The following is a 72,089-nucleotide window of genomic DNA, read 5'->3' as shown; positions in this document are numbered from 1 at the left end:
AGGATCATTTTTGTATTATTAAACTATTTGTGGGAGCATCTTTTGGATATATGCCCAGGAGTGATATAACTGAGTCTTCAGATAGCATTATGTCCAATTTTCTAAGGAAATTCCAAACTGATTTCCAGAGTGGTTATACCAGCTTGCAATGCAACCAAACAATGGAGGAGTGTTCCTCTTGCTCCACATTCTCACCAGCATCTTCTGTCGCCTGAGTTTTTCATCATAGCCTTTCTGACTGGTATGAGGTGGAATCTCAGAGTTGTTTGGATTTGCATTTTCCTAGTGATTAAGGATGGTGAACATTTCTTTAGGGGCTATTATGCCATTCGATATTCCTCAGTTGAGAACTCTTTGTTTAGCTCTGTACCCAAATTTTAATAGGGTTATTTGATTCTCTGGAGTCTAACTTCTTGAGTTCTTTGCATATATCAGATATTAGCCCTTTATTAGACATAAGATTGGTAAAGATCTTTTCCCAATCTGTTGGTTGCCATTTGTCCTAATAACAGAGTCCTTTGCCTTACAGAAGCTTTGCAAATTTATGAGGTCCCGTTTGTTGATTCTTGATCTTAGAACATAAGCCATTGGTGTTTGTTCAGGAAATTTCCCCATGTGCGCATATGTTCCAAGTTCTTCCCCACTTTTTCTTCTATTAGTTTCAGCGTATCTGGTTTTAAGTGAAGGCCTTTGATCAAATTAGACTTGAGCTTTGTAAAAGGCAATAAGAGTGGATTGATTTACATTCTTCTACATACTAACCACCAGTTGAATCAGAACCATTTGTTGAGAATTCCTGAGTGAGGTAACCCAATCACAAAAGAACACATATGGTAGGCACTCACTGATAAGTGAATGTTAGCCCAAAACTGGGAATAATCAAGATACAATTCACAAACCACATGAAGCTCAAGGAGAAGGAAGACCAAGTGTATATTCTTCAGATATCCTTAGAAGGGGGAACAAAAATAATCAAAGGCTCAACAATAAAAGGACTTCAGGCGGAATCACTATCCCTGAACTCAAGCAGTATTACAGAGCAATAGCGATAAAAACTGCATGGTATTGGTACAGAGACAGACAGATAGACCAATGGAAAAGAATTGAAGACCCAGAAATGAACCCACACACCTATGGTCACTTGATTTTTGACAAAGGAGCCCAAACCATCCAATGGAAAAAAGATAGCATTTTCAGCAAATGGTGCTGGTTCAACTGGAGGGCAACATGTAGAAGAATGCAGATCGATCCATGCTTATCACCCTGTACAAAGCTTAAGTCCAAGTGGATCAAGGACCTCCACATCAAACCAGACACACTCAAACTAATAGAAGAAAAACTAGGGAAGCATCTGGAACACATAGGCACTGAAAAAAATTTCCTGAACAAAACACCAATGGCTTATGCTCTAAGATCAAGAATCGACAAATGGGATCTCATAAAACTGCAAAGCTTCTGTAAGGCAAAGGACACTGTGGTTAGGACAAAACGGCAACCAACAGATTGGGAAAAGATCTTTACCAATCCTACAACAGATAGAGGCCTTATATCCAAAATATACAAAGAACTCAAGAAGTTAGACCGCAGGGAAACAAATAACCCTATTAAAAATGGGGTTCAGAGCTAAACAAAGAATTCACAGCTGAGGAATGCCGAATGGCTGAGAAACACCTAAAGAAATGTTCAACATCTTTAGTCATAAGGGAAATGCAAATCAAAACAACCCTGAGATTTCACCTCACACCAGTGAGAATGGCTAAGATCAAAAACTCAGGTGACAGCAGATGCTGGCGAGGATGTGGAGAAAGAGGAACACTCCTCCATTGTTGGTGGGATTGCAGACTGGTAAAACCATTCTGGAAATCAGTCTGGAGGTTCCTCAGAAAGTTGGACATTGAACTGCCTGAGGATCCAGCTATACCTCTCTTGGGCATATACCCAAAAGATGCCTCAACATATAAAAGAGACACGTGCTCCACTATGTTCATCACAGCCTTATTTATAATAGCCAGAAACTGGAAAGAACCCAGATGCCCTTCAACAGAGGAATGGATACAGAAAATGTGGTACATCTACACAATGGAATATTACTCAGCTATCAAAAACAACGAGTTTATGAAATTCGTAGGAAAATGGTTGGAACTGGAAAATATCATCCTGAGTGAGCTAACCCAATCACAGAAAGACATACATGGTATGCACTCATTGATAAGTGGCTATTAGCCCAAATGCTTGAATTACCCTAGATCCCTAGAACAAACGAAACTCAAGACAGATGATCAAAATGTGAATGCTTCACTCCTTCTTTAAATGAGGAACAAGAATACCCTTGGCAGGGAAGGGAGAGGCAAAGATTAAAACAGAGACTGAAGGAACAAACATTCAGAGCCTGCCCCACATGTGGCCCATACATATACAGCCACCCAATTAGACAAGATGGATGAAGCAAAGAAGTGCAGACCGACAGGAGCCGGATGTAGACCGCTCCTGAGAGACACAGCCAGAATACAGCAAATACAGAGGCGAATGCCAGCAGCAAACCACTGAACTGAGAATAGGTCCCCTGTTGAAGGAATCAGAGAAAGAACTGGAAGAGCTTGAAGGGGCTCGAGACCCCAAAAGTACAATAATGCCAAGCAACCAGAGCTTCCAGGGACTAAGCCACTACCTAAAGACTATACATGGACTGACCCTGGACTCTGACCCCATAGGTAGCAATGAATATCCTAGTAAGAGCACCAGTTGAAGGGGAAGCCCTGGGTCCTGCTAAGACTGAACCCCCAGTGAACTAGTCTATGGGGAGAGGGTGGCAATGGGGGGAGGGTTGGGAGGGGAACACCCATAAGGAAGGGGAGGGGGGAGGGGGATGTTTGCCCGGAAACCGGAAAAGGGAATAACACTCGAAATGTATATAAGAAATACTCAAGTTATTAAAAAATAAAAAAAATAATAATCAAAGGAGGAATTATGGAGATGAAGTATGGAACAGAGACTGAAGAAAAGACCATCCAGAGACTACCCCACTTGGGGGATCCATCCCATATACAGACCCTAAACCCAGACAATAATGTAGATGCCAAGAAGTGCATGCTGACAGGAGCCTGATAAAGCTGTCTCCTGCGAGGCTCTGTCAGAATCTAACAAATACAAACGCAGATGCTCACAGCCAACCATTGAACTGAGAATGATTTCCCCAATGGAAGAGTTATTGAAAGGACTAAAGGAGATGAAGGGGTTTGCGACACTGTAAGAAAAACAACAATATCAATCAGACCCCGCCAAGAGCCACCAGGGACTAAACCACCATCCCAAGAGTACAAAGGGATGGACCTATGGCTCCAGTCACATATGCAGCAGAGAATGGCCTTGTTGGACTTCAATGAGAAGAGAGGCCCTTGGTCTTGTGAAGGTTGGATGCAGTAGTATAGAGTGTAGGGGAATGTCAGGGCAAGAAGGTGGGAGGGAGTGGGAGGGAGTGGGAGGGAGTGGGAGGGTGGGTGGAAGAGCTCCATCACTGAAGCAGAAATAGGGGGAATGGGATAGCGGGTTTCTGAAGGGGAAACTGGGAAACAGAATAACATTAAAAATGTAAATTAAAAAAAAAACCTCCACTAACAAAGCCAAGAAAACTACTTGTGAAATTAACACACACTCATCTTTCAATATGTAATTTAAAATCAATGAAAGTATCTTCTAAAGGTATGATGGTGAAGAACAGTTAAACTTATTGGGGACTTTAGCCTGTTACACCATACTAAATACTTCCACATTGCTCTAAAAAAATTTAAAATGCATGATGAAAGCGACTTAAGGAAGGCTTTATGGAGAGCCACAATTTGAAGCTACAGAACACCATTGTAATGAAGTCATAATGGCAAGAGTGCAGGTCACCTAGTCTTTTTGTCTCTGCTGTCAGAAAGCAGATGAGATTCTGTTCCTCACCTTTCTTTTTTTATTAAGTCTAGACCTGAGCAATGAATTATTGTTGTTTATATATAGGGTAAATCTCCCTATATTGATTAAAATATAGAAACTCTTTCACATAGGCTACCAGAAGTTTGTCTTCTAAGTTAGTCTAGACCCTGTCGTGTTGACAATCAATATTAATCACCACAGCTTCTTCTTTTCATCACTGTGCTATTGTTATAAAGTGACAATATAGCCAAGGGAACTCTTATGAAATAAGGCATGTAGTTGATGACTTAGTTACAGTTTTAAAGGGTTAATCCATTATAATCACAGCACAAAATAGAAGCAGACAGGGAGTATGCAGTAGTAGCAGAGTCTTACATCCTGATCAGCGGGAAGCAGGTTGGCATGAGAGAGAATAGACTTTCAGTAGGCCTTTGAAACTCCAAAGCTCCTTCACAGTGGCACACCTCCTCTAAGGTGGCTACATTCATTCCAACAAGGCCACACCTCCTAATTCTTTTACTCCTTTTCAAACTATTTACCAGTAGAAACTAGACATGAGCTGTTTAAGGCCATTCTCAATAGTAACCATGAAACCATGTGAACAAGCACTTTCTTCATTTGTAAGGATTCCTTTGAAGGTCTTAGAAGAGAAGGTGTCTTTCTAAACAGGATATAATGAGCTGCACTTTGAGTGGGGTCATCAAAGTTATCAAAGAATATGCTGCCCATAGAAAAATGTATCAACGGGCTGGAGAGATGGCTCAGCGGTTAAGAGCACCCGACTGCTCTTCCAGAGGTCATGAGTTCAATTCCCAGCAACCACATGGTGGCTCACAACCATCTGTAAAGAGATCCGATGCCCTCTTCTGGTGTGTCTGAAGACAGCTACAGTGTACTTATATATAATAAATAAATAAATCTTTTAAAAAAAAAAGAAAAAGAAAAATGTATCAAACCAGGACTTCATCTGGAGCAAGTGTGGGTAACTGGACAAGACCTCCAGAAGCAGAAGTTGTGACAATCAGCCAAGACTAAAGTATAGTTTACACCTGAAGTATACTTTTCACAAGGTGCAGTATGGATAGAACCAGCGTGGATAGTCATGAAAATGTCTGGTCTGCTCAACTGACATCTCCCTGCTCACAGCCAGGTGTACGTGATTGAGAGCTGTCAATCAAAGCACCAAACCAGGCCAGCCTCCAACAGCTTAACTGGCATAAAAGTGCTTATAGTATAGACATATAATCAATACTAACACTTTCTCCTCGCTTGGCAATGCTGAACTCTTTTGGAAGGGTAGGACCCTATAATGCTTCCTAGTTTCACTTATATGAAAGACTTTAAATAGTCAAAATCTTAAACCACGTAAAGTAGAATGATAATTTCCAATGTTCTGGGAGAAGAATGGGGCTGATTGTTTAATGATACATGCATTAAACTGTGGTTCCACAAGATAGAAGGTAATATGGAGATAGTTATTGACAGTAGCTTTGCAACAGCATGAGAACTTACAATGGTTAGAATATTAAAATTAATTTGTAAATATTTTACTGTTTTATCACAATAATAAATTTTGAGAACATGGGACGCCCTGATGATTACTTTACATTAATAACTCTAACACCAATGGTTTTCTACATGTGTCTCTTCCTTTTGTGGTATATTACTTGGTAAGTAAATTATAACTGAGCAGTTTGATGGTAAGATAAAAATAACACTCAAGTATGCATACTTTTTTAAAAAATTATATCAAATGGCATGTATTCAATAAAGTAATAATGTCGTTACTTTTGGGAAAATGTGTTATGGACAGCTTTGCACAAGTCTAAATTGTTCAAAAATTTGCATACTTGATCCTATTACACCATACAACAATGTTCTGAGACACCAAACATGCATTTTCATTTAACATATAAGGAAACAAGGGCTGGAAAATAATTCAGTGGTATGGAGATGCGAAGTCAGCTCTTTCCTACAGCAGAGTAAGAACTCTAAATCTTCATGCTCTCTTCAACAAAACAATAGCACTGGTAGGCACCATAGTAAGTGAAAAACTTCAAATATCACAGGTCAGATTCTCTGGGTAGAGCAAGAGAATCTTGGTCGACATATAAGTCATTTAGTAAACATTCCGTAGAAGAAGACCACATTCTGTAATTTCTATGTGTACACTGGGGGCAACCATTCAGGGTCACAAAGAGGAGAGGCAGACATACAAAACATGACAAAAGAAAGTTTCCCCATGTGACTGTTTGGAATTACATGGGAATAAATCCTGAAATCCTGACACCACCATATGTGATAAGGAGCAGAAAAAGGATTTTCCCCTAAAATCTACAGAGATAGCATGACCTTTCTGACATCTTGATTTTATACAAAGGAGTGTTCATTTCAGCATCTGGATCAATGAGCGACTATTTCTGCTATGCGATGGTACCAGATTCACTGTAATTACTGCAGCAGTCATGGTAGTCATGTATGCAGTGTCTGCTATGTTTTATCCAACAAGACCAGAAAAATGCCCAAGGGTTCAATAGAGAGGTCCTGGGAGTTTAGAGTTTTCAGTTTTATCCTATTTAATTTTAGTTTAACCCTGATAAGTGCACATATGTTCTTCTTGTCCTGTATTAACACTGAATTTTTTCCAGTCTATTTACTTACTGCAAAATTGTGAGACTTCTATGAATGGTCAGCATTTTAAGGTGCAATCTAATATATTTTTAATTATATTATTCTAAATATTTTAGTAGTATTGTAAAAATGGTTATATTTTGCTATCATCTAAATGTAGTGGACAAAAGTTACACTTGTAAGCCAACAACTATTAGCCTTATATTATGGTGTTGTAAATGTAGGTAGACATACATCAATGTCTTTTTAGGTGATCTTTGGGAAATTTTGAAGAAAGTTGAGTAGCAAGCACATGCTTTATAAAAAGAGCAACAGGAGTAAGATTTATGGGATGGAAGGCCAGGTGAAGCCTACTGCTTTGGTGGAGCCTTTTCTCAACCAGCATCTGATGTATTTGACTTCCAAAGGCAATAACCAGATGTCTTAATATGTAGGAGACTACTCTCTTGTCTGCCCTGTAAATGTCCACCATTTTCATGAAGGACTTGCTTTCTTTGTATACCTTAATCATTTTTACACATCACAAACTGTCTCTTTTCAAAGCTCCTTGAATAATTACATTGTGAAATCAATCTCAGGAAAGTCTGCAAGTATTGTTTACAATTTTATACCCAGAATGCACTGTCACATACCTTTAAGAACTCTCTCAGAACCTGAAAATTCACACAATTGAATGATAGCAATACATCCTGCCAATGACAACAAGCATAACTTAGTGAACTATTCTAGTTCTACTTTAAAACAAAATTCTCCTCAGGAAAGCTAACTGGTACCAAAGGAAAATCTATTAAGAACATTGTAGCTGCAAAGAAAAGAGGGCAGACAGTGGGGTAACTAAGTAGAAAAAAAAAGGTTTAGCAGGTTAACTAATGCCTTCAGGGGAAATTCTGTGTATATCCAAAATAAGGAGGGGGTAGGAGAAGAAGACAGCATGGTGGGGGGTGGGGAAGGAAAGGCAAGAAGAGAAGAAAGATAAGTATATGGAGAAGGAAGTACAGACAGAGAAGGAAGAACAAGAGGAAGAAGAGTGAGCAGAAGGTAGGAGAGCTGCAGGTAGTGGAACGAGAAGCATGATTAGAAGAGGCAAAGGAAGAAGTGAGAAGGAGGTGAGGAGGAAGAGAGCAAGAAGAAAGTGGGTAAAAGAACGAGAAAGAAAATGGAAATAGGATGAAGAGGAAGAAGAACCAAAATGGTGAAGATGAAGAGGAGGGAGAGTGAGAGAAGGGAGAACAAGAAGGATTAAAATATTTCAGTGGCATCTTCAAGTAATCAGCTAGTGTAGCAGTAGTATGTCCCTGGATAGAATCAGTTCTCTAGCTGACTGCAGCACTCATACATCGTTTAGGTAGGAAAGAAGCCAGCCTTGCAAGGTAGAGATCTGGATGATGGCTGCAGCCAGGCCAAGTACAAGGGAGCAATAGGACATTCTTTCAGTACAAAACAAGATGTTCTGTTTGATCAGAGAAAGATGGGAGTGTCAAATAAAGAGACAGCATTGGGACATGTGGCTAAGTGGTAAAGATCGGTCAGAGGTCACTGTTCGCCTACCCTCATGCCTCCTTACTGTCTCTCCTGGGGATTTTCTCCACAGTAAATTTCACCCATACTGTGTGCCCCATTCTCTGTCCAGGCATTTTTTTCTTTTGCCTGTTGGTAGCTTTATGATTAATGTTTTACAGTTCTACATAATTTCAGACAGATTTATATCTGATCTTCATCATTATATTGCTACATTCTTCTAAGAAGATGTCATTCATTGATTTTTAAATTACACCTTGAACGATGAGTACGTGTTAATTCACACAAGCATTTTAATAAGACAGAGATGATACTACTTCCTGAAGGAGAGGGCTCCTAATTCTCCTGTGATTCCATCAAGCAAGGCCACAGGGACATTTTGCTGTTTGATCTTTTTATCTATGCCTTAGTACATAATTACAAATTTCTTTTCCCCTCTGTCCTCATTTTGAAATGTCCTTTTGAGTTAGGGGAAGGGTTGGAAAATTAGAAAATATAATAGAGTTTTTTGTAAAATGGAAAAGAGGATAAAAGATAAAGATTGGATATGGAAGCTTTCTACATATGAATATAGTTGACAGCATCATACAATGTGGTGCTTAAAGTTCAATTGTGTTTAATTTTGAATCAGGGATATTTCTTTAAACATGTCACTCCAGTCAAAATTATAAATATAATTTTCTCTACCTTTCATAATGGCTCCTTTCTAATCATCTCTGGGAATCCATTGATTTTTTTCATTCTAAATGTGCTAACATTTAAGATACATAGTCAAAATTCCAAAGTATTTTGATCCTTAGTCAGATTGGGTGGAACAACTCCTTGCATTTGATCACTAAGATTTAATGCATATTGAATTCCATCCATATGATTTTATTTGCTATTGATTTATTTGTACTTTATTTCCAGATTTTTTTCAGTTACCAAAAGAGATACTTGACTCTTAATTGCAGTTCTTTATGGAGATTGGTGATTCCATGTTCAAGGTCTGAATAGGTAAATGAACATTTAAGGATTATGGACTCTATTCAAACCTTGTAAGAAAATGATATTAGTATACTTGGCCAGTAGGATTTCTCAAAGATTGAAGCCAATCAGGGATGTATAGCAAGACCCTGTCTCCAGAAACCAACCAAACAAACAAACAAAGAAAGAAACAAACTACTGCAAATTGGAGTAGGAGAGACAGGTCAGCACTTATGAGCATGTGCTGTTCTTACGTGGACCCGATCTGAGTGGGTATCAGCAATAGCAATAACTCCAGTTTAAGGGGAGCCAACAGCTAAGATAACTGGAGTAACATGTTCCTACACAAACACCCACACAGAAATAATTAATAAGAAATATAAAAATTCTTAAAAATCTTCACTAATATCCATATATCACTGTGTGTCTTCACCTTCTTACTCATGATGGGAACTTCTGTATCCCAAGTAATTTCAAGTATGATATATGTTATGTAGAGAATGAGAACATTTGAAAAAATAACCCTATTTTCCTCATCCACTCCCATTTATACGCACCTTCCATCAGTATTTATTTTACACATGTGCTGTTAATTTTCACTGGGTTCATGAAATTTGTTTTGTTTGAACAACAGTCATCCTTTCAAAACACTTGCACTAAATTCACTATGGTTGCTCAGTTCCCCCCCCCTCTCTCTTGTATCTCTCTCTCTCTCTCTCTCTCTCTCTCTCTCTCTCTCTCTCTCTCACTCTTTTTCTCTCCCCTCTCTCATGTCATAGATCTCATCTCATATGTATCTTTATCACTATCACTATCTCATATCTATCTTTAATCTTTAATCTCTACCTTAATCTAATCTCTATCTCTGATGATAATCTCTAATTCTATCTAATCTCTCTGTCTTTATCTCTATATGTACCTTTATATCTGGCTATATTTATACATATAACTATATAGATACCTTTATCTATCTAATCTATGTCTATCTAATCCATTTATATCTATACCCATATCTTTAAACATATATATTCTTATATCCATATCTATCAATATCATCTCTATCTAATCTCTCTATATATATTTCATCATGATTTCTATCTCTATATATTTGTCTATCATCTATCATCTCAACCTCTAATCTATTTCTATCTTTCTATATCTAAATTATCTCTACACATACTTTTTATTTTACTTTACCATATACTACTTTTTATAGATTTGTGTTTCTGACTGTTATTATTTTGGTTTTTGTGTAGAACTTCCTGTAAACTGTTTGGAGGATAGGGCAGGTAAACTGATGATAAATTCCATCAGCTTTTATAATCCTAAAAGTGACCCTATTTCTGAAATATAAATTCTGTTTTCACCCCTTGGCTGCTGTAAATTTTTCAACACTAGTTTTGAGAAATTAGAGTACAAAGTACCTCAGTGGTATTTATCAGGACTTTCTTTTTCTTGAGGCTCACAGAGACTGTGTTTCTCTGGCAATTTGGAATTTATCAAATTTATAACCATGTTAGCAATAATATTTTCTTAATTTACTTTCACCTTTTGTCTTTCTTTGGGAAATCAACTCAAAACCCTGGATCTGGGCCTCAGAGGTACTTGAGCTGCTCCAGTAACTCCACACCCATACCACCAAGGTAAGTTCTTCATCGCTACCAGGGATAGCTCACCTGATACACAGCCAACAAGGGCAAGGCCTGCTCTTCCTCTCTTGCTCCCTTGGGGCTGGTTCACTGATACCTTTGCCATCACAGCCAGGTCTATTGTGTTGCCTAGGTGAAGAGCAAGGCTGGAAGTGCTGAACCAGGCCAGAAGTGGGGCCATTAGACACCAATATAATCTCAGGGAACACCAAACCAAGGGCCATGAATCTACAGTACCTTTGGTGGCAATAGCTCCCCACAGTTGTGGGGTCACAAACACAGACCTGACCCTTGACAGACAGCAGTCTGAGCCAGGACTTCACTACCAAAATATCAGTTTAAGGGGATTGAGCCTTTTGAGAGATATAGGTTAGAATTAATTATCTTAATTGGGATATAAGGCTAGGGCCACATGAATGAGGAATAGTGTCTTAAGAGTAACTTTTCTGTTACTGTGAAAAAAATCACAATGAAAAGCAGCATAAGAAAAAGATTATTTGCTCTATGGTATCAGAGGATAAACAAGTTCATGGGAGAATAAAGGAGTGCTATAGCAGCAGATGGAGAAAGAAGAGGGAACACATTTTAACACAATGGAAAAAGCAGAGAGACAGAGAAAAAATGTAAACTTCCAAACCCACCTACAGTGGGATATTTCCTCCAACAAAGATGCTCCTTCTTAAGGTTCAGGATTCTCTCCAACAACACTCATAGCTAGGGACTAAGTCTTCAAACACATGAGATTGTGGAAGATATGTCTCATTCAAATTATCACAGTGTTTAAACAGTTAAAAACCACCAATCATTTTCTGTCCAGAAATCTAATTTGCTACCACTTTGATCCTTGGTTTACTAGTTTCCAAATCTCAAATTCAGAATTATGTTCATTTATAAGTTGTCAGCATCTCGTGTTTTATCCCAGCAGGCTCTAGTGATAGACATTTGAACATATATTTTTGTTATAAGAGTAGTTTACAAGCCCAAAGAAAATTCTAAAAGTAAGTTCATATCACTGGAGGGGTGTCTTGGTAGGCTTATTAATCATAAAAAATGTCTTAAATTTGGGTCCCAGCACTCACGTCAAGGTGGTTCACAACTTTAAACTTTACCTCCGGGGATTTCATGGCCTCTTCATTTCTCTCTGAGCCCATGTACTCACATACATACTCACACACAGACACAAATATACATACTTAAAAATAAAACTTTTAAAAAATAAAACACAGTTGAGTGAAATCTTTTTTCCTCATACCATGACTATTTTAGCCATATTAATGACAGATTAGGACAATGTATAATTCTGTCAATGTTATGTTCTCATATGGCTTCATTACCATTGTCCACATGCATGGCCATGCATGGTTACATTTTTATCACACAGCATGACATCTGTCCATTCTCATCCTCTGGCTACCATTCAATACTCAACTCTACAACCACCTTCATCAAGTTTTCTATGCTAGACTGGAGCATAGCACATTTTCTATTCTATGGATTCAGTTAAGGTTAGGATCATACGTAGTCAAAAGGAAACATCTCCTTTGGCTGTGTGTTTTGTAGACAGTGTAAAGCTATTGAAAAATATCTTGCTTTTTACTTCTTTTGTAGAATGGCTCTGGGCTTCTGTTGGAGGAAATTCAATTCAGTTTCTGAATGGAGTATATGCCTGTGCAGAGTTATAAAGCCTGATTCTCATTTCAATTCTTCTACTAAATAACTGTGTGATCTTGGGTAACTCCTATTCAGACCTTTCTACAAAATGAGCTCATTAAATCAGATTATCTCCAAGGTCTCTTTTGGCTCTGCAATGGTATACTTTTTACTGTAAATATTAGGCAGTAACAGAAAGCTAGAATAATACAACATCCTCTGTATACCAAACGCCTTTTCCTCTGAAATCCTCAAAGAATATCCATCAATGCACTCAAAGCTGAAAATGCTGGGGGTTTTTTCATGCTGAATATTTAAAAGTTTATTATAGATAAATAGCCCCAAACTTGTAAGCTTATTTGAAGCTCTGAAAAAGACTAGCAGCTAAACCTCATGGGTTAGCAAAATTGGGCAGTAAATTATATGACACAGAGTTATCCCCTGAGATCCACTGTTTACTGCTTGTATAAGGCTGTGTGAGAAAAGCCAGTTTTGCAGTTGCTTTGCTGATGATGATCCCAGGTGGAGTTCAGGAGGGTAGGCACAATGACAAAGATGATGAGCACTGCAAACAAAAGAATACAAAATAAGACAAACAAACAAACAAAAACGAATGTAATCAGATTCTATGGGCTCTCTACGAGCTGGCAGCCTTTGCTTTGTGACGTTCATACTTATTTGAGTATTGTGTGTGTGAAAGCACCTTTTCTCATTGGGAGGAGGGGAGAGTTATACAATTACACATTGAAGTAGCAGCATTTATAGTCAGATGTGAACTTGGGTTTTAAGGTCATGCATAATGTAATATTAAGAGAGGTATATCCTCGATGTCTTTTCAAATTAGAAGGTTGAATAAGCAACATGAAAACTATCTCTAAGCCTTACTTATCATTTAACTATGTTGAATAAACTACATCAAAATTATCTACAATCATTACTGCCACTCAGCCATACTTACTGTCAACTTAACTACCTTCTCCTAGTTTAATATGTTTTAAATACCTTCAACTCTTTCCATAAGGTTTTTTGACCATATAATATATAAATACTTCTCCTATTTAGAAAGGGTTCTTATACACATGTTGTTTTAGATGGTCTTTACAAATACTGACTTTCTAGCTGCTACTAGATCTTAGTCCCAAGAAACTAAGAATGATTATTGTACTGTGACTATCTTTTCATAAAAATATTATTGAAAACTTAAACACAAACCACAGAAAATCCAGTGGTAAGTCTGTTGATCATCAAGCAGGAGGCTCTGGGTCGATCAATGAAATGGGAATAAATACTGTATTCCAGTGAACTGATACCTAGCCATAAATTCTGTGTATATCTGGCCATCGGGTCTTCTTAATAGTGCAACCAACTCACCACCTCAAAGGTCATTGCATAGATGAATCCTTTAATGATGTACTCTGCACTCTGAGATGTATAGTTTTTTTACACATATTCATCTATTTCTAACTGAAAACCAGGGTCCTCTGTCATGTTCCACGCCATGCGTATTCTTACCTGAGTAAAATATAGAGTTCTAAGACTTAACACACACTCTGTCTGCTTTGGACACCCCTGTGTGGGTTCTCATTCCCCATGTGCTTTTGACCCATGAAAATATTGGGATGATTTACACCTCTATCTATACTGCTCATATTATGGTATGTTGCCATAGTGGATAAATTGCCTGCGGTTACAAACATCTCAGTCACTATATTTGTGTTACTCTGGCTCTTGTATAAATATAAATTTTTCCAATCAAAATCATATGATTTTCAGAGTTTGGATTCTGTCTCCACCCTCCCTGTCATCTAACATGTCACTAGAGCTTTGTAAAAAGCCCCAGTGTGACTGTTAGACATGAAACAGGAGAATGATTTAATGTGAGTTATAGATTTTATTTAGAATATATAGTACAATGTATTTATCTTCAGTTCAGTTCAACAAATATTTATAGACCAATAGTGTAGCATCTTATTCAGAGTAAACTTTCAATAAACATTTAGACACAGAATGTTAGCAATTCATCTAAACAGTACATGGAGCCCAGCAAAAAAGGAGGGATAAATAACAGTTTTCTGGTTTATTAACCCTAGTTGTCTGCATTTCACTTTTAAAGAAGATTACATCAGAATAATGCAGACCTCATTTTAGAAGCTGATTCTCAACTCTATTGCCAATGTTGGCACTCCATTGAACTTGAAATCATCAGAGAAATTAGGGAGTAAGGCATATGGGTTTTGAGGCATAGCTCGTTATTGTTTTTTATCTGCTTTACCCCAGGGATGGGACATTTCTTAAGTTCAACTTCATAAAGAACTTTCAATGAATCCAAATTCAGAGGCATGTTTTGCAAACTCATGGTGTTCTGAGTATTCAAAATAAACTGGCTGTTTAATTGTGCAATATCAAAAAATTAATATGAATACTCAAGAGTACTCCTGGAATAGTGCACAGTTAGAAAAAAAATCAATCCTATGAAGATGCACTCAGAGCCAGAGAGTTTGTTTATCGACTATCAAACTTATATCAGGTTAATACAAAAATATATAAAGAATTTAAAAATGCAAACGGTCAGAAAATATTCTATTTTTAAAATTGCCATGGTTAAGAGAGTGCTTACAAAAAAAGCAAATAAAAGTAGATAGCAAAAATCTAAAAATTTTCATTGTCACTGACAATTAGAGGAATGTAAATCAAAAGATCTTTGAATGTTTATTTTACCTCAGTCAGAATGATGAAATTCAAAAACAAAAATTCAACTAACAATAATTGAGTGCCTGGAGCAAGAAAATGGGAAACTGCATTCAGCAATAGCTGAACTGAAAACATTCACCTCGGAATTACTGTAGAAAACATGGAAATTCAACAAAGAAAAACTCAAAAATCTGAAAATAAATCTACCATATATCCCACTACTCTATTTCATGGCATTTGCACAAAGGACTGAATATTCTCTTTCATAGACACTTGTTCAGCCACGAGCACTGCTTATCTATTCTCAGTAGCTAAAGTGTGGGAACATCCTAAATGTTTTTAAACTGACAAGTGGATAATATAAAAATCATAAGTATATACTATGGAATACCATTCATCTATAACGAAAAATGAAATTCTGAACTTTGCACGTAAATGGATAGAACTAATAAAGACCACATCGCATAAGGTAACTCACTCAGAAAGATAAAATGTGTATTTTCTCATCTGTAGATGGTGACAGCAAATCTTCAGATGTTAGTGTACAGCCTAGAATAACCGCAGAAATTAGGAAAGTAAAAATGGCCATGGGCAATGGGAAAGCAACAAAGAGGAGAAGGGTAGGATACAAGTCATTTGAAGATATTGATCTAAAAAGCTTGAGTGAGCCCATTTAGAGAACATGGATGGAGGAAAGAATAAAATAACAGTAATGATATTTTTAAAAAAGCCATAAGGAATCATGGTAGTTATTTACTAGGAATTAGATTATACAAACACATATTAATTGTGAATAATATTTTTGCTACCTGAGCTGAGGGTATCCCCTAAAAATGAGAAAAAAATTAATAGCAAGCATGAAAAAACCCATTTTGAATTGTGGATAGGTGAGTGTTGTGCTTGATCATATTGAAGATGCTGATCGCAAGACTCTACTGCTTGAGAACAATGCACTTTGAGCATAGGAACCAGCATATGGCTCAGATGTATCTGCCATTCAATCCTCCACACTAAGAAACAACTTTTATGATACCAGATCATGGCTTGCTAGCTTCAAGGGAGAGAAGCACCAAATAGTCTTTCAGTTATGTCACTTATGAACTGCAAAAGGACCAGTATAACACGACAATCCTAAAGGTATAATAATCATATTTAAGGCTTGGCAGTCTATTTGAACTTAAGGCCCACTCAGCAAGAGGAAAGTCATGCCCGGTTCTGAAAACATTGCCAGCTATCTTAAGTTAATGAGATCTTAATCTTTGACCACTTTACTAAACCATGAAACTTATAACTGCATTCCAGATGTTTATCTTTATATCTTAAGGTAAGCGGAACTCTCACTCCTCATCAAAAAAACTTCTCTTTGTAACAGATGGAGACTACTATTACAGAAAACCACAATCTATCAAAATGCAGAAAACAAATCCTGCAATACTTGATCCAAGTTTAGACATCTACAAAACAACCTTTACACCTAGGGATCAAGGAACATCATGGAGAGTGAGTAGAAAGATTGCAAACACTGAGGTGATGGAAAGTTTGCTGTGAGAATGTGTCTCCAAGAGATGAAAGGGAAGAAACACCCATTAGTCTTCACAAAATAGACAAGTCCAAACAAGAATAGTACCAAAACACAACCTAATAAGGATGGGCAGAATCTCACACTGCCAAGAACAATACAAGAAACTACAAAAAATTAATGTATGTTAACAATGGCAGATGTAGCCTTCTTAAGAACCTCCTAAGTGGTTATCTAATTCTAAGTCATCAGCTCATCAGCACTGAAATCAATTTCTCTCTCTCTCTCTCTTTCTCTCTCTCTCTCTCTCTCTCTCTCTCTCTCTCACACACACACACACATAAATGTATATACAAATAATTTTATGTGTATGTAATATTATACTGATGATAGAGTTGTCTGTATATATTCTGAATATATATATAATACAATAATTATAGAAATGAATTAGAGAAAAACAATGGGAAACCTTAAAAAGGATTGAAGGCAAGAAAGAGAGAAATGTTATAATTATATTTATTTATAAAATATTATTTTAAAGAATGCATAAGGAAACCAAATAAATGGATGGAAAGATGCTTACTATAACAACTTGGGAAAATCAAGTTAATAGCAAATTGGACATCTACTAAAGACCTATTTTAGTCATAGGAAGACCACCTGGCACTACTTGAACATTCATTACGTGGAGCAATTTGAATTACTGCTAGGAGTAGTGTTGAAATAGGGTACCATCATTTTGGAAGATGATTTGTGAAGAACTCAATAAATTGTGTTTAAATGTTGATCAGATAAATTCATATCGCTGAGTATTTACTCCAGAACAAGACTCGTTATGGCTACTAGAAATGTGTCAATGTGTTTGAAACAGATTCTTCAAAAACAAAAATAAAGATCTTTCAGCTTCTGAGTAAATGTTACCTGTGAAACTCCCTTAAAAGAACACATTATTATTATTATTATTATTATTATTATTATTATTATTATTATTATCATTATTATTATATAACCAGCAAGTTAGTGATAATCCCAGTATTAGGAGTGGTTCTTACTCCTGATTCTAATATCATGAATAAATCTCAAATGTACTGTGTAGAGCACAAGCAGCCAAAAAAGCAACAGCCAACCCTATTTATAAAACAGTTCCCAAAATATGGTTAGAAAGTCAATGTTACAGTCAAGTTGTGGATATTAGATTAAAGAGAGACATTCATTGTAAGAATAAACACAAGCACTGTATTTATGACAATTGAAGTATTCAAGTTCCAAATGTCTTTGACCCTGACTAAAGGCATATGTTGAAACGCAGAAATACAATCTTCAAGGAGCAGTCAGTGGAAGGAACCTGCTGTTTTCTGCCTGCACCCAGAACCGAACTGAACTGGACACACAGCTCCCTACACTTAAATCTCGTGGGGGAGAGAGCTGGACCCTCAGAAGTGCAGATACTCTTGAGAACTCAGAGGAGACAACTATTTTCTGCCCACATTCCTGACCCAAGAGGAAATTGCCTAAGAGCTCTCTGTGCACCCTGGGCACGGATCTAGGAGCATTTAAGGGCAGGACCCTTCAGGTTTCTGTCTGTGCTAAGAGCTGAAAGCCTGTTGCCAGGAGCACCTAAATACCTAAGAGAGAGGGAAAACCAACTTTTCTGTTCCAAGCGACCTGCCTGGTGGCCTCAGGACACACAGAGGCAGAAGTCCTCTGGTCCAGGACACTTCCCATTTCTGGCTGTGCCTGGAAGCGAACTGAAACCATCCCACAGATCCCTGCACACAAATCCCATGAGGGAGGGAGCTGAACTTTCAAAAGTACGGACAATCCTGAGACCTCAGGAAAGACCACCACTTTTGTCCACTTCTGCTCATTCCTGGCCCAAGAGGAAACTACATAGTGCCTCTGGATTCAATTAGTTAGGAGCAGTCAGCTGGAGGAACCAAATGGTTTCTGCCTGCACCCAGAACTGAACTGAACAGGTCCCACAGCTCCATGCACCCAAATTCCATCGGGGAGAGAGCTGGAACCTCAGAAGTGCAGTCCTCAGAACTCAGAGGAGACAACAACTTTCTGCCCACATTCCTCACCCAAGAGGAAATTGCCTAGTGCCATCTGTGCCCCCTGGGCACGGGGACTTAGGAGCAGTCAGAGGCAGGACACTTCCGGTTTCTGCCTGCACCAGTGGTTGAAAGCCAGTCGCCAGGAGTGCCTACACACATGAGAACAGAGATAAGACCAACTCTTCTGTGCCAAGCAACCTGCCTGGAGGCTACAGGTCACACAAACCCAGGAATCTGTTCCCACATCCCGCTGGAAGGAAACAGGTCTACAAGAGTGCTGACACATAGGCCTACAGGAGGGTCAAGCCACTGTCAGAGATAGCAAGACAAGCTAAAACCAGAGACAATCTGATGGCAAGAAACAAGCACAGGAACCTAAGCAACAGAAACCAAGACTACTTGGCATCATCAGAGGCCAGTTCCCCCACCAAAGCAAATACTGGATATTCAAACACACCAGAAAAGCAAGGTTTAGATTGAAAATCACATCTCATGATGATGATGGAGGACATTAAGAAGGACATAAATAACTCCCGTAAAGAAATACAGGACAACACAAGTAAACAAGTAGAAACCCTTAAAGAGGAAACACAAAAATCCCTTAAAGAATTACAGGAAAACACAACCAAACAGGTGAAGGAATTGAACGAAACCATCCAGGATTTAAATATAGAAATAGAAACAATAAAGAAAGCACAAATGGACACAACTCTGGAGATAGAAATCCTAGGGAAGAGATCAGGTGTCATAGATGCAAGCATCACCAACAGAATACAGGAGGTAGAAGAGAGAATCTCAGGGGCAGAAGATACCATCATCATTTGATACAACCATCAAAGAAAATGTATAACATAAAAAGCTCCTAGCCCAAAACATCCAGGAAATTCAGGACACGGTGAGAAGATCAAACCTAAGGATAATAGGTAGATAAGAAACTGAAGACTCCCAACTTAAAGAGTCAGTAAATATCTTCAACGAAATTATAGAAGAAAACTTCTCTAACCTAAAGAAAGAGATGCCCATAAACATACAAGAAGCCTACAGAACTCCAAATAGACTAGACCAGAAAAGAAATTCCTTCTATCACATAATAGTCAAAATATCTGATAGAGGGCTAGTATCCAATATATACAAAGAACTTCAAGAAGTTAGACTCCAGAGAGCCAAATAACCCTATTAAAAAGCAGGGTACAAGCAAATACATAGGTGAATGCCAGCAGGAAACCACTGAACTGAGAACGGGACCCCCGTTGAAGGAATCAGAGAAAGGACTGGAAGAGCTTGAAGGGGCTCGAGACACCATATGAACAACAATGCCAACCAGAGCTTCCAGGGACTAAGCCACTACCCAAAGACTATACATGGACTGACCCTGGACTCTAATCTCATAGGTAGCAGTGAATATCCTAGTAAGAGCACCAGTGGAAGGGAAAGCCCTTGGTCCTGCTAAGACTGAACCCCAGGGAATGTGATTGTTGGGGGGAGGGTGGTAATGGGGGGAGGATGGGGAGGGAAACACCCATATAGAAGGGGAGGGGAAGGGGTTGGGGGATGTTGGTCCAGAAACCGGGAAAGGGAATAACATTCGAAATGTAAATAAGAAATACTCAAGTTAATAAAAAAAAAGCAGGGTACAGAGCTAAATGATGAATTCTTAGCTGAGGAATATGGAATGTCTGAAAAGTACCTAAAGAAATGCTCAACATCCTTAGTCATCAGGGAAATACAACAAAACAAAACAACTTGGTGATTCTACCTCACACCAGTCAAAATGGCTAAGATAAAAAACTCAGGTGAAAACAGATGCTGATGAGGATGTGGAGAAAGAGGAACACTCTTCCATTGTTGGTACAACCATACTGGAAATTGCACTACCTAAGGACCCAGCTTCTGGGCATATACCCAAAAGATGCTCCAACATCCAACAAAGACACCTGCTCTACTATGTTCATAGCAGCCTTATTTATAATAGCCAGAAGCTGGAAGAACCCAGATGCCCTTCAACAACAGTGGAATGGGTACAGAAAATATGGAACGTCTACACAATGGACTACTCAGCTATCAAAAACAATGACTTCATGAAATTCATAGGCAAATGAATTGAACTAGAAAATACCATCCTGAGTGAGTTAGCTTAATCACAGAAAGAAACACATGGTATGCACTCACTGATAAGTGGATATTAGCCCAAAAGCTTGAATTTCCCAAGATAAAATCCACAAACAACATGAAGCTGAAAAAGAAGGATGACCCAAGTTTGGATGTTTCATTCTTTCTTAAAAGGGGAACAAAAATACTCATAGGAGGGGAATATGGAGGCAAAGTTCAGAGCAGAGAGTGAAGGAACAGTTGTTCAGAGCCTGCCCCACATGGGAATACAGTCTACACACACACACACACACACACACACACACACACACACACACAGCCACCAAAACTAGATAAGGTTGATGAAGCTAAGAAGTGCATATTGATAGGAGCCAGATATAGATGTCTCCTGAGAGGCACAGCCAGAGCATGTCAAATTCAGAGATGAATGCTAGGAGCAAACCATTGAATAGACAACAGGATCCCCGTTGGAGGAATGAGAAAAAGCATTGAAGGAGCTGAAGGGGTTTGCAACTGCATTAGAACAACAATGCCAACCAACCAGAGCTCCCAGGGACCACTACCCAAAGACTATACATGGTCTGACCCTGGGCTCCAGCTGCATATGTAGCAGAGGATGGCCTTTGTTGGGCACCAATGGAAGGAGAAGCCCTTCGTCCTGCCAAGGTTTAAACCCCCTCCCCAGTGTAGAGGAATATCCGGAACTCGGGAATGGGGTGAACTGGGAGGGGAACACCCTCATATAAGAAGGGGAGGGGGTGAGATAGGAGGCTTATGTCTGGGAAACCGGGAAAGGGAATAACATTTGAAATGTAAATAATAAAATATCCAAAAAAGAAAAAAAAAGGAAATGCCATCCTCATTATCCACAGTCGGTGCACTTTCTACTTTGCACCACGTGAATATATTCATCTCAGGCGGGAAATTGCTAAAATGACTCAAGCAACTTTTACACTAGAGGTTGGGTGTGTGGCTTGGAGGTTAAGATCACTTACTTATCTCGTGTGGTTCCAAGAACCCGCATGAACACTAACAAGCATTTGTAAGTTCTGTTCCAGAGGGTTTTATGCAGTCTTCATATATTCATAGCCACCGCATTCATGTATTTGATGGACAGACATAAGCGCAAGTCAAAGACTCAAATTTATAAAATAAAAAAACATAAAAATATACCAATAACTTTCAATATGGCTGTTCTATATTTTGTGTTATATTTTATTACAGATTTCTTCTTGCCTCTAATTCAGATCATCTATAAGCTAAATCTAAGAAAATATATATTTCTAGGAAAGCATGGTACGACAGAGAAAGTTACTACCCAGGGAAGTATATACTCAACAGATAATGTGGGACTGATACTTAATGAAAGGTGGATTTTTTTCTCACATATATGAGATATAAGGCAGCTACTTTAGGTTTTTTGCTATTTTAGAAATGCAAAAATGGAAATTAATTGACTTGACTTTGGCATTTATAACTAAGGGCAGGACATCAGAAACAGTTGTCTTTGGAGAAGACATGTATGCCTGCTGTCATGTATATGTATTATATGGGTACAGTGTTATAAGTAGATATAGAGATGAAAATAGAGATTATATATTAAAGGTAGATAAATATAGATAAAAGTATACATGGGTATAGATATTGATATAGATGGTACAGATATAGATGAGCTAATATACTTCTGGAAAGTGATTACTTCCCTTATAAAACAAACCTAAATAAAAATAATTGTTGACAATTTGAAAAATATTTTAATTGGTTCACTGTAAGAATAGCAATCAAGTCATGCGAAGAAGGAAGAAAATTCTATGCTTGTTATATACTTATACTATCTCGATTTATTATTAGAAGTGATGTGATAATTCTATGTAACACTTTGGATTCACTCGTAAATGATAGATACATTCTGTACCTCTTGAAGGAGGAAGTGTTTGGGGCAGTATAGATCTAGTTTGTCAGGCTTTTAGCTGGATATTACAGTGTAGGTTGTACAGCAGGGTTCACATCTCTGGGAAAAAATGTATTGAACTTCAACCCCATCCTCTTAACCCCAACAGCTATCAATTGTAAATAGCTTCTGAGTGATGGTCAGAAGTTCATTAACTCCTCCCATCTAGGTTTGGATCATGTCTAGCTTGATGTTGTGAAGGTCTTATGCATGCAGTAAAATCCTTTTTGGGTTCATGTGCGCTTAGACCTGTCACATATGGTTCACATTACTCCTCCATAGCTTCTGTTTCCTACAATGTTTCTGCCTTATATCCTGCTTTGACCCTTGAGACTTGAATATCGGGGAGGTGATACACATGCCCAACTTAGAGGTATACACGTAACATTTTTTTTATTCTTTGAATAGTAACCAGTTATGGGTTTCATTTATTGCCACACACTGCCAGAAGATGCTTCTCTATTGTGCTTTCCTTCCAAAACATTTATGAGCCTGAGAACCTAGAAGATAAATATCCTGTCAGATCATAATTTCTAGATGGATGATTTTGGAGCAGTAAAAATATTTTAGGGCAAGTAATTTTACCCTGTGTTTTGAAGAGATCAATTTGATTATTCAATAAGTTTGACTTCCCTAACATATTTTATTATGTATTTATGAAAATGGAAAAATTTAAACAAATTAAGCAATAATTTTCTCAGTTAAGGACCCTTGAATCAGAAGTGTTACATAGAATATTTGATATTATGACTTCTAATATATAATCATTAAACTAATATAGGTATATAATTATATACATATATTTAATATTATAGGTATATAATATATATAATAGAATAGGTATATAAGAGTATATTACATAATTTTCCTCCTTCTTTTGATGACTTAATTTGTCTTCTCACAGTGAACATATTAAAATATTTTCTGCATTGTACAAATTACTTTTATTTTTGTTCTATTGTATATAAAGAAGGTAAACTAATTTTAGTATCCAACACTTTATTTAGAAATTATTAATAGCCTACAATTATTTACACTCTATCAGTACAGTAGTAAAAGGTACAGTTCTTATACATACAGGGTGGGTGAAAATGTGAATTCGCTTACATAATGTAATTGGAAGTTTATCATGAGGCATGAATTATTGGGGTGCTGTGTTATATTTTTTGACACTGCATAAATACATCCAAAAATGTTTATACTTGGGCTTCAAGAATAAGCACTTCTAAAAGGAGACTAAAAAAATGATTGTGGAGGTAGCATAATAGAAATCTAGTCTTTAATATTTCATACAATTTAATCCATCTGATAAAATATACTGTGTTTAGTCCTTTTTATTGGATGTAACTTATAACCAATTTAATTGCTATAAATAATTTTGCAATAAGTGTTTCTGTCTATATAGCTTTTATTTTACTGTGAATTATCTCCTTAGAATATATTCCCAAGAGTAGCATTACTGGCAACATTATGTATATATATTTTTCCTGCCTTTTTTTATATAATCCCAAATTGCTTTTTAAAATGCTTATACCTATTTACAGTGACATCAGCAATATATGAGTGCACTGGTTTTGCCAATATTCTCTAGTTTTATATAATATTTAACTACTTTAATATTTGCTAATCTAATCATTCTAAAGGAATACAGGCAGTTTCTTAGAAGATGAAATATTTGGCCAAAACTGGTGAGGGAAGAACATAGCACAACTAGGCCAGTCTGATGGGGCCTGAAAGGCAAAATTGGTAAAAATGAAGCTCTTTAATCATACGGATCATAAAATTGTCGAGCATCATTTTGTGATTTGAAACAAGTAAGCAAGGACAGACTAATGTTCTCTAATGGTGTTTCTGAGAGATGCTTTGGTTTGTGACAAGGTCCAGACTTCAGCAGAAATTCACCCCTGCTGTGTTTTATTTCCTTGGATATTTATAAAATTATATGGCAACCTAAGGCAGACCCAAGTCCCTGGTCTTCTGCACTCATTTATCTCTTGGAAACATAGGCAGCTCTTTTAGATGAGCCATGGACTTAATGGGAGAACTTGGAATGAGATTTTTTTCCTAAAGTGAGTCCCACCAAGTCCTCAGTCACTTAAAAGTGTCAGAGAGAAGGGACGCTGACAGCCAGCTCTGTCAGTGTGAGCAGAGAGTTTTAGATCAAGCCCAGGAACATTACTGTCAAAAATTACAACCTCGGCGTTGACATAAATGTTGACAGCACCATTTTGGCTGATAGCCGCATCAGAGAGGATTATGATCCACAAAGGACTGTCCAACAGGCGATGATTCAGATGAAACACTCCTAAATAAGTAAAGGAGAATAGAAATGTGAACACTGCAGGCTGCAGAATTCTATCAAGATGATGTCATACACATTTCTTCCTTCTGATAATGAGAGCTTATCTGTAAGCTCCTATAAAGGGGAACGTGAAGGCAGAGAGCCATGCCCTCCTTTGAGCCTGGTATACTTTCTGTTCAACTCTGTAACTCTCAAAATTTTATAATAATCTTCACGAGGGAAGGATGCATAATGGTTATCCAGTACCAAATGGTAAGCTTTGAAAACATTCATACAAGTGACGTTGTACAGAGTGAGCAGCTTTTGTTTGTGTTTTTAAGAATATTTATTTGTCAATGTAATAACAAAGTAGTAAAGAAAGAGGCCATGACTTTGGAAGAGAAGGAGATTGAATTTATGGGATGTTTGGATTAAGGAATGGAAATGAGGAAATGGATTAACTATACTTAATATCAAAAATAAGAAAATAAATATTTTGTAAAATATTTTGAATAATTGATGGTAGGACACAGTTATGAAGTCAATAATGAATACATTTTGGTTATTAGCAAAAGCTTTTACTTTTACAATATAGTAAAAAAAAAAAAAAGCCTAGCAATTGTTAAAGGAAAATATTAGAGTTGGAATCCTGACGCTTCCCAGAAGTGCTAATTTACAAATGTTCCTTTTCTATTACCCTAGTTAGTATTACTAATTCCTCTATCCAAGATTGCTATTTTCATATTCAAAAGATATTCTCTTAAACAGAATTTTTGTTTTCAGAATTGAATCTAGGAAATACTAGGAACCCATCTTAAAGTACTTTTGCATGTGAATATGTTTGCATCAGCGGGTGTGTGGGTGGGTGTGTGGGTGGGTGTGTGGGTGGGTGTGTGGGTGTGTGGGTGGGTGGGTGGGTGTGTGGGTGGGTGTGTGGGTGGGTGTGGTTAGGCAGGTATGTGGATGGGACTTATGGCATAGGGGAAGAACCAATCAGATTCAAATTACCTTATAGAAACAAGTAATACTTATAAACCATGTAATTGTCTTCTGCAAATTTTTTCTCATTTCTATTCCTTTCAGAAAAAGCCATTTATTTTAAATATTTCATATAAAATTTTGTTTGAATAATTTTTGAATCACTCATACATTATGTTCCTTTGAGTAAATTGTCTAAAATAAAAGCAAAGCAAAATTAAATGATCCTAAGTGAAAATAATTGTTTAGAATGCTTAAATTACAACTGCTGTAATATTTACTGTTCATTTAATTTCGATTCTGTGTGTCATGGACAATATTGTATATGATGCGTGTTTTCTTTTCTACCATGAAGTTAAAAGTTTGAATGAACAGAGTGCTCTTGTCTAACCTGTGTTCCAATTTCTGAGTGTGATCACATGACTCTCTGAAGTTCACATACGTATTTTGATAATTTCTCACTTAGGAAAGTCTCTCTTGTAAAGGGTAAATATTGCTACTGCAACTTAAAATAAATATAATAAATAATAAAGGTGAAAGTGAGGCTATCTGGAAAGTTCAGATCAGATAGAAAAGTTTTATCTAAGAGAGGAAGATGTTCTGACCTCTAAGTTGCATAGAACTGAGTATCCACTGTTTGCAAGATGTTTGGAGCACTTCTCAGGAAGCGCTTACTTCATGGTTACTTCTCATTCTGTGACCAAATGTGGCCAATCTTATTAGAACTCTCAAATTTTGACTTAAAAACTATTTACTCAGTAAATAAAATGAGCAGTTTAATTAACATCGTTGGACAAATGGAAGTTAATTATTCCCAGCAGAGTGTTTTAGCGATCAAATTCCAATTTACAAAAAGAAAAAAAAAATCTAAACTTCTTCTTGGAATTTATTTCCAAGGAACATGAATTAATCTTTCCAAAAACAGAAATTAGTTCAATTGTGCTACAAGCAAGCAGTGTGCCATGCATCCTGTCTCTTCTCCTTAATAAGACTGTGTCTTTTATAAACAAATAAAAACTTTTTGAAATATTTAATGGGAAATACAATACAATAAATTAAGTGATATTCAAATCATCCTCAAAAATGTAAGCATCACCAGCATATTGCCATAGGTACAGTCATTTCACCATTTGTGAATCAAAGCTATAGAAGAAATTGCTTCAGTAGTTTCTACTGAGAGAAGAGATACCGATGACTACTAGCTATTTTAAATTGAAATTATTTTACCAATTAAATTTATTTTTCTTATTTTTCTCTATTGAGAATATTCTAGACATTGATGCATCAATAGTCAAATTGTGTGTATTCACTTGGAAACAATCACAGGAGGACAGATGTGTATAAAAATGCGTATACAGAAGAAGTTGGGGTAAGAAAGAACCAGTATAGAATTACAAATATGCAATGATAACACTGACAGCTTTTACTATTCAAATGTGGGGTGTGTGTATATGAGCACGTGATTGCATGTGGATACATGTGTACACTCACTTGTGTGCATGTGCATACACTTGTGCTATTTGTATACATTTCATATAATATACACTGATCCTCACAAGTTCTTTCTGCTAAATAAAATATTCAATATTGCAGATGGAAATGTCCAGTAGAAATTTTCAGGAATTTTGTCCAAAAAGACTTTGTTTAGAAATTTAAGAAGTCACCTTAGATGCATGAGGGTTTTCTTACATAACTGAATCCCACATTATAGCAATGAGATTCAAAGATTTTTGAGTATTAGTATACATCAGGTCAAATTCAGCATCACAGATTAAATTTTGGAAATTCAAATGATCTAAAAATAATATCTGAAGTTATGGTCCTGAAATAGCTAAGGAGACCAGAGTAGACTCACACCAGTATTATCAATTCACGTTATAGAGTTTTAAATCAGTGCTATTTTTTGAGGTGTCTTCATCTATGCTAATGGATAGTTTTACTAGGCACACTGTTGTTTTCTTGATAAAGGAGATATGTGAACTTCCAGAGGGTGCAGACAGACTTAGAAGGGCTGAGTTCTTGAAGTCCATAGGATAATGTTGTTGTAATGACCTTCCACCCCAGGCTTTAGAAAAAACACCGTTGGACTTACAGCCTTCTTCAAACAGCATCTCTCTCACAATCGTCTTGTCCTGTAGTGCACAGGGGAGAATGAGTCTTCCTTCCTTTAGCCCACCCTACATGACTCACATTATTCACACAGAATTCCCAGTCTGAGATTTGTATTCTGCCCCTGAACCCAATAAAAGTCTTTTACCTGGTGACACATTGCTAACACCTTCATCCAAGCCTCAGAGGTTGCCCTGGTAACCTCAAGAATACTGGGCTTCTCACAAAATTCAGATTCTTGATGGAATCTGCTGTGTTCATTCTCTGGTCACAGAATACACTGTCAGCTGTGGAGAGGGTTGGGGAGAGAAATTGAGCGGGATGGAAGCTTGGCCTCTGCAGGTGGAAAGCTTAATTGGGGGATCAGGTGCTCATGAAGAATGTTCGCAGAGGGCGAACAAGTCAACTGGCTTCAAGAATAGAGCCACAGGGAGACCATACTCGGGAACCTATATAAAGACCCTTTAAACTAGCTTCTGTAGCTATGTTCTGCCCCAGGTGTACCTAATGAGGTGTTGAACAATTCTGTTAGGTTCATTCCGAAATGTCCAGGCAATTTCAATCATCTGAAAATTATTTGCTTTGACATATATTGCTGTTAACACTGTAGAATTATCACCCTTTACATGGAATAATTGTTGCCATTAGGGTTTTGGAAGTTCAGTGGATTACACTATGGTGACGTGTAAGCAGATATAGAAATATTTTAGATTTTCTTGTAGAATTCAATAATATTTTTGTCTTTGAACATTTTTATGAGGAGAAGATTTGATGACAGAGAACAAGGAAAGGAGAGAAAAGTGAGAACAAGTTAAAAGATCTTGCTCCTGTGACAATTCTCCACTTGCAAAAATAGATTTGTGTCCGGATCTCTTAAAATAGCATTGTCAACTGGGAAAAAGAAGGTTTTATGATTTAAAAGGTAAAAAGGAAGGTTGGAAATACAGATATCAGTGAAATAATTTGTAAATTCTTCTACCCTGGGTGAAGGAATTTATGCTTCTTTCTTCATATGCTATATTTCCCCTTTCCCTTTCTCAATCATTATAAAATAAAATAAATAAAAATTAATAAAAGGATAAAACTGAAGTGAGGAAGAATGATGAAATATTTGAAGCAACCTCATTTTTCTGTAAGTTACATCTATGCATTTCTCTGATATTTGTTGCTCATCAGTTTAAATTTTAACGTGACAACAAAGAAAACTTCAGTTGGCATATAATGTTTGCATCACTTAAGGGACAGGAGTATTTCATGCTACTGACACTCTTTGGTTAGGAATACAGAATGACATTTCTCAAACTACTTCTTTCTTCGTGTCCATGTATTTCTCCCTGTTTTCCTTTTGTTTTGTTTTGTTCATCACTTGCAGCCTCATATTGAAAGAAACCTAGCTGTGAGTAATTGCATGCAATTCTTTGTTATCTTTTTCACAGTTCTGAATGATAAGTATTTTTCATATTCAGGAATAAACAAGTACTCTAATGAAACACTGTTATTGGGTTTCCTCATTGTGGCTGCCATTTGAATAATTTTTAATACTACTTTAATTGGGGATCTTTTGCTGGTTTGCTATAACTTTATGAAGGGGAGGATTAATCGTCTTGCCTATTTTTTGTTTGGTTGGTTTTTCTGTGTTATTTTGTAGGTGACCATTGTATTTTCACATAGAAGCCTTTGCATTTAGTACAGATAATACTTTGAGTCAGCCATGCCCATTTTGCTATTCCCTTCTGGGTCTCTTAATTGTATTTTTTTGACCAAAAACATTTTTGGTGTGAGTTTATTGTATCAATATGACTGTATGAGGGTTTTTTGCAGTAATCTAGCCCATATTGCTTCTATTCATGAAGAATTTCCTCCCTGTGTAGGGCCTTCCCTTTATATCTGTGTACGACTGTTTAAAACAATATTTGTTATCCTTCAAAATAATGGGTTACAATATGGAATTTTTATACAAGTAAATTATTGTGCTTTACTTACTTTTATTTTCATTAGCCATTTTTACCCCATTTTCCTCTTCTTCATTTTCTTCTTCTTTTTTTAAATTCATTCACTTTATATCCCTATCACTGTCCCTGCCTCTAGATTCCTCCTTCCCACAGTCCTTTTCTCTAGTCCCCTCCCCTTCTTCTCTGAGACAGTGGAGAGTCCTCTGGGTATTCCCCAACCATAGCACATCAAGTCACTTTTGGGCTGGGCTCTTCTCCCACTGAGGCCAGAGAACAGAGCCGAGGTAGGGGAATGAATTCCACAGACATGCAACAGCTTGAAACTTTCTTCTTTTCTTCTTCTTCTTCTTCTTCTTCTTCTTCTTCTTCTTCTTCTTCTTCTTCTTCTTCTTCTTCTTCTTCTTCTTCCTCCTCCTCCTCCTCCTCCTCCTCCTCCTCCTCCTCCTCCTCCTCCTCCTCCTCCTCCTCCTCCTCCTCCTCCTCCTCCTCCTTCTTCTTCTTCTTCTTCTTCCTTCTTCTGAAAAAAAAACAGGGGAGAGCGCGAACGCAATCCCCCACTACCACAAATTATGCAGTCGAGTTTCCCGCATTTGGGGAAATCGCAGGGGTCAGCACATCCGGAGTGCAATGGATAAGCCTCGCCCTGGGAAAACCACCTTCGTGATCATGGTATCTCCCCTGCCAGGTAAGTTTCTTCTTCTTCTTCTTCTCTTCTTCTTCTTCTTCTTCTTCTTCTTCTTCTTCTTCTTCTTCTTCTTCTTCTTCTTCTTCTTCTTCTTCTTCTCCTTCTCCTTCTCCTTCTCCTTCTCCTTCTCCTTCTCCTTCTCCTTCTCCTTCTCCTTCTCCTTCTCCTTCTCCTTCTCCTTCTCCTTCTCCTTCTCCTTCTCCTTCTCCTTCTCCTTCTCCTTCTCCTTCTCCTTCTCCTTCTCCTTCTCCTTCTCCTTCTCCTTATCCCCCTACATCTCCTGCTCCTCTTCCTCCTCCTCCTCTTCATTCTGCTTCTTCCTGTTTATAATTTCCTCATATATTACACCTCTACCACTTTCCCCACCCTCAGTCTTTCCCTTTCCATATCACCTCTTCCACAGATCCAACCACCCACCATGCCTCCCCTTAAAATAGAGCAGGCCTCCATGGATATCAGTCAATCAAAAATGGCCTAAAGAGCTACAATAAAACCGGACACAAGAACATCATATCAACCCTGGACAAGGCAGCCCAGTAAGAGGAAAGGAGTTCCACAAGGAGGCAAAGGCTCCCAATATAATGATTCACATAAGAACAACAAGCTACTTTGCCATATATATTTGGAGATCCTATGTCAAACCCCAGCAAGCTCCCTGATCTTTGTTAGTCCCCATCAATTTAGCTCAGTTAATTCTGTGGGCCTTGTACTCATGGCATATCCCTCACCCCTCTGATTCCTTTGATTCTTCCCTAAGCTCTGCCTAATGTTTGGCTGCGATACTCTTCATCTGTTCCCATCAGTTTCAGGATAAAGTGTTCTCTGGACACTTTGATGATAATTCTGCTAGGCTTTTGGTCTCAGAACATTGTGTGGGCAAGACAAAGTGCAAGTGAAAGATTTTGTGGGTGGACTGCTGTCCCAATCCCTCCTGCAGGCCATGCCTGCTTAGAAGAGATGGTCAGCTCATAGTCCATGTCAAGCATTGCTAGGAATCGTTGCTAGGCTTACCCTCCTGGATTCAATGGAATTTTCCTTGCATTAGGTTTCAACTTTGTCTCCAAATTGCCCCCACTTCCAATATTTTCTTCCCCTCCCCCAAACCCTGATCCATCCTGTTCACAGCCCCACTGACCTCCCAGTCTACCTGTGAATCTTTCCAGGGAAATCCTTGGATCCTCCTTTAAGCAGTCCTGTTACTTAGACTCCCTGGGTCTGTAGATTTTAGCATGATTATCTTTTACTTTACATCTATTATCTAATTATAAATGAGTACAAACGTGTTTCCCTTTGTGGCTCTGGGTTCTCTCTCTAGGAATGATTTTTTTCTACTTCTACACATTTGCCTTCAAATTTCATGGTGTCATTTTTAACAGCTGTGAAATACTTCACAATTTAAATGTGCATTTTCTTTATCCATTCTTCAGTTGAGAGGCATCGAGGTTGTTTCCAGTTTCTGGCTCTTCTCAATAAAGCTTGCATAAATAGAGTTGAGCTAGTGCCCTTGCAATAGGAAAGAGCATTCACTGAATTGGACATATGTCCAAGGATGGTATAGCTGGGGCTAGGGGTAGACTGATGTTCAGTTTTCTAAGAAACTATAATATTGTCAGTGTCTGCCAGAATTAGAGGCAGGGACCCAGTCATGGAGTGGGCAGTGAGGTGCAAGCTGATTGGGGGCTGTACTGTAAAGACATGCTTTGGAACACAAGTCTAAGGAGTGAGACAGTTCAACAATCAGGGAATTCACCTGCTCCTACTAGTGTGGCCTGCACCTGAGCAGTGGGAGTCTGCAGGAATTAAGGGCAGTGGCAGCTGGTGGGGTGGGAGGATGGGTAGAATTTTTCTTTGGGAACTGAGGCTAGGGAGTGGAGCTCCTCTTCTTCTTCCAACCCTGCTTTTGCCACAAAAGAGTCATTCTAAAACTTTAATGTCAACATAGATATGTATATGTTGTGCATACATACATATATATATTTGTATTAAAAATATGTGAGCAGGGACTGAGTGATGGCTCAGCAGTTAAGATTCTAAAGTTTCCTTTTTGCGTAACCCATCTGTTTTTCCTCGCAGCATGAGTAAATAAGCAATTGATTTGTCTTGAATCCTTGCCAGCATTTGCTGTCATGTTCTTTTTCTTGGTGATTGATCATCTGGTAGTCTGATAGTTACAGGTGTTGAATACTTTTCCATGTATTTGTTTGTCATGTGTACTTCTGAGTACCAGCTTATAGTGTTTCCACACTTATTAATTAGATGATTTATAAGGTGTAAATATTCTTCACTGAATCCTGATTCTGGCCAACCCACTCAGCACTGATACTTGGACAACAGTGGCACTGAAAATGAACTTGAGTCGTTGAGAGAGAGACGAAAGGTCTTCATTGCATTGCATGAGATGGGGAACTGCACTAATCCTATCTACAAATGAGAAGGATGGTGTCTTTAATACCTAAAGAGAATTGGATTTATGTGTGTGTTATAGTTTGACTAGAAATTATCATGGCTTTGGAAAAACAGCAGCTGCAGTTTAAAAGTACTTTGCACAGTTCGTATAACCTTTTTAGATTTTTTTTCTACCTTGTCATGGTAGCAGTCTCTGCTTTCAAAAATGGTAAATTTCAGCCATGGTTGTTAGAGAGAATTCCAGAGTTTTCATAACTTCACTGAATCCTTCAGAGAAGCTTTTCAGATCTGACTCAAACTGAACACTGTCCTTCATGAACTGATGGTTCTTAGCAGTGGATATTTCTATGCTTTCTTTCTGAAGCCATATTTGTATTAGAGATCTGCTCTTTCTCAGCTTTTACCTTGTTTTCTATTGGTCATATTATTTTTTATTATTTTAAGGCTTTCTATGTGCAAATTGTTTTAAACATTATTTTTGATCTAGGATTATACTGTATTTCATCCAGACAAAAATCTTTTATTCTGGTATTTGTCTATTAGCATGAGCCCCTAGGAAAAACTAATATAATTTCACAAATTGAAAGGAAATAGCAATGCTAGTGATAAGTTACAATTCTGGGGGATTTTTATTTTTATGAAGTATTTCCCTTTTTCTTCCTAATTTTGACATTTAATTCATGTATTAATATTTATTTTCATATATTCCCCTACTAGATCATTTTATCTTTCTCAGAAGTCATAATGAAGCCTAGACAGTCAGGTAGATGGTTAAGATCACTTTCTGTGGTTAGCCGGAACTAGCCTTCCTAAGCTTTCTGCAAGCTGGTATCCTGTTATCATCCTCTATTACTGAACAAATCCCATATCATGTTAGCAAGAACATTCAAAGAATTATTTATTTTTTTTAAGAATTATTTATTTTATATATGTGACTACACTGTCACTATCTTCAGACACACCAGAAAAGGGCATCAGATCCTATTGCAGATGGCTGTGAGCCACTTTGTGTCACTGGGAATTGAAGTCAGTACCTCTGGAAGAGCAATCAGTGCTCTTAACCGCTGAGCCATCTCTCCAGCCCCACATTCAAGATAGTCTTCTCATCAACCTTCTAGAAAAGAAATTTATCAAAATAAGGTAGGGGAGAAAAAGGTGCCAGAAAAAGACTGATCTGTGACCATGACACATAGCTGTTCAGTTAGATTTCTACTTCCACAAATATTACTATGATGATATCCTCATTTCCTCCCTTTAAACAAGAAACAATACTTTGAGCTTGACTGTCTAGAAAAAGGAACTCTGGTTCATGGACGTTGTAATAATTTCACCTGAATATATTTTTTAATCCATTTAGAATGTAATGAAGATCACTTTCCCCTTGGTTCCCAATTCCCCCTTCTCTTTAACCTCACATTCTCACCTCTTGATGACTCATTTAAATATCTTATAAGACACCTCTGTCTGCTTCAAAACACATTTCTATAATTAAATATCGGGTGAACATCTACCCCAATATCCCTTCCTTTCAACAATGGACAAAAAGGTCTTTTTTATATATGTAAAGAATTACAGCACTTCAACAAAGGTGGCTTTCTGAGTTCTATCTAATCAAAGCATCTACAAGAAATGAAAATGATGCTAGGCCTCATTCTCTCCCACTGTGGTTTTTATTCTGGGTCACCATATTTCTCTTACATAGTATTTCATACTTTAAAAGTTTCTATCAAATTGGCTACCAAAATTAGAACAGACATTGTCCTAGAACTACCTCAAGAGGCACAATTTTTCACAAGTTGCTGTTTTTAATTTCAATTTCTAATTAATGAAATCCATCATGTTGGTTCATGCTCCATTCTGCTTGGGCCTATCATAGCCTCTGCCCTTGTTTCCCGTGGTCTCTGACATTCATTATGGGAAACAAAACCAAAGTAGTCCACGGGGTAGTGGGGCAGTGAATGGGATAAAATCACATCTCCACATAGAAGCTTCAAACGAATCAGTCAACTTCTGAAGAATATGGCTACATGATTGACAGACACAATAGGGTCAATATTCCCCATAATTTTATTGAAGTAGAACAGATGTGCTCTCTGCTTGTATTATATGTTTACTAATAGGTCTCCAAACACATAGTTCATCTCACAATTCCAGGGCTGCTTCAGACTATGTTCTCTCGTCATCCACCTAGATTTAATTTTGTAAAATTATATAAACAGTACATGTCTCTAACAGCAGATAATGCTCCAAAGATGCAGGCTACAAGTTTAGACAGGTCTTTTCACAGGTAGAGGATGTTCCTGCATAATTCAGCTGTAGTCATTCATGATATTCTATGTAGAAGTAGTTCAAACAAACATGTTCATTTTTCACGGCTTCGGTCTTCCTATTTCCTTTAAGACTACACATCAAAATTTTCCGACACTCATAATCAGAGAAATCAAAGTAGGCTTTCAATAAGTGAGATGTCAGAAGTCAGTGATGACTCCACTAGGAACAAAAGAAACCTTGACCTACTCAGCTGGACAATATATTCTCTTGCTTTCCCTGTCTAGGTCTGGAATCGGAAATAAGGTACTGATCTCAAAAATTTCTGTACAGTTCTATCTTGTTTGCCATAACCCCAGCATGATCTGTGATCTAGGGGAAAAGTAAGATTTGGATTTTGTCAAAGCCCTTCTCCAGGACATCAAGTGCATCTATATGTGATATGAAAAGATGAGATGCTTTTGAAAGAGAGAGCTTCATTTGAAAACATTCACACTTCTCGTTCACATAAAGGACAATGAGTTTCATCACTACGTAATACACAAATTAATATGCGATATTATCAGCATTTGTCTTCTCCTTGCCTTTCTATACTTCCGTACTGTGAGATATATATATATATATATATATATATATATATATATATATATATATATATTCTGCTTTTACTACTATACACATAGCTCTATCTATTTCCTAGTTTTAAGTGACAGTAAGCACCCACTAAACACAAGTATTAACCAATACCAATGTTATAATGGATAAGATTAAGAGCTTGAGAGCACATTGAAATCATAGCAGCTAGATGTTGCCTGGGGTCCTATTTTCCATCCTGGAACAGAAGGGAAACAATAGCAGGACTATAGAAATACAAATAAAGGCTATGTTTGTGAATAATAATATGTGTTTGCTCAGGTTCATATTTTTACTATGCTATGGACTGTGCCCATGGTACTTGAGGCTGACTTGTACATTTTTGCAAATCTGTCAGGCTGAAACTTCTAAGTGAAAAGTAAAACTGGAGAAAAGAGGTGGTTTGTCACTGACTGACATTCAGTATGAATGAACTCAAATCCCAGAGCTATCTCTGATTATTCAGTCTCAGGAACTTAGACCAACTTAGACCAATGTCCATTGATCCTGTTTTTTTTCTTTCTTTCTTTTCTTTTCTTTTTTTCGGGGCTGGGGACCGAACCCAGGGCCTTGCGCTTGCTAGGCAAGCGCTCTACCACTGACCTAAATCCCCAACAACCAATCCTGGTTTTATCTTCAGAGAAAGTTACTGGTCCATTGAAAAGGTGGAAGATTGAAGAATATTATTAGCTAGATAAATGAGAGTTTTAATTCCTCACAGATCAGCTGACATATTAAACGGGCATTGGGAAACGATGTAAAACTGACAAAGGAAAGAAGAAAATTTTGGCTATATTCTGATTGGGCAAGATACAACCAAACTGGCATGACACAAAAGTTCATACTACAGATAATGCCAGACTGGCTCAGGAGGCTCTGAGAAAGGAGAACCATATCTTGTGTGTTCTCATCTCATTTTAGATGATTGTGTTTTACACTACTCTCTTTGGCTCTGGAAAGCTCCATTCTTTGTAGATAACGAAGAGTAAAATTTCTCCATTTGAAATCTATCACAGAGAGAGTAAGTCTCACACAGGTATGCATGTAAGGTATGTCAGTGCTGATATGCTTGGCTTTGATTGATCAGAATTTTAATTGATCAAGATTTGGACTGAACCTTGATGAGATTAGAGGTGTGTCAGTGCACAGTTTCTGGGGTATTAGAGATCCAACATAGGCCTTGATTCATGCTAGGCAGGCAACCTATCAAAGGAGCTACAACCTGTGATTTTGGTTAACTCAACTTAGCACAATGTTCAATCACCTGTGAAGAAAGTCCAGTGAAGGATTGTCTAGACACGCAGGCCCCTCTGCATATCTATGCGAGATGGTCTCGTTTGCCTTGATGTAGGTATGAAAACCCATTATATCATTTTCTTCTTTTCCTTCCTTTTCTTCAAAATGCTTTCATATAACCCATTCTCTCTTTCTCATAGTCATAGTCTCTCAAAAGCTGCTCTCCTGAGAACAGGAGAAATAATCTTTTCCAGGGAGGAGACATATTAACCAGTTATCCAATACCAAGCTTTCGGCCCTAAAATAATATGCATACAAGTAATACTACAGGGACTGAGCAGGTTGTATTTGTGTGTGTGTGTGTGTGTGTGTGTGTGTGTGTGTCTTTCATCACACTAAGAACTGATAAAACTTTCTTTTTAGTTGCAAAATATTTTCAAAATGAAGTTAAATTATTTTGAAATTTTTATACCAAAACACTAATAATTAGATGTTTACCAACTATAATTAACAATGATTTATTGTTCAAATAACTGTAGAAACAGTTCCAAAATAAATATTTTACATGTTTTTTTTTCTAATTCTAATGTCATTTGACTGTTGTTTTGTAAATTGAAGCCTGTGCCTCTTGGGTTTTAAACATGTGCTTTATTACTGTACTTTATTTAATACTTTATTTAATACTGAGATTATTATCTCAGCTTATAACTGCACTTCAAAGAACTCTGAGTCTCTGCAGTCTTGGGAAGAGAAATCAGCAACAGTCATTAGAGTGTCATTGCTATAGTGGCTTTAAACCATTTATACACATTATGGTCTAATATCTCAGAACAATTCCATCAGCATTCAAATAGTATGGCCTTTATAGGGACAAGCTTCTAACCCCTTAAGTTCAAGTGTGAGGTCTGTGTATCAGTGTAGAGAATGATGAACAATAAGCAGTACCATATACCATTGTTATGTTTAAGTTTTATGATGCATATTCATCTTAATCAAGCCCAGAAATGGTCTCATCTATTTTAAACTGGAGAAATAATTTGCACAGAGTCCTGCAAAAACAAAATTTTAAAATAGTTATGACTATGAATGTAGGGTAGAATTGAAGGATAAATATATATAAATATGAAGGATAAATATATATATATATATTCATTCCTGTGTCCCTTCACATACAACTGTGTCTTTGCTCTGAATATAGGGGCAGGCAGTGCATTCACAAGGCCTTACTTACATCTCTGTGGAAGCCTGAGAGCTTTGCAGGCTATGATGAGACATGTCCGGCCATAGGTGTGTAGAAAGAGCCAAAGAAACACTCCTCCATTGTTGGTGGGATTGCAGACTGGTACAACCATTCTGGAAATTAGTCTGGAGGTTCCTCAGAAAATTGGACATTGAACTGCCTGAGGATCCAACTATACCTCTCTTGGGCATATACCCAAAAGATGCCCCAACATATAAAAAAGACACGTGCTCCACTATGTTCATCGCAGCCTTATTTATAATAGCCAAAAGCTGGAAAGAACCCAGATGTCCTTCAACAGAGGAATGGATACAGAAAATGTGGTACATCTACACAATGGAATATTACTCAGCTATCAAAAACAATGACTTTATGAAATTCGTAGGCAAATGGTTGGAACTGGAAAATATCATCCTGAGTGAGGTAACCCAATCACAGAAAAACACGCATGGTATGCACTCATTGATAAGTGGCTATTAGCCCAAATGCTTGAATTACCCTAGATGCCTAGAACAAATGAAACTCAAGATGGATGATCAAAATGTGAATACTTCACTCCTTCTCTAAAAGGGGAACAAGAATACCCTTGGCAGGGAAGAGAGAGGCAAAGATTAAAACAGAGACTGAAGGAACACCCATTCAGAGCCTGCCCCACATGTGGCCCATACATATACAGCCATCCAATTAGACAAGATGGATGAAGCAAAGAGACAGGAGCCGGATGTAGATCACTCCTGAGAGACACAGCCAGAATACAGCAAATACAGAGGCGAATGCCAGCAGCAAACCACTGAACTGAAAATAGGACCCCCGTTGAAGGAATCAGAGAAAGAACTGGAAGAGCTCGAAGGGGCTGGAGACCCCTTATGAACAACAATGCCAAGCAACCAGAGCTTCCAGGGACTAAGCCACTACCTAAAGACTATACATGGACTGACCCTGGACTCTGACCTCATAGGTAGCAATGAATATCCTAGTAAGATCACCAGTGGAAGGGGAAGCCCTGGGTCCTGCTAAGACTGAACCCCCAGTGAACTAGATTGTTGCAGGGAGGGCGGCAATGGGGGGAGGATGGTGAGGGGAACATCCATAAAGAAGGGGAGGGGGAGGGATTAGGGGGATGTTTGCCCGGAAACCGGGAAAGGGAATAACACTCGAAATGTAAATAAGAAATACTCAAGTTAATAAAAAAAGAAAGAAAGGAAGAAAGAAAGAAAGAAAGAAAGAAAGAAAGAAAGAAAGAAAGACAGAAAGAAAGAGCCAAAGAAGCACCTTTCTTTTCTATTTTCTTCAATTGAATCGGCATAAAGACAAGATGGTTTTTTGGAGCACCATGTCCTAAAGCATACCAACGTCTATCCCAGCCCTGAGATCTGGTCTTTCACATTTTCTTGCTGGACTTTAACCTTGTTCGTTCTTAGCCCTTGGCTCTTGCCAATCTTCTATAAAATGGGAGATAATTGTCTTTTCTGACATGCCTTATTTTCTTTGTCTAGACTTGAAAGCATACTTGAAGAAGTGTTTGCAAATCTTAAAAATAAAGTCTAGTTTCATACCTTGCTATCCATCAAGAGAGATGATAGAAATATTAAACGGCATGACCTTCCTAATAACATGCTCTAAACAGGAGCAGGATCGCAAAAGGGGCTAGAGAATTGAAACTGAACTGCATTTTTTTCTTGTTAGAAATAAAATCAACCATGGTGGTTCTCTGGTAGGATTTTTGGGATTGCTTATGTATACTAACATATCATCCACAAATAGTGATACTTTGACGTCTTCCTTTCCAGTTTGCATCTCCTTGATCTCCTTTAGTCGTCTTATTGCTCTGGCTAGAACTTCAGGTACTATCTTGAATAGATAGGGAGAAAATGCACAGCCTTTTCTTATCCCTGAGTTTAGTGCAGATGCTTTAACTTTTCTCCATTTAGTTTGAAGTTGGTTGTTGGCTTGCAAATTATTGCTTTAGATATGTTTAGATTTGTGTCTTGTATCCCTGATCTCTATCAAAGGTTTATCAGTGTCTAATGAGATAATCATGTGATTTTTTTCTTTTGGTTTGTTTATGTGGTAGACTATGTTGAAGGATTTTCATATATTGAACCATCCCTGCATTTTTATGATGAGGCATACTTGATCTAGGTACCATGCTATACTCCACAGACCTAAAGAAACTAAATGAGGGGGAAGTCCCAAGCAGAGAAGTTTGAATCTCACTTAGAAGGGGAAATAAAAGTCTCATAAGAGGCAGATGGTGGGAGGGAACTGGGAGGAGAGCAGATGGCGAGGGCAATAGAAAGATTCAGATTCAGGTGTGAGGAAGGACAGAAGAGACGGGTAGGAGAACATGAAAATGAACAGAAATATACAAACTGACAGCGGTGAGAAGATAGGGGTGTGGACATCGGTAGGACAAGACAGAGACCTGGGATAATGAACACACATAAGTATTAAAAAGGGTGACCTAAGCTGTGAATCACTACATTACTGATATAAAACTTGGAAAGGCTACCTTCTGTAGTCAGGCAGTACACTAGTGGAGCGAGAGACACCAACCCGGTCACAAAATTTTCAACCCAAAATTCATTCAGTCTACAAGAAATGCAGACACGGGAGATGGAGCAATGACTGAGGGAAAGGCCAACCAATAATCAGTTCAACTTGAGACCCATACCATGGGTAAGCACCAGTTGCTAGCACTAGTAATGATACCCTGATACTCTTTCAGACAGGAGACTGTTTTTCTCTTAGAGGCTCTACCCAGCGGCTGACTCAACAGATACATACAAACAGTAGATGGAGGTTGGGGACTCTTATGGGACAATAGGAGGAAGAAGGATTACAGGCCCTGAAGGAGATAGGAACACCACAGCAAGAGCAACAGAGTCAACTAACATGGGCCTCTGGGACTCTCAGATACTGACCAACCAACCAAAGAACATACAGAGGCTGGACCGAAGCCTCCCCACACATATGGAACATATGTGCACTTGGTCTTCACGTGGGTCCCAAACAAGTGTAATGGAGGCTGTTCCAAAAGCTGTTGAAGCTGTTGCCTGCACATGAAATATGATCTTCTGTCTGGGCTGACTTATCTGGCTTCAGTGTGAGAGAGCACAGCTGGCCTTGCAGAGACTTGGAGTACCAAAAGAATACCCAGGGGGCACACCCTCTCAGAGATTAAGGGGCTGAGGGATGGAGGAAGAATTGTGAGAGGGTAACTGGGAGAGGGACAGTGGGTATGGGTGTGTATGAACATTCACTCATACACTCGAACCTTTGTGTGTGCACTGGGAGCTGGTCTCAATTATATCAACTTTGGGATCCTCCTGTATTCACACAAATGCTGGGAAAGCTGGGGGAGACTACTATGTATAGCTGAAAATATTTCTGTATAGTCTATGTTCTTTGTTTTTACTTACTAACTTTAACGCCACATTTTTAAAATTTTTATAAGAAAAGCTTTGTTCAATTTGTGATGAATATGATTAATTAATTTGAAGAGAACAACCATTTTCATAATATTATGTCTTCCACTCCATGGAAGTTACTTATATTCTGTTTAATTCCTCTTGGTGTGGCTTGTAGTTTACACTGTATGCGTGGTTTTCTGTTGCTAAAATTACTTCCATGTGTCTTTATTAGGCTCGAACTTCAATGCATTGCTTTATATTTGTTTAAAGCAATGAAGGTGGTGTTTTTTTCAATACTCATTTTGTTATGATTTGTATATGCTTGACGCAGGGAGTTACACAATTAGAAGGTGTGGATCTCTTGGAAAAGGTGTGTCACTCTAGGTACGTCTTTAAGACCCTCATTCTAGTTGCTTCAAAGCCAGTATAATGCTAGCAGCCTTCACATGAAGATGGAGAACTCTCAGCTCCTCCTGCACCATGCCTGCCTGGATACTACCATGTTCCCAACTTGATGATAATGGACTGAACCTCGGAACCTATAAGACAGCCCCAATTATATGTTGTTCTTATAAGTGTTGCCTTGGTTATGGTGTCTGTTCACAGCAGTAAAAGACTAAGACAGAAGTTGGCATCAGGAGTGGGTTATTGCTGTGATAGGCCTGACCATGCTTTTGTTTGGAGTATTGCAGATTTTGGGAGTTTGAAAAGCAGTAGAATGCTTTAAGTTGGACTTAATGGGCTATCCCAGTAGGAATATGAAAGACTTAGTTGCTGAGTACGATTTGAACTGTGCCGGCCTGGCCTCAGAGGTTTCAGTGGAGAAGAATTTCAGAATGTACCCTGGAGAATGTTTTTGTGAATAATATGACAGCTTATTGCCCTTGTCTGAAGAATCTAAAGAGATTTATATTAATTGCATTGACAAAGGAAGTCTCAAAAAGTTCAGCAGAGACTATGTTCTCTGGTGAAGTCTCATGAAGAGCATTTGAACAAGCATAGCAAGCCAGTAAATAGCATCCCTCCATGGCCTCAGCATCCACTTCTGCTTCCTGACCTGCTTGAGTTCCAGTCCTGAATTTCTTTGGTGATAAAAAACAATGTGGAAGTGTAAGCTGAATAAAACCTTTCCTTTCCAACCTGCTTCTTGATCATGATGTTTTGTGCAGGAATAGAAGCCCTGACTAAGACACATTTTGTTTCGTTTTGGGGTTTGTTTTCTGGATTTTTTTAAGGGGGGGTGCATTTTTCTTTTTTTTTTTTAATTTTTTATTTTTTTCTTAACTTGAGTATTTCTTATATACATTTCAAGTGTTATTCCCTTTCCCGGTTTCCGGGCAAACATCCCCCTCCCCCCTCCCCTTCCTTATGGGTGTCCCCCTCCCAACCCTCCCCCCATTGCCGCCCTCCCCCCATAGTCTAGTTCACTGGGGGTTCAGTCTTAGCAGGACCCAGGGCTTCCCCTTCCACTGGTGCTCTTACTAGGATATTCATTGCTACCTATGGGGTCAGAGTCCAGGGTCAGTCCATGTATAGTCTTTAGGTAGTGGCTTAGTCCCTGGAAACTCTGGTTGCTTGACCTTGTTGTACTTTTGGGGTCTCGAGCCCCTTCAAGCTCTTCCACTTCTTTCTCTGATTCCTTCAACGGGGGACCTATTCTCAGTTCAGTGGTTTGCTGCTGGCATTCGCCTCTGTATTTGCTGTATTCTGGCTGTGTCTCTCAGGAGCGATCTACATCCGGCTCCTGTCGGTCTGAACTTCTTTGCTTCATCCATCTTGTCTAATTGGGTGGCTGTATATGTATGGGCCACATGTGGGGCAGGCTCCGAATGGGTGTTCCTTCAGTCTCTGTTTTAATCTTTGCCTCTCCCTTCCCTGCCAAGGAAATTCTTTTTCCTCATTTAAAGAAGGAGTGAAGCATTCACATTTTGATCATCCATCTTGAGTTTCGTTTGTTCTAGGGATCTAGGGTAATTCAAGCATTTGGGCTAATAGCCACTTATCAATGAGTGCATACCATGTATGTCTTTCTGTGATTGGGTTAGCTCACTCAGGATGATATTTTCCAGTTCCAACCATTTGCCTACGAATTTCATAAACTCGTTGTTTTTGATAGCTGAGTAATATTCCATTGTGTAGATGTACCACATTTTCTGTATCCATTCCTCTGTTGAAGGGCATCTGGGTTCTTTCCATTTTCTGGCTATTATAAATAAGGCTGCGATGAACATAGTGGAGCACGTGTCTTTTTATATGTTGAGGCATTTTTGGGTATATGACCAAGAGAGGTATAGCTGGATCCTCAGGCAGTTAAAGGTCCAATTTTCTGAGGAACCTCCAGACTGATTTCCAGAATGGTTTTACCAGTCTGCAATCCCACCAACAATGGAGGAGTGTTCCTCTTTCTCCACATCCTCGCCAGCATCTGCTGTCACCTGAGTTTTTGATCTTAGCCATTCTCACTGGTGTGAGGTGAAATCTCAGGGTTGTTTTGATTTGCATTTCCCTTATGACTAAAGATGTTGAACATTTCTTTAGGTGTTTCTCAGCCATTCGGCATTCCACAGCTGTGAATTCTTTGTTTAGCTCTGAACCCCATTTTTTAATAGGGTTATTTGTTTCCCTGCGGTCTAACTTCTTGAGTTCTTTGTATATTTTGGATATAAGGCCTCTATCTGTTGTAGGATAGGTAAAGATCTTTTCCCAATCTGTTGGTTGCCGTTTTGTCCTAACCACCGTGTCCTTTGCCTTACAGAAGCTTTGCAGTTTTATGAGATCCCATTTGTCGATTCTTGATCTTACAGCATAAGCCATTGGTGTTTTGTTGAGGAAATTTTTTCCAGTGCCCATGTGTTCCAGATGCTTCCCTAGTTTTTCTTCTATTAGTTTGAGTGTGTCTGGTTTGATGTGGAGGTCCTTGATCCACTTGGACTTAAGCTTTGTACAGGGTTATAAGCATGGATCGATCTGCATTCTTCTACATGTTGACCTCCAGTTGAACCAGCACCATTTGCTGAAAATGCTATCTTTTTTCCATTGGATGGTTTGGGCTCCTTTGTCAAAAATCAAGTGACCATAGGTGTGTGGGTTCATTTCTGGGTCTTCAATTCTATTCCATTGGTCTATCTGTCTGTTTCTGTACCAATACCATGCAGTTTTTATCACTATTGCTCTGTAGTACTGCTTGAGTTCAGGGATAGTGATTCCCCCTGAAGTCCTTTTATTGTTGAGGATAGCTTTAGCTATCCTGGGTTTTTTGTTATTCCAGATGAATTTGCAAATTGTTCTGTCTAACTCTTTGAAGAATTGGATTGGTATTTTGATGGGGATTGCATTGAATCTGTAGATTGCTTTTGGTAAAATGGCCGTTTTTACTAAATTAATCCTGCCAATCCATGAGCATGGGAGATCTTTCCATCTTCTGAGGTCTTCTTCAATTTCTTTCCTCAGTGTCTTGAAGTTCTTATTGTACAGATCTTTTACTTGCTTGGTTAAAGTCACACCGAGGTACTTTATATTATTTGGGTCTATTATGAAGGGTGTCGTTTCTCTAATTTCTTTCTCAGCTTGTTTCTCTTTTGTATAGAGGAAGGCAACTGATTTATTTGAGTTAATTTTATACCCAGCCACTTTGCTGAAGTTGTTTATCAGCTTTAGTAGTTCTCTGGTGGAACTTTTGGGATCACTTAAATATACTATCATGTCATCTGCAAATAGTGATGTTTTGACCTCTTCTTTTCCGATCGGTATCCCCTTGATCTCCTTTTGTTGTCTGATTGCTCTGGCTAGAACTTCAAGAACTATATTGAATAAGTAGGGAGAGAGTGGGCAGCCTTGTCTAGTCCCTGATTTTAGTGCGATTGCTTCAAGTTTCTCTCCATTTACTTTAATGTTAGCAACTGGTTTGCTGTATATGGCTTTTACTATGTTTAGGTATGGGCCTTGAATTCCTATTCTTTCCAGGACTTTTATCATGAAGGGGTGTTGAATTTTGTCAAATGCTTTCTCAGCATCTAATGAAATGATCATGTGGTTCTGTTCTTTCAGTTTGTTTATATAATGGATCACGTTGATGGTTTTCCGTATATTAAACCATCCCTGCATGCCTGGGATGAAGCCTACTTGATCATGGTGGATGATTGTTTTGATGTGCTCTTGAATTCGGTTTGCCAGAATTTTATTGAGTATTTTTGCATCGATATTCATAAGGGAAATTGGTCTGAAGTTCTCTTTCTTTGTTGTGTCTTTGTGTTGTTTAGGTATAAGAGTAATTGTGGCTTCGTAGAAGGATTTGGTAGTGCTCCATCTGTTTCAATTTTGTGGAATAGTTTGGATAATATTGGTATGAGGTCTTCTATGAAGGTTTGATAGAATTCTGTACTAAACCCGTCTGGACCTGGGCTCTTTTTGGTTGGGAGACCTTTAATGACTGCTTCTATTTCCTTAGGAGTTATGGGGTTGTTTAACTGGTTTATCTGTTCCTGATTTAACTTCGGTACCTGGTATCTGTCTAGGAAATTGTCCATTTCCTGAAGATTTTCAAGTTTTGTTGAATATAGGTTTTTATAGTAAGATCTGATGATTTTTTGAATTTCCTCTGAATCTGTAGTTATGTCTCCCTTTTCATTTCTGATTTTGTTAATTTGGACGCACTCTCTGTGTCCTCTCATTAGTCTGGCTAAGGGTTTATCTATCTTGTTGATTTTCTCAAAGAACCAACTTTTGTTTCTGTTGATTCTTTCTATGGTCCTTTTTGTTTCTACTTGGTTGATTTCAGCTCTGAGTTTGATTATTTCCTGCCTTCTACTCCTCCTGGGTGTATTTGCTTCTTTTTGTTCTAGAGCTTTTAGGTGTGCTGTCAAGCTGCTGACATATGCTCTTTCCTGTTTCTTTCTGCAGGCACTCAGCGCTATGAGTTTTCCTCTTAGCACAGCTTTCATTGTGTCCCATAAGTTTGGGTATGTTGTACCTTCATTTTCATTAAATTCTAAAAAGTTTTTAATTTCTTTCTTTATTTCTTCCTTGACTAGGTTATCATTGAGTAGAGCATTGTTCAATTTCCACGTATATGTGGGCATTCTTCCCTTATTGTTATTGAAGACCAGTTTTAGGCCGTGGTGGTCTGATAGCACGCATGGGATTATTTCTATCTTTCTGTACCTGTTGAGGCCCGTTTTTTGACCAACTATATGGTCAATTTTGGAGAAAGTACCATGAGGAGCTGAGAAGAAGGTATATCCTTTTGCTTTAGGATAGAATGTTCTATAAATATCTGTTAAGTCCATTTGGCTCATGACTTCTCTTAGTCTGTCGACATCACTGTTTAATTTCTGTTTCCATGATCTGTCCATTGATGAGAGTGGTGTGTTGAAATCTCCCACTATTATTGTGTGAGGTGCAATGTGTGCTTTGAGCTTTAGTAAGGTTTCTTTTATGTATGTAGGTGCCCTTGTATTTGGGGCATGGATATTTAGGATTGAGAGTTCATCTTGGTTGATTTTTCCTTTGATGAATATGAAGTGTCCTTCCTTATCTTTTTTGATGACTTTTAGCTGGAAATTGATTTTATTTGATATTAGAATGGCTACTCCAGCTTGCTTCTTCTGACCATTTGCTTGGAAAATTGTTTTCCAGCCTTTCACTCTGAGGTAGTGTCTGTCTTTGTCTCTGAGGTGTGTTTCCTGTAGGCAGCAGAATGCAGGGTCCTCATTGTGTATCCAGTTTGTTAATCTATGTCTTTTTATTGGGGAGTTGAGGCCATTGATATTGAGAGATATTAAGGAATAGTGATTATTGCTTCCCGTTATATTCATATTTGGATGTGAGGTTATGTTTGTGTGCTTTCATTCTCTTTGTTTTGTTGCCAAGACGATTAGTTTCTTGCTTCTTCTAGGGTATAGGTTGCCTCATTATGTTGGGCTTTACCATTTATTATCCTTTGTAGTGCTGGATTTGTAGAAAGATATTGTGTAAATTTGGTTTTGTCATGGAATATCTTGGTTTCTCCATCAATGTTAATTGAGAGTTTTGCTGGATACAGTAACCTGTGCTGGCATTTGTGTTCTCTTAGGGTCTGTATAACATCAGTCCAGGATCTTCTGGCCTTCATAGTTTCTGGCGAGAAGTTTGGTGTGATTCTGATAGGTCTGCCTTTATATGTTACTTGACCTTTTTCCCTTACTGCTTTTAATAGTCTTTCTTTATTTTGTGCGTTTGGTGTTTTGACAATTATGTGACGGGAGGTGTTTCTTTTCTGGTCCAATCTATTTGGAGTTCTGTAGGCTTCTTGTATGTCTATGGGTATCTCTTTTTTTAGGTTAGGGAAGTTTTCTTCTATGATTTTGTTGAAGATATTTACTGGTCCTTTGAGCTGGGAGTCTTCACTCTCTTCTATACCTATTAATCTTAGGTTTGATCTTCTCATTGAGTCCTGGATTTCCTGTATGTTTTGGACCAGTAGCTTTTTCTGCTTTACATTATCTTTTACAGTTGAGTCAATGATTTCTATGGAATCCTCTGCTCCTGAGATTCTCTCTTCCATCTCTTGTATTCTGTTGGTGAATCTTGTATCTACAGCTCCTTGTCTCTTCTTTTGGTTTTCTATATCCAGGGTTGTTTCCATGTGTTCTTTCTTGATTGCTTCTATTTCCATTTTTAATTCCTTCAACTGTTTGATTGTGTTTTCCTGGAATTCTTTCAGGGATTTTTGTGTCTCCTCTCTATGGGCTTCTACTTGTTTATTTATGTTTTCCTGGAATTCTTTCAGGGATTTTTGTGTCTCCTCTCTATTGACTTCTACTTGTTTATTTATGTTTTCCTGGAATTCTTTCAGGGATTTTTGCGATTCTTTCAGGCATTTTTGCAATTCCTCTCTGTAGGCTTCTACTTGTTCTCTAAGGGAATTCTTCACGTCTTTCTTGAAGTCCTCCAGCATCATGATCAAAAATGATTTTGGAACTAGATCTTGCTTTTCTGGTGTGTTTGGATATTCCATGTTTGTTTTGATGGGAGTATTGGGCTCCGATGGTGCCATGTAGTCTTGGTTTCTGTTGCTTGGGTTCCTGCGCTTGCCTCTCGCCATCAGATTATCTCTAGTGTTACTTTGTTCTGCTATTTCTGACAGTGGCTAGACTGTCCTATAAGCCTGTGTGTCAGGAGTGCTGTAGACCTGTTTTCCTCTCTTTCAGTAAGTTATGGGGACAGAGTGTTCTGCTTTCCGGCGTGTGGTTTTTCCTCTCTACAGGTCTTCAACTGTTCCTGTGGGCCTGTGTCTCGAGTTCACCAGGCAGCTTTCTTTCAGCAGAAAAGTTGGTCTTACCTGTGGTCCCGAGACTCAAGTTCGCTCGTGGGGTGCTACCCACGGGCTCTCTGCAGTGGCAGCAACCAGGAAGACCTGTGCCGCCCCTTCCGGGAGCTTCAGTGCACCAGGGTTCCAGATGGTCTTTGGCTTTTTCCTCTGGCGTCCGAGATGTGTGTGCAGAGAGCAGTCTCTTCTGGTTTCCCAGGCTTGTCTGCCTCTCTGAAGGTTCAGCTCTCCCTCCCACGTGATTTGGGTGCAGAGAACTGTTTATCCGGTCTGTTTCCTTCTGGTTCTGGTGGTGTCTCAGGCACAGGGGTCCTGCCGCTCCTGGGCCCTCCCCCATGGGAGCCCAGAGGCCTTATACAGTTTCCTCTTGGGCCAGGGATGTGGGCAGGGGTGAGCAGTGTTGGTGGTCTCTTCCACTCTGCAGCCTCAGGAGTGCCCACTTGACCAGGCGGTTGGGTCTCTCTCTCACAGGGTCTGGGGGCAGAGAGCTGCTGCGGGCCGGGATCCGCGGGTCGCATTTTTCTTTATAATCCCAATATTTAGGATTTTTCCCAATCTTTTCTCTCTAAATATTTTAATTTAATGCTTTGTTGTTGTATGATTGTGATTCTCTTATCTTGTCTGGGTATGACTGAAGCAAGATCTAGTCTCAAATGTCAAGAGTGTTTCATAAGTGTCTGAGAACCAGTCATGCTCAGGCATGGAGTGGGCAATAGAACACAAGTATAGTATATTTGTTGCATGGAATATTTTTTTTAAAAAAGCAATCCAGTCTACAACCAGCTAGGCACCAGTGGACAGCCCAGCTGGTTCCCAGCCCCACAGACAGGCTGCCCTGTTCTCAGCCCAGCAGTTTCTGTGAACTGGAGCTTGGAATTCTCTCTACCTGGCTCACTAAGTTCCCATGGTCGGTAGCTGCAATGCCAACCCCACACTTCCAAATTCCTATGGCTAGTTGGGGTGCATTTCTTGAAAACCTCACTCTGCCACCATACCTTTCTCTTTGGAACCCAGTTTAATTATTACACAAAGGAAAATATCACACAAACTTAGTTTAGAATTAACAGGTAACAAAATTGTTGGGCACAGCAACTACTATCCTAATTTGTAAGCTATTTTAAGTTATAAATCCTCTGGTATTTGATCCCAGTGGGTCTGCCCCCTGAACCGGGGTCCTCACTCCCTGCATTTTGGCCTCCATGCTCTCTTCCTTCCCAAAAGTGAATATCCTTTTCCTGCCTCCCTCTTCCTCTCTCCAACCCAAAAGTATCACCTACTTGCCCAGTGATTGGGTTCCTTGAAATCTTTACTCATTAGAGGAAGTTTCTGCCATATATATTGACTAGGACTAAGTATCTTTAAGAGAAAAATGTGTAAAGCTCCAAGTATCTATTTTATTTCCATTGTTAAGTTTTATTAATTTTGTTTAAATACACTCAGGTTTGGTAGAGACAGAACATGTTAAATTTTATATATTTCTTGAACATCACTGTTTCATTATTAAACTTGCTATTAGCATAATTTTCTCTCTATACTTTTTGGTTTGTTTTACTTTGTTTTCTTTGTCCTGGGTTGGATGCATGCTATCACAATCTACTCTACATACTACAACACACCCAGACTTTATATTATGTGAGCCAGAGTAACATAGACATTGGTACTATTCTATGCTTTCTATTAATAAAGTACAACTTTCTGTCAATCATTATTGTCAGTTTTATTTTTTTCAATTTAAAATGCTTCTCTTATAAATAGCACATTTAGGCACACAATACAAGAGAATATAATTTTATCAAAATGGAGTGAATATGAACATATGTTAAAAGGGAATGTATTAGAGTGCTAATGTCCTGTGATCAGGCTAGTCCAACAATGGGTTCTTTTTTTTTTTTCAGCAAAAAGTCCAAGGATCTGATAATTTTTCAATCTATGAACATGTGATAGAGGCTCCTTCATCTCAATGTTTGATTCTGTGATAGGGAAGAGAACCCAGGAGTATCTCACACTGTTAATTAAATGGTCCATCAGAAGTGACCTCTGTTTAGAGTACTTTCAGCAAAGATCTCAAGTATACCAAATAACATTAAAAGAGGGTTAGGAGAACAAATTCACAAAGTTTCACCTTACGTTGTTTTCTCCCTTGATTTCAGCTATTCTTGGTATTCTAGAATCTTGGCAAGTCACTCCTGAGTCATGAAATTATACATTGGCATCAAATACACAGCTTCCAAATGTTTTCTTCTAAAACCTAACCAGAATCTCTGCCTTCTACCTATAAGGCCCTTCGCTTGCTCCTCATTGTGGAAAGGGATGTGCATCACTGCACTGAATTTAATAACATCCTCAAGGAAAGCTAAGAGCGAATTTGAGAATAGAGTTCGTTGACTACAGACAGACTGGTTAATGTGTCTATTTATATTAGAAATTACAATCTTCATCACTCAGAAGCTTTAAAACTGTCTAAATGCTTCTGAGCTTCAAATGACAGCAGACTGTTAATGGCCTTCTAAAGTCTTTGATATCAGTGATGGTGATGTGTGGTAAAAAAGAAACTAAAATTAAAGTAGAAGTTGTGAAGAATTCACCCAGTAATATGTTTCATATCATAACATGCATACACATACATACAAGCACACACATGTTCATGACTGTACATACATTTATATAGTGACACACATACAAACAAATTCTGTATATATGTGTGTGCACATATATACAGAAGAGGCACACCTACATGAACATACACATGTACATAGACAAACAAATACCTACACACATATATGCTCACAGATGTACACGTGCATACATAAAACACTCCTACTGAATAATTTACCCTTAGCATTACAATTTATACATCCTTCTTAGTGCCATAAATCTTGGAATCTTTTCTGCAAATAAAGACTATTGTAAAGGTATGTGTCATCTCCATTTCAATATCCTTGCTTTAAAATGGAAGGGAATTACTATAAACCTATCAGAAAGGGAAATCTCATTTTTATTTCTCTTTTCTCATAGATTAGAGGAACATTTTGACCTCATCTGTGTACTTGTCCCCCACAAACACCCACCTAGAATAGTCTAACAGGCACTCCCCTACTCATATCACCTAAATGTCTTTGAATCAATTGAATCTGAACTTTCCTTTCTGAGATGTAGAGAATTTAGTACAATAGGCTACATCCCATCTCAGTACCACACAGCACCAGTGGGCTTCTAGTGATCGGTCAGCCAGTTCTAAGAAAAATCAGTGTTACTCCTCTTTGGTTTCAATTAATTTTCTAGGCTACTCATCAAGTCAGGTAATTGCATTACAGTTTTAAAATATCACCAAGAAGGATTTGCAGACTTTGCTCAAGGTAGTTTGACCCAACTCTTCACTATGGTCATTGTTAGAAGTACCCATTTGAGAAGATATTACAAGCCCCAACATCCCCTGTGCAGGTATCACAACTCCCTACAAAATAAATATAGGCTTGATGATTGATACATAAAGTGATTCTGATGACTGGAACCCCTCCCTCCCACCGTTTGAATCTTACAAATACCTACCTTCATGCCTTTTTACTGCACAATAGACCATTTACTATGCCTTTTATAAATCCTAGTAGTCTGGAATGATTACCATGATCTAAAGATGCAGGACTATGCATAGCCCATATCGAACAGTGAATGAATAAAGATGGTGGAATAGCTTGGAAAATTGCAATACAAATTAGTGGTTTTATAAACACAGAATATTTTGATATGTTTTTCTGAATTCAATTTTACATGGCATCAATGTGTTGAAATTTTAAACTAAATTTTCATAGTTTTGCTTTATGTAATGAGCCTCAGGAAAAACACATTTCAAGTATACAAACTATTTGTGTTCTTCTTATACATAGTTTTATACTTTGAAGTGCATATTTGACTTAGTCATATTTATAATATATTTATTTATATAGCTGAAAGTTGAGAATCCTTTTGGAAACTATTATTGTACTTGTGTAAAACAGCTACTCAAAGGGTGCCATCACTCAATAGGGACTTTTCAGCTATGTCTACCAGATCCCCACTGTATGTGATTTGCCTTCCTACAAAACTTTACATATATCGGAAAGCTGTAGACATGTCACAATTCCATAGTTAAATACTTTGTTTTCTATTTTCACATTTTTTCATCTCTACAAGAAAAACTGCCTTTGTTTTTATAAGCAATGCAAAGTGTGGTACTTGTGCTTCACAAATCCACTCTGGGTAATGTTCAGTGCATGTCAGTGTGCCCACAAGGAAGTCCTACCCTCTGCCTCTGTTTTTATCTTTCGGACTGCATTGTTTATTCATTGTCCTTAGAACCTTCTTGAGTTTTAATCACCTTCTAGAATATTAACTCATTCACTTTCTATTAGTTTAAAAATGTGATTTAAATAAAGGTTAATGGCTATAACTCAATATAATCCGAAAAAAAATTAATGGAGAAGACACATGGATTTCTCTTCATCTCTGTTATTTTCAAACTCAGAATTAAAAAAGAAATAAATTAGACAATTCAAGCTCATTATATTTGTTAGCTAGACTGGGCTAACTAGTATAACTCTTTTTTTATTTCTTTCTCATCTAAAGCTGAAAATTCTATTGAATTTTTGATGTTTTCATATGAAAGTTTTAGGCTTTTAATTTGGACATTTTAAGAAAATCTTTAAATAATTCATTAAAAATATTTCATATTCCCCATCCCTGTACTAAATACATGTGTGTTGTATAAGATAGAAAGTATTTCAGGACAGTAGTTCTGATGAGAAACAGTAATGGCGAGTGGACTCATCTACTTGTTTCTAGTGTGATGCTAATATTTTGAAAGGCAGAATCACAAGTAAGCGTCTGATGTGTAACTCAAGTTTCTAGTCATGAATGACTATCAGTGGTCCACATTAACCCCTTTCTGTTCTAGCCACTATGAATGCCTGGGACATGTCCTGCTGTCTAATCGTGGTGGTCACATGAATGACAAAGCTAGTTTTAATTTCTCACTCAACTTAATACGATTGTAACCCTATTGGGGAGTTACGTGGTGGCTGTTTTAAAAATTACCTGATGGTACTCATTTATCAAACACCATTTGACTATAAATAACAGCAAATTATTTGATATAAAGAAAAATGATGCATATTTAGATAGTGTCCATAATTAACCAACTCCTCTGTAATTAAGAGTTATCAGTTTTGAATCCAAAATTGACTTGGGTTTTTATTGTCCTCCAGCTTCCCTGCTTCTAAGCAACCATTCTTTACACTGCTCATGTCATTATGACTGGCAGGTGACAATAACATCAGGTTAAAGGGCAAACACAATTGATTTCCTGTCACTGAGCCTCTGAAAGTGACCATACTGTGACACACAATTTCTTAATACGTTCTAAAGTTTCATAATTGCCTAGAAAGGAGGAAAGTAATAGATGGTGAATTCTCCTGGAAGAAAGTGTGAGGAGACAAAAATGCCTCCAAGAGAAATGAAAAGAATGTGTTGGTGGAAATGGAATCTAAGATTCCCTCCCAAAATTAAGAACATTACGCTTGTGTGTGTGTGTGTGTGTGTGTGTGTGTGTGTGTGTGTATTATCTGTATATTCCATGGATATTTTTGATATCTTTTTGAGAGCAGAAAAGATGTGTGACTAATCATTTGACCAGAAAGAATAGCACAGTTAAAATGGGAATCCTAATTACTTTTGCTACAAAAATGTTACTACACTCTTGAGAAATGACTGAAAACTTTTCTTATGTTCTCACACCACTCAAGTAGAATGATAATGCTGTCATAGTCAAGACCATGGCACTATGCTACTAGGACAAAGACCAGAAGATGATACAGGTTCCCACACCTACTATGATATTAAATTCAGTGGAGTAATGTTGTACAATGGAGAAGAAGGTTTATGATATGCCCTAACTAAATTTCGGAATGCTTGGTGCCAAGCTCAGGAGTGACAGAAATATTACTCCAAGTTCATATAACTATTTCCAAAGAAAGGAATTATCTGGGTCTTCTACATCTTTCATCCTCTCTTGCCTGAACTCTTCTAAACTAATTCACAGATATATTTTTCCAACTGAAATCATTGCCTTGCATTGAAGAGCAATCAACATACGAATTTCTAGAAGAGTCTATGAGCCCCACATGAATGAACTAAATCTACTTTAAAAAATCATCTCCTCGATGATACTGTTTCTGATTTCAATGGCCTAAAAATAAAGCCTTTTTTGAATATGACTCATTTGGAGCCAATGTTCTAAAGACACGTGAATTGCGTGCCCTTGAGTGATCTAATGGGGATGTGCAGAGCAAGCGGAGCAGTTCCCATCCTCACTGCAGAAGGAACACACAATGCTCCCTCTGCCCAAGTAAACTGTCCTAATCAAACACGTACAGAATGCACCAGACCATTAGCCACGGGCTGCTTTTTATATATTGCAAACAAACCCAATTACACGGGGAGGAATATTCAAGCGCTGCATGAAAAGTTATCAGAGGGCCTGCCGAGAGTCCCCTGAAGCTGCCAAGCACAGACACAGTTGCCAGTGATTTTCACTTTCTTAGATAATGTGCAAGGACCATGGTGCTGATTAGCCCTTAAATCACACTCGCCCAGGGACAGCAAAGCCTTTAATTCCCTTAATGGGCAGAGTCGTGTCCTGGCTTTCTTCCTTTTTCACCTTCAACACTTCGCTGGCAGTGGGAAGATACAGTGTTTGTATGTGTATATGATGATTTGTATGTTCATACAAGCACGGACACGGGTCTGAAGTTTCTGGTGTCGTGTCTGCAGTAAGATTCCTTACTTAATAGCATTTTCTTTTGCTCAGTGCCAGGCTACTGTCAATATTTGAGTTGGGTAGAGACAGTTCCACTGACCTGCTTTGTGTTTTGCTTGCTTGTTTGTGTCTTCACCCAAAACCGATCCCCCAAGCCCATTTGAGTTCTTTGTTTCCACAGTGGCCAAGGACACATAGAAATGATTTTAACTGTGGCATATCTACCTCTATTAAAATAACTCTTTTGAAAGTCCACTGACTAAGGGACCTTTTTTTTTAAAATTTATTTAATACGTAATAATAATTCTTTGGTTTCCGGGCAAACATCCCCCTCCCCCCTCCCCTTCCTTATGGGTGTTCCCCTCCCAACCATCCTCCCATTGCCGCCCTCCCCCCACCAGTCTAGTTCACTGGGGGTTCAGTCTTGGCAGGACCCAGGGCTTCCCCTTCCACTGGTGCTCTTACTAGGATATTCATTGCTACCTATGAGGTCAGAGTCCAGGGTCAGTCCATGCATAGTCTTTAGGTAGTGGCTTAGTCCCTGGAAGCTCTGATTGCTTGGCATTGTTGTACATATGGGGTCTCGAGCTCCTTCAAGCTCTTCCAGTCCTTTCTCTGATTCCTTCAACGGGGGTCCCGTTCTCAGTTCAGTGGTTTGCTGCTAGCATTCGCCTCTGTATTTGCTGTATTCTGGCTGTGTCTCTCAGGAGAGATCTACATCCGGCTCCTGTCGGTCTGCACTTCTTTGCTTCATCAATCTTGTCTAATAGGGTGGCTGTATATGTATGGGCCACATGTGGGGCAGGCTCTGAATGGGAGTTCCTTCAGTCTCTGTTTTAATCTTTGCCTCTCTTTTCCCTGCCAAGAGTATTCTTGTTCCCCTTTTAGAGAAGGAGTGAAGCATTCACATTTTGATCATCCGTCTTGAGTTTCATTTGTTCTAGGCATCTAGGGTAATTCAAGCATTTGGGCTAATAGCCACTTATCAGTGAGTGCATACCATGTATGTCTTTCTGTGTTTGGGTTAGCTCACTCAGGATGATATTTTCCAGTTCCAACCATTTGCCTACGAATTTCATAAAGCTGTTGTTTTTGATAGCTGAGTAATATTCCATTGTGTAGATGTACCACATTTTCTATATCCATTCCTCTGTTGAAGGGCATCTGGGTACTTTCCAGCTTCTGGCTATTATAAATAAGGCTGTGATGAACATAGTGGAGCACGTGTCTTTTTTATATGTTGGGGCATCTTTTGGGTATATGCCCAAGAATGGTATAGCTGGATCCTCAGGCAGTTCAATGTCCAATTTTCTGAGGAACCTCCAGACTGATTTCCAGAATGGTTTTACCAGTCTGCAATCCCACCAACAATGGAGGAGTGTTCCTCTTTCTCCACATCCTCGCCAGCATCTGCTGTCACCTGAGTTTTTGATCTTAGCCATTCTCACTGGTGTGAGGTGAAATCTCAGGGTTGTTTTGATTTGCATTTCCCTTATGACTAAAGATGTTGAACATTTCTTTAGGTGTTTCTCAGCCATTCGGAATTCCTCAGCTGTGAATTCTTTGTTTAGCTCTGAACCCCATTTTTTAATAGGGTTATTTGTCTCACTGCGGTCTAACTTCTTGAGTTCTTTGTATATTTTGGATATAAGGCCCCTATCTGTTGTAGGATTGGTAAAGATCTTTTCCCAATCTATTGGTTGCCGATTTGTCCTAACCACGGTGTCCTTTGCCTTACAGAAGCTTTGCAGTTTTATGAGATCCCATTTGTCGATTCTTGATCTTAGAGCATAAGCCATTGGTGTTTTGCTCAGGAAATTTTTTCCAGTGCCCATGTGTTCCAGATGCTTCTCTAGTTTTTCTTCTATTAGTTTGAGTGTATCAGGTTTGATGTGGAGGTCCTTGATCCACTTGGACTTAAGCTTTGTACAGGGTGATAAGCATGGATCAATCTGCATTCTTCTACATGTTGACCTCCAGTTGAACCAGCACCATTTGCTGAAAATGCTATCTTTTTTCCATTGGATGGTTGTGGCTCCTTTGTCAAAAATCAAGTGAGCATAGGTGTGTGGGTTCATTTCTGGGTCTTCAATTCTATTCCATTGGTCTATCTGTCTGTCTCTGTACCAATACCACGCAGTTTTTATCACTATTGCTCTGTAATACTGCTTGAGTTCAGGGATAGTGATTCCCCCTGAAGTCCTTTTATTGTTGAGGATAGTTTTAGCTATCCTGGGTTTTTGTTATTCCAGATGAATTTGCAAATTGTTCTGTCTAACTCTTTGAAGAATTGGATTGGTATTTTGATGGGGATTGCATTGAATCTGTAGATCGCTTTTGGTAAAATGGCCATTTTTACTAAATTAATCCTGCCAATCCATGAGCATGGGAGATCTTTCCATCTTCTGAGGTCTTCTTCAGTTTCTTTCTTCAGTATCTTGAAGTTCTTATTCTACAGATCTTTTACTTGCTTGGCTAAAGTCACGCCGAGGTACTTTATATTATTTGGGTCTATTATGAAGGGTGTCGTTTCCCTAATTTCTTTCTCGGCTTGTTTCTCTTTTGTGTAGAGGAAGGCTACTGATTTATTTGAGTTATTTTTATACCCAGCCACTTTGCTGGGTTGTTTATCAGCTTTAGTAGTTCTCTGGTGGAACTTTTGGGATCACTTAAATAAACTATCATATCATCTGCAAATAGTGATATTTTGACTTCTTCTTTTCCGATCTGTATCCGCTTGAACTCCTTTTGTTGTCTGATTGCTCTGGCTAGAACTTCAAGAACTATATTGAATAAGTAGGGAGAGAGTGGGCAGCCTTGTCTAGTCCCTGATTTTAGTGGGATTGCTTCAAGTTTCTCTCCATTTAGTTTAATGTTAGCAACTGGTTTGCTGTATATGGCTTTTACTATGTTTAGGTATGGGGCTTGAATTCCTATTCTTTTCAGGACTTTTATCATGAAGGGGTGTTGAATTTTGTCAAACGCTTTCTCAGCATCTAATGAAATGATCATGTGGTTTTGTTCTTTCAGTTTGTTTATATAATGGATCACGTTGATGGTTTTCCGTATATTAAACCATCCCTGCATGCCTGGGATGAAGCCTACTTGATCATGGTTGATGATTGTTTTGATGTGCTCTTGGATTCGGTTTGCCAGAATATTATTGAGTATTTTTGCGTCGATATTCATAAGGGAAATTGGTCTGAAGTTCTCTTTCTTTGTTGGGTCTTTGTGTGGTTTAGGTATAAGAGTAATTGTGGCTTCATAGAAGGAATTCTGTAGTGATCCATCTGTTTCAATTTTGTGGAATAGTTTGAATAATATTGGTATGAGGTCTTCTATGAAGGTTTGATAGAATTCTGCACTAAACCCTTCTGGGCCTGGGCTCTTTTTGGTTGGGAGACCTTTAATGACTGCTTCTATTTCCTTAGGAGTTATGGGGTTGTTTAACTGGTTTATCTGTTCCTGATTTAACTTCGGTACCTGATATTTGTCTAGGAAATTGTCCATTTCCTGTAGATTTTCAAGTTTTGTTGAATATAGGCTTTTACAGTAAGATCTGATGATTTTGTTGAATTTCCTCTGAATCTGTAGTTATGTCTCCCTTTTCATTTCTGATTTTGTTAATTTGGATGCACTCTCTGTGTCCTCTCATTAGTCTGGCTAAGGGTTTATCTATCTTGTTGATTTTCTCAAAGAACCAACTTTTGTTTCTGTTGATTCTTTCTATGGTCCTTTTTGTTTCTACTTGGTTAATTTCAGCTCTGAGTTTGATTATTTCCTGCCTTCTACTCCTCCTGGGTGTATTTGCTTCTTTTTGTTCTAGAGCTTTTACGTGTGCTGTCAAGCTGCTGACATATGCTCTTTCCTGTTTCTTTCTGCAGGCACTCAGCGCTATGAGTTTTCCTCTTAGCACAGCTTTCATTGTGTCCCATAAGTTTGGGTATGTTGTACCTTCATTTTCATTAAATTCTAAAAAGTTTTTAATTTCTTTCTTTATTTCTTCCTTGACTAGGTTATCATTGAGTATAGCATTGTTCAATTTCCACGTATATGTGGGCATTCTTCCCTTATTGTTATTGAAGACCAGTTTTAGGCCGTGGTGGTCTGATAGAACGCATGGGATTATTTCTATCTTTCTGTACCCGTTGAGGCCCGTTTTTTGACCAACTATATGGTCAGTTTTGGAAAAAGTACCATGAGGAGCTGAGAAGAAGGTATATCCTTTTGCTTTAGGATAGAATGTTCTATAAATATCCGTTAAGTCCATTTGGCTCATGACTTCTCTTAGTCTGTCTACGTCTCTGTGTAATTTCTGTTTCCATGATCTGTCCATTGATGAGAGTGGGGTGTTGAAATCTCCCACTATTATTGTGTGAGGTGCAATGTGTGTTTTGAGCTTTAGTAAGGTTTCTTTTACGTATGTAGGTGCCCTTGTATTGGGGCATAGATATTTAGGATTGAGAGTTCATCTTGGTTGATTTTTCCTTTGATGAATATGAAGTGTCCTTCCTTATCTTTTTTGACATCTTTTAATTGAAAATTGATTTTATTTGATATTAGAATGGCTACTCCAGCTTGCTTCTTCTGACCATTTGCTTGGAAAGTTGTTTTCCAGCCTTTCACTCTGAGATAGTGTCTGTCTTTGTCTCTGAGGTGTGTTTCCTGTAGGCAGCAGAATGCAGGGTCCTCGTTGCGTATCCAGTTTGTTAATCTATGTCTTTTTATTGGGGAGTTGAGGCCATTGATGTTGAGAGATATTAAGGAATAGTGATTATTGCTTCCTGTTATATTCATATTTGGATGTGAGGTTATGTTTGTGTGCTTTTCTTCTCTTTGTTTTGTTGCCAAGATGATTAGTTTCTTGCTTCTTCTAGGGTATAGCTTGCCTCATTATGTTGGGCTTTACCCTTTATTATCCTTTGTAGTGCTGGATTTGTAGAAAGATATTGTGTAAATTTGGTTTTGTCATGGAATATCTTGGTTTCTCCATCTATGTTAATTGAGAGTTTTGCAGGATACACTAACCTGGGCTGGCACTTGTGTTCTCTTAGGGTCTGTATGACATCTGTCCAGGATCTTCTGGCCTTCATAGTTTCTGGCGAAAAGTCTGGTGTGATTCTGATAGGTCTGCCTTTATATGTTACTTGACCTTTTTCCCTTACTGCTTTTAATATTCTTTCTTTATTTTGTGCGTTTGGTGTTTTGACTATTATGTGACAGGAGGTGTTTCTTTTCTGGTCCAATCTATTTGGAGTTCTGTAGGCTTCTTGTATGCCTATGGGTATCTCTTTTTTTAGGTTAGGGAAGTTTTCTTCTATGATTTTGTTGAAGATATTTACTGGTCCTTTGAGCTGGGAGTCTTCACTCTCTTCTATACCTATTATCCTTAGGTTTGATCTTCTCATTGAGTCCTGGATTTCCTGTATGTTTTGGACCAGTAGCTTTTTCTGCTTTACATTATCTTTGACAGTTGAGTCAATGATTTCTAGGGAATCTTCTGCTCCTGAGATTCTCTCTTCCATCTCTTGTATTCTGTTGGTGAGGTTTCTATCTACAGCTCCTTGTCTCTTCTTTTGATTTTCTATATCCAGGGTTGTTTCCATGTGTTCTTTCTTGATTGCTTCTATTTCCATTTTTAATTCCTTCAACTGTTTGATTGTGTTTTCCTGGAATTCTTTCAGGGATTTTTGCGATTCTTCTCTGTAGGCTTCTACTTGTTCTCTAAGGGAGTTCTTCACGTCTTTCTTGAAGTCCTCCAGCATCATGATCAAATATGATTTTGAAACTAGATCTTGCTTTTCTGGTGTGTTTGGATATTCCATGTTTATTTTGATGAGAGAATTGGGCTCCGATGATGCCATGTAATCATGGTTTCTGTTGCTTGGGTTCCTGTGCTTTCCTCCTGCCATCAGATTATCTCTAGTGTTACTTTGTTCTGCTATTTCTGACAGTAGCTAGACTGTCCTATAAGCCTGTGTGTCAGGAGTGCTGTAGACCTGTTTTCCTGTTTTCTTTCAGCCAGTTATGGGGACAGTGTGTTCTGCTTTCGGGCTTGTAGTTTTTCCTCTCTACAGGTCTTCAGCTGTTCCTGTGGGCCTGTGTCTTGAGTTCACCAGGCAGGTCACTTGCAGCAGAAAAGTTGGTCCTACCTGAGGTTTCGAGGCTCAAGTGTGCTCGTGGGGTACTGCCTAAGTCCTCTCCGCAGCGGCAACAACCGAGAAGATCTGCGCCGCTCTTTCCGGGAGCCTCCGTGCACCAGGGTTCCAGATGGCGTTTGGTGTTTTCCTCTGGCGTCTGGATGTGCGCAGAGTGCAGTCTCTTCTGGTTTCCCAGGCATGTCTGCCTCTCTGTAGGTTTAGCTCTCCCTCCCACGGGATTTGGGTGCAGAGAACTGTTTATCCGGTCAGTTTCCTTCAGGTTCTGGCGGTGTCTCAGGCGCAGGGGTCCTGCCGCTCCTGGGCCCTCCCCTACGGGAGCCCAGAGGCCTTATACAGTTTCCTCTTGGGCCAGGGATGTGGGCAGGGGTGGGCAGTGTTGGTGGTCTCCTCCGCTCTGCAGCCTCAGGAGTGCCCACCTGACCAGGCGGTGAGGTCTCTCTCCCATGGGGTTTAGGAGCAGAGAGCTGCTGCGGGCCGGGATCCGCGGGTGTCGGGACCTTTTTTTTTTTAACCAAAAGCATTTAGTGGCCAGGGCAGGCAAGACATTTACAACCACTATATCTTTATTGTTCCCTGTTTGGAACAAGTAGAAATGCACAATTATAAAAGTAAAGGAGGAAACAGAAATGAAAACACATGACAATTGAACTGCTTTATATTAACAAATTATGTATGTAAGAGTCGAGGATCAAAATCAAAAGTAGCAGACATCTTGAGCAATAAGGACATCAAGGAAGATATGATTTGATCCTCCTAACATATGAAGTCACATGACTTATTAATACAACTGTGACCTAAGCAAATATAACATGAGAACTTTTCCTCAAAACATGAACCCATCATCCTTAACACCAATAGAGTGTCTTTTTAATTTGTCTACTTACACTGGCCATCTACTAATGTAGCTCACAGGTGACAGAACAAAACTAACATAGGAATGAGCATGAGAAAAAACATGATAGTTATTTGTTATCAGCAAATAGACACAAATATCATTGCTATTCAGCAGAATCACTGTTAACAACCACATATTAATACAATTACTCTTCTTTTTTCCTCTTAGTACAATCTGTTGGTGACCTCCCAGATTTATTGATATGTTCATTTGAATTAAAGCAGTTCTCATGTGCAGGGAAAGGGACAGCCCCTCGCTTCTGTCTCCTGCCCATATTTATATTATGTGTATGTAGTCACATGTATATGATATATGCTTAACAGAAGTATCTCCTTTTCTTTTTATCACAGTGAACATGGTCCAGTTACCTGCATTTACACAAAGCATTAGTGAATACTCAGCTCAGGGAAAATAATAGAAGCAAATGCATCTATCAAGTGAGCCCTCTGGAGTTTTCATGGTCTACTTCCTTGCTAGAAGCAAAGATGGATAAAAGTATTTACCTCTTAAATGTTTACCTAATACTGTATGAAGCAGTGACCTTAAGTGGTCTTTACAGCTCATAGACCACACACACAAAATTATGAATGAGCAATTTTTATTCTACTGAAACTAATGGCTATGGGCACACTCTCATCCTCTTCTGGAGAATTACAAGCAATATCCTTGAGTCGAATTACTATTATTCATAGATGGCAGGGACCAGTTTTCTGAATCTCTGCCCAGGGCTCTATAAGGAGGAGAAGGCAGAAAAATGGGAAGAGCAGAAAGCTATAAATGACTCCAAGTAAACCACTGTCTTCTGTACTCAATAGGACTGAGACATGTATGAACTCCCAGATACAGTGGGAGCATACACGGGCTCTGCACAGTTTCCAATAAGATAGAGTCTCAATCATGAGAGGGGGAGGTGCACACACCCTTCTATCAAACACAAGAAACTATCTTGCATAGAAAAAAATTAGTTTTCTCCAATGGATTTTCACTATATATTAACCACACTTTAGAATAGGCCCCATGCTCAGCTCTACCTGAATATTTCAGAATTAACTCGGTGATATACTGTAGACTTTTCTTATTGCTTTACTTGAGCATTTTTTTCTTACTCGTGTTTTGCTTATACAGTACTGTTTCCACTTTTGCTAGTGTGTGTGTGTGTGTGTGTGTGTGTGTGTGTGTGTGTGTTTGTGCATGCAAACAATGTGTTGGATTACCAAAGGTTGACCTCAGGATGTACTCTTTCAACTGTTCTCACTTGAGAATATACTGGCTAACTAGTCCGTCCCAGTGATCTGCGAGTCTTTACAACCAGGGATGAATTACAGACCCTTCGATTTTGTAGAGTTACTATGTATAAATTTGTATGCTCATGACTTCCTTGAGTCCTGGGAATCCACACTAAGCACTGTATGCTTGGACAGCAAGCAAGCACTTTATCTATTGAACCATTTTCCTAGCATTAGCCCATGTTGTTTTCAAATGACCTCCTTCTTCAGTTCCTATAGACTAAATTGAAGTCCCTGCTGTATACATACTTCAATAATATTTCCTTCCTTTTCTAATACTTTCCTGTCTTCCTCATTAAACTGTTTTTAAGGCATTTTGAAGTTGTCGAATTTGTTTTTGAAGTAATTTCTTCGTGTAATCCAGGCTGGCCTCAAGCTTTGTATGAGGATGAGGATGACTTTGAATTTCTGATCATCCTGGCTTCACTTCCCAAGTTTTGGGATGATAGGAGTGTCCAATCATGTGGGGTTGGTGGGATAGTGAATAGAAATAGTAAGGTTTTGTGCATGATAGACAATCTATTTACCAATCTCAGCACTGACTTTATTAGAAAATAAAGGTCATGTTGCTCTTAATGTTGGCTTCGATGACTTATGTCTGTTTATAGTTTTCTGCATCATTCATGAAGGACCTGAGTATCCGTCTCTAAGAACAATGATGGAGCACAGCTTAGTACCTGGACGGAGCATCCTTCTAAAGCAAACTGCTCCCTCTCTTCTCCGGACAGCCTCCTTAGTGCTTAAGCAGCAATTTTCAAGAAAGCCATCTTCTTTCCTCTACAAATGTCTTTTATGCATCTTTAGAGTGTGAGAATTCCCTCAACTCTCTAATAAAAATGAAAAATGTTCCCATTCTGAGCAAACACAGAACACAGATGATATGGTAAAATCTTTTAAGTTCTATAAAAAGCTGCATTCTCCGAGGGGCTCCACCAGCACCCCTGAAAAGCTTTTTCTCTCCTCTTAGTGCAGAGCTGATGGCAGCTTAGCATGCAGATTTAATTACAGCTTGTCCCACATGGCTCTTTTGCACATTTCCCATATTCCTCAGTACCTTCCTCTCTCAGGACCAATCAACGTTTAGCTCCTTCCCCTTGTCAAACATGTAATCTTTCTTTGTTCTGTGATTCTGTCTAATTTTATTCTCTTTCCATCTAACTCTAATTTCAAATTTGTCCTTGTACCCACGGTTTGCCAGAAATCTTGTGACATAATCACGTGAGATTTAAAAGTGCTCTTGAAATTAATTTGAGTTGTACATGTGCACAGTTATCTAACTTGTCTTGAATCTGATGCTATCTGTTTTCATCTTTTTATCAAAATATCATTCACACAAAATAAATTTTACCATCTTGAGGTATGCACTGGACTAATTTACTTTTAATAAAAAGAACTGTATAGTGACCACTGTCATTTTCTTTTAGCAAAATTCCGAAGGCCAAACCTAAATCTCTAACATTTTAACAGCTTTTTACACTTTCCAGTTCTGAAAAGCAACTCTTGGATTTTTGCATCAATAATTGTTTTCATTCAACACTTTTTTTACAAGGGGAAGAATAGCACATAGCGCTTTTATCTGATATCCTCTCTTAAATATGTTTTGAGATCTTCTGAGAAACAGTTTGTATAAATATTTCCTTTGTTCCTTTAAATAGTCAAATTTTGCTGTATTATGCTTCTATAAATTTTTCTTGAGCACTAATTATTTGACTTTCTTTTCATAACATGAAAACTCATATGAACAATTTTATAAGCATACACTTTTTAGTTTGTTTCTGATGTGTACTAGCTATACTGATAGTCACATTGGTGCCTAGAGTACTATTTTCCTGAATGTTTTCACAGACACTTAACTATTATTTTTCCTTTTTGGTATAAAGAGAAGTTGAGCTGGTAGGGGCATACCTGTGTATACCCTTTCATATCTGAACTTCTGTAATCCTAAAGTATTTATCTAGCTAGACTACCATCCCCAAACTTTGCATGGACCAGGTCAGAACCATGTGGACTCAGAGGGAGTTGTTGTCAAAGGCCCCAACCCTCTGGCTATCTGAGTGCTTTTTATCTGTTTGTATTGGTTTTTAAAGTTTAATATTTCATTAGTTAAGTTTGCTCTCTCTCTCTCTCTCTCTCTCTCTCTCTCTCTGTGTGTGTGTGTGTTTGTGTGTTTCTTTTTCTGAGTGTGTGTGGAGGGGGGTATATGTGTGTGTGTGTACAGCTATTTATGTGTCCATGGGTTTGGAACTGAAAGGTGACACTTGATAGGCTCAATGGTGGGTTCATAAAGGAAGGCGTGTTTCTGTCAGGATCTATCAGAAGCCAGTGCACCAACTGGAGGGAGAGGGGTCAATATTTCTTCCACTATTCATGACTACTCATGACAGAACCAGTCATGTGCAGGCCCAGCTTGATGCAGCTGCCTGACTATGTAATAAAACAACACATACACTTTTTTAATGGCTTTTGAGTAAGGATTGATCTTTCAGTGTAGCTCAGACCAACCTGGGGCCTGTAGGATCATCCTGTCTCTTCTTCCCAGGTACTGGGAATACAAGCATTCACCATTATGTCTAGATACACTGATTTTCAATTAATATCATCCCTAAGTATTTTAATGGGTAAAATGATTTTTTTGATCAACAAACGACACTGGAAAGAATAGTGCTAGCATACAAAAAACATAAACTACAACCTGGAGCCTGTTTATAATTTAAAAATGCAATTAATGTAAAATGAAAAAGAAGCACAATACTATCAAACATGTAGATTATATACATACCTATAAGTCTTCATGATTTTGACACCATAAATTTAAATTTTAACTGGATAAACTTCACATTTTTTTTTGCAAACTCCATGTAGAAGAATGTCAGGTTAAAGTCCTAGAAGACAGAAATTCATTTTTTCTAACCCCATTATGATTTGGTACACTCATAGAGCACTAAAATTTCAAAGTACATTCATCAACATGCATTTCTTTCTCTCTTAAAATATCTGTACAGTTCATCATCAATGTAAAATCATTACATCATCATGCTTCCTGATGTTTGCCTTGATCAATTCCCACTTCAGGTTTTGCTCTACTTTTAATAGAGCCCCCTGTTTCCCTGGTGTAGATGGGAACCCACAGAAAGTAAGGAAACCATTGACAAGAAAATATCTCAGAGGTAAAGTTCCCCAGAATTGTTAAATTTCAGGCATCTGAATTTCTTTACCTCTTGTTATAAGAAAACTAGTTTCCGGCAATTTCCCAAAGAAAATATTGTGTTTTCTTTCACTTTGTGTTGTTTAATCATTATTTTCATTTATTATTTTTAATAGATTCTCAGTGTTTAGTTTTTATTTTATAGTAACTATTGATGCTCTACATTTCTAATTTTAAGTGACACTTTCACTTTTCCAGTTTGGAAAAGTACATGCTATTTTACAAAGATTGACAAATGTATTATTTTTTCAGAACTCATTTTATCCTTATCATTTCTACTGTAATAACAACAAATTTTTCCATACACCGTCATTTTATTTCAACAAGAGAAAGTACGCTAACACGGAAACAGAATAAATGGAGCACTTACTGAGGAAACAGTAGAGAAATGACAAACCTGACGGAGAGCCCACCTGACACACAACGACTCAGCACTCGTCAGGGCTCATCAGCAGATGTGACTGACATTCAGTCAGAAACTTCAGCAATAATTATTTCTGCCTCTCATCCTTAATATTTGAGAGAGAAAACCACTCAACAATAAGTTTTCTCAAGCATTTCTGAGGAATATTGTCCCATGATGACAACATTTTGTAATTCTGGAGTAACTTGTTTCTCCATTGCTGGGCTTCCTCTGTGTGGTGATCTTTATCTGATCAAACTTTGTTGCTCTCTTTATTAAGCTTGGTATCATTGTACAAATGACATAACCAAAATGCAATGTGAATGACATGTGAGGTGCTGACCCACCACAGACCATCCAGTCACCGCCATCCTTTACCTATCAGCCGCTTAATGCAAAACTACGGCAAGTCTTTAGTGGTCAAATCTGCAGAGTCCTTTAACGGTAGATGTGTCATCCTGTCCCTGTTGTTTGGTTTTTCGGGTTTTTTTTTTGGTTTTGTTTTGTTTTGTCTTGTTTTGCTTTGTTTTGTCTTGTTTGTTTTTTGTTTTTTTGATTGTTTGTTTGTTTTTCGCACTTTCATCTTTGATTCTCATGTTTGAATATTTTTCTCTTCTTTGTAACTGTGTAAGCAGTCATGACTACTTAGGAGTAGGACCTAGCTAAGTGAAACTCAGGGCTTCATTTTCAGGAAATGCCATGAAATACAATGAATTTAGGACTGACGAAGAAAGCAGTTCTATGTAGGAAATTCTGAATTTTTGATCAAAGGCTAATTTCTTTCATTCACATAAGGCCATATCTAAGAAAGAGGGATGCTTATAATTTGTTTACTATTTTGTCTTATTTGGGCAAAGTTCTTATTTTCTAAGAGTCCAAAAACAGTTCAGAAGACTAATATTTTGAACACAGTAATGAAAGAATCCTCTACCTCTTAGACTCTGAAACATGAAATAACATTTACAAATTGAGACGAATATATTACATAGATATATAAAAGACAGGTACATACAGTAATGAGCTATTAATAAGAGTTATAAGTCAAGTCCTGAATCATACAGATAAAATTGATTTAGAAATTCAGAAACTATAAATCAATAATAGTCATATGATCAGGCCCTTTACATGATGTAATGGCTCATATTTAGGGAACATTTGATTTATGACACGTGTTACTGTATGAAACATAAATATGCTTAATACTCATCCCTTTGTTATTAAAATATTATATTGATTATACATAACCAAGGAAACTGACTCCTTGATTTAATAACTTGTTTACTACATGAGACATATACCTAGGAGTCTAAAAAGACACGGCTCAAACAAGTTCATTCTATTTCTCCAACACAAAGGACTCATTTTCATCAAATCTTATTAAACACGCAGATATGAGAAGGTCCAACCTGCAGGAAGTTGTTTACTTCTTGTTCCCTGGAATGTGAAACCATAGTTGTTCATACCTTAGAAGCATGCCTTGTCTGGAAACAGTGTTGAGGTACCAACAGGAAATATGGGCAAGAGACTCCATTGTGATCTCTGTAGGAAGAAGTCAGGGAAGAAATGATAATTTAGAAGTAGATCACCTGAAAAATGTGAGTTGCCTTCTGTGGCACAGTGATATACTGGTCTTGTTCTCAGCCCAGAAGTGAACCAGGACAGACTACCCATGTACAGTAGCTGTAGAGAGGGGGAAGTCATCATGGGTTTCCTATGGGATTGATTGCTTTATATTTAAAAGCCATGCCGCAAGCCATATTCTTAGGAAATCCTAGCTAAGCCGAGGGGAGAATAAGAATTCCAGTGTCAAATGCTGAAACACTGAAAATGAAAGACTGCTGAATACATCTTCCATGCCCAAGTTGCATCCTGACATCAGAAGATCAAAACCAAGTGCTCATGATCATCTGGTATTTTCAATAAACTTCTTCCTTTCAGTACAAAACTTTGGGAGGTTATTTAATTTGAATTAACTCTGAGGTTACATAGAAAAACCATTAAGTATAAAAAATATATCAAGACTATTTCAAAAGGTAACTATATACCATGGAAACATGCACATTTCAAATACAGATAAGCTTGAACAACTTCTATATTGCTTGTATATATATTACAAATTAAAAACGGGAGAATCATAGCGGAGGGGTACTTTTCAATTCACAGTATCTAGTATCAGTAAAAAAACTGACAATTTTCTTTCATAGAGACAGTTACAACTTGAATCTACTTTCTTCTTAACAATTATAGTTGCCCAAAATTTCACCCATAAACCAGTTAAAATATTGAATATACCAGGCTTTTCAAAGAATCCTCGAGTACATTATTTAGTAGTTTATTATAGAATACATATAAGACGAGAGTTATTTTTACCTGCTTTTCAACACTAAAAGGTAAACAGCAGTTTTCTCATTTTTCCTTGGTAAAGTTAAAAGAGAGTACCAATGGGAGATATATTCATATTCATATATTCATATATATATATATATATGAATGACATATTTGAGTGCTACCATAGGAGCCTGGCATATCTGTATATTGGTCAGAGATCTGAGGAAAGGAACAGTGTGTGTGTGTGTGTGTGTGTGTGTGTGTGTGTGTGTGTGTGTACACAAAGATACATCCCAAACTCTAATCTTTCTTTTTTCTCATCATTTTACCTACCTAAGAGCACTGGCATTTGTGTCATTACCTGAGCTACAGTATAAGACATAGTTGGTCACATTGGACACAGTAAAATTCAAGTATCTTAAGTTGCTAATTCCTTACTTTAGAGCTCTGAAAATATTTAGCCTTACTAGACTGGGTCGAACAGATGTCTCCTGTTCTACCAATGGGTGGGCTTTATGGATTTATATGTTTATGTTTTGGGGGAGAGTAAAAATGACCTGGTAAGTGTAGTGAACATGTAGAGAGTGTGGGCTTTGTCTTGGTGTTTGTCACCGCAACAGAAACCTAAGACATATGTGGGTCAATCTCTCTACTTCTATATTCGAAGTCTTTGAAGTAAATTTTAAATAAATTCCTAATTTCTTTGAGATTTAACTGGTCTTCTACAAATGATACGAAACTGTTAGCACTTTGTGTATAATAACAATAGGATGTTTTAACCCTTATGGGTTAAAATATCTCTAGACAGGTGGTAAAGTCATATCTGAATGCTGTTAGAGGAGCCTGACATATAGGTCAGTGATCTGAGGAGAGAAATTCTCTGCCATGTTTCCACAATTGGGCATGAATTGGGCAGCACCCAATTCATGGAGCCTGGACTGAACAACTACATCAAAATTAGAAAGGATGATTTTCTTTCTTTCTATATTGGAAATCAGAGAAATGGTTTCTCTAGCCTTGAAAACTCACTGATAGGTAACAGCTTCTTAGTTCTCTGTCACAGAAAGTCATATTATGGGATTCCCTGGCTCCTAGATTAAGAACTTGGTCTAGGCTACACTATCACTCTCCCATATCCTCCAGTGTATCCACCAGATTGCCAGGGGACCACATGGCTTCTACTTATATGAGTCAAACTCTGTTGAAACATAGTCTCATGGAAAAACATCTATGCTTGTTTGTATAGGTCCTTCTTAGTTCTGGGCATCTGGAAAAACTAATACAACGTTGAACATTGAGTGTTAATGCTTCATAGAGATTTTGGTTGTCAAATGCATTTAACCAATTTAACATGTTTAACAATATTTTAAGTAGAAAAATTAGTAATTCAGATATTCAGGGAAAGAAGGACTTGTGCCTGAAAGACAAGAAAGAGGGGTGGGCAAGCCAAAATGTTTTAGCAAAGGGGAGAGAGGAATACTATAGGCAAACAACAGAACATTGTCTCTGTATTAGAGAGCTTTGGAATGAAAGATTTCTAAACCAATGAAGAACAACTCTTAAAATGCTACTTTTCCCACTGAGCAGTGGCAGAGACCTGATATCAGCAATGGGGTCATTGAAATCACCTGAATGTGAGATGACTTTATGGATGCATATATTGGAAGAACAATTTTACCAAGGGGACAAGCAAAGGGCTTAAAGACTGCATTTATTACTTAGCATTGAAAACTAACTGGACCTTCAGTACAAGCATGGTTGTAGAAACTAACAAGATAGAATTCTGCTGAATTCATACTATGCACATTGGAGGGAAATAAACCCATTTCAGAAGACTGTGTTCTATGCTTAACAGAAG

At 38.1% G+C, this 72,089-nt stretch overlaps 1 long non-coding RNA gene and 1 other non-coding gene across 2 annotated transcripts; both read right to left on the bottom strand.

Annotated features, from left to right (window-relative positions):
* Positions 1 to 12,625: 12,625 nt before the first annotated feature.
* Positions 12,626 to 29,486, bottom strand: LOC102546350 (uncharacterized). The gene is made up of 3 exons (XR_361275.5): positions 28,173 to 29,486; positions 24,852 to 24,961; positions 12,626 to 12,894 (listed from the first exon to the last, which is right to left on the bottom strand). It is a non-coding gene; the product is annotated as an uncharacterized LOC102546350 (long non-coding RNA).
* A 1,019-nt stretch (positions 29,487 to 30,505) lies between these two features.
* Positions 30,506 to 30,669, bottom strand: LOC120098443 (U1 spliceosomal RNA). The gene has a single exon (XR_005496602.1). It is a non-coding gene; the product is annotated as a U1 spliceosomal RNA (small nuclear RNA).
* Between the last annotated feature and the right edge of the window lie 41,420 nt (positions 30,670 to 72,089).

Source organism: Rattus norvegicus, chromosome 18, assembly GCF_036323735.1.
Source record: "Rattus norvegicus strain BN/NHsdMcwi chromosome 18, GRCr8, whole genome shotgun sequence".
Lineage (NCBI taxonomy): Eukaryota > Metazoa > Chordata > Mammalia > Rodentia > Muridae > Rattus > Rattus norvegicus.
Note: the sequence above shows the minus strand (reverse complement) of the source record. Positions and strands in the feature narration are given on the sequence as shown.